The sequence below is a fragment of the Octodon degus genome, unplaced genomic scaffold, assembly GCF_000260255.1.
Source record: "Octodon degus isolate 3935 unplaced genomic scaffold, OctDeg1.0 scaffold00091, whole genome shotgun sequence".
Classification (NCBI taxonomy): domain Eukaryota; kingdom Metazoa; phylum Chordata; class Mammalia; order Rodentia; family Octodontidae; genus Octodon; species Octodon degus.
This window is the reverse complement of record NW_004524667.1, coordinates 2,685,151-2,752,573: the sequence shown is the minus strand read 5'-3', so window position 1 is coordinate 2,752,573 and position 67,423 is coordinate 2,685,151. Positions and strand designations below refer to the sequence as shown.

Here is a 67,423-nt window from a genome sequence, read left to right as displayed (position 1 = left end):
AGCAAAAGCATCAGGGACCACGGTTCAATCCCCAGCACCACATGCCAGCCAGCCCTGCCCCCTGGTGGGCTGAGCTGGCCACACTCTCTCTCTCTCTCTCTCTCTCTCTCTCTCTCTCTCTCTCTCTCTCTCTCTCTCTCCCTCTCTCTCTCTCAAATAAATAAATAAAAATTAAAAAAAAAATTTTTATTCACTGGTTGATGGGTATTTGGGCTGATTCCAAAATTTAGCTATTACAACCTGTGCCTTTATAAACATGGGTGTGTATATGTCACTATGGTATGATGCTTTAAATTCTTTTGGGAAGATACCAAGAAGAAAAATAGCTGGGTAAAATGGGACCTGCAGTTTTAGATTTTGAGAACTCCCCACACTAATTTGCACAGTGATTACACCAGTCTACACTCCCACCAATAGTGGAGAAGGTTCTTTTTTCCCCACAGCCCTTGTAGCATTTATCATTGGTTGATTTCCTGATGGTAGCCATACTTCCTGGAGTGGGATGAAAGTCACAGGATTGTTTTAATTTACATCTTGAATGACCAGTGATGTTGAAGATTTTTTCATACATTTCTTTGCTGTTGCTGCTTCTTCCTCTGAGAAGTGTCTTCATTTCAGATGCCCATTTTTCAATACCCACTTTTCAGTCTTTAATTTGTGGGGTCTGATTTTCAAAAATGTTTTTATATATTCTAGATATTAGTCCTTTCAGGAGCAGCAGGGAAAAATGTATTCCCACTGTGGGTTGTCTCTTCACTCTGTTGATTATTTCTTTTACTGAACAAAAGCTTTTTAATAAGATGAGATCCCAGGGGCCGGGGACATGACTCAGTGGAATAAGCGCTTTCCTAGTAATTGTAAGGGCCTGAGTTCAATCCCCGGTTCCACAAAAAAATAAAAATAAAAAAGGTAAGGTCCCAGTTGTTGCTTTCTCATTTTTCCTGCTGAAAGATTTATGTCTAGTTTTATCATTTGGCATTTGCAAAGCCAATTTGTCCTATATCATTGATTAAAGAAGCTTTTTTCCAGTGAAAGTGTTTGGAGCTGAGTATGTTTGAAGTTATTTCTGCTGCTTCTAATCTGTTCCACTGATCCTAGGGTCTGTGTGGGGTTTGTTTGTTTGCCTGAGGTTTGGTTTGTTTTGTTTTGTTTTGTTTTGTTTTGTTTTGTTTTGTTTTGTTTTGTTTTGCCAGTTTCATAGTTTCTATCACTCTAGCTTTGTAGTAGAGTCTCAAGTTACAGAGTTTCATGATCTGCCTTGCCTTTGTTGCCCAGAATTACCTTTCCTATTCTAGATCTCTTCTGGTTCCAAATGAATTTTCAGATAGTTTTCTTTGTGAGAAATGCTATTGGTATTTTTCTTGGGATTGCATTAAAGCTGTTCAACAATTCTGGATGTATGGCGATTTTTGCTGTATTGGTTCTTCTGATTCAAGAACAAGAGGTATCTTTCTATTTCCTGATACTGTCTTCAATCTCTTTTTTCAGAATACCGCAGTTTTCAATGTAAGGATCTTTTACTTTGTTAGATTGATTCCTAGTTAAATTTCTTTCGGATGCTGTTATGAAAGGTATTGTTTCCCACATTTCTCTCTCAGTGAGATTGTCATGTGTATATAGGAATGCCATTGACTTTTGAGTGTTGACTTTGTACCCAGCTATGCTACTGAATTTGGTTATTAAATCTAGAAGTCTTTTGGTGGAGTTTTTGGGGTCTTCTATGTAGAGTATCATGTCATCTGCAAATAATTATAGTTTAACTTCTTCCTTTCCTCTGTTTATTCCTTTTCTTTCATCTAAGTGCCCTGGTTAGTGCTTCCAAAACTATATTGAATGAAAATGGTGACAGTAGACATCTTGTTCCTGATTTTAGAGTGAAAGCTTTCAGTTTTTGTCCGTTTAATATAATGTTGGCTATTGGTTTGTCATAGATGGTGTTATGATTTGTGTCTAGGTCGTTTCTCAGCCTTTTGGCTAAGATCAAGTCTCATTTGTGTATAGTTGTTTCCCCAAAGCCTCATGTAGTCATGGGGTGGGCTTCCAGAGGTTATGATTAATTCAATCCAAAGCTGAGGTTATGGGTGTGAGTGCTGCTGGGATTATGAGTATGAATGCTACATTCACCCTGGGGCAGATAGCCTGAATATAAGGAAGGGAGAAAGGCTTGCTTTCTGCTGCTGTTCCTCCCTTTTGCTCTTGCTGTTTTGCTGTTTTCCACCCCCATGAACTGCTGCCCTCTGCCATGTGCCAGTCTGCCTTGAAGCGAGCTGATTATGGACTGAAACCTCCACAAATTGTCAGGTAAATAAACCTTTCCTTGGGGCTGCAGAGATAGCTCAGCAGCCTAAGTGCCCACCCAGGCAAGTGCAGAGACTTGAGTTTGATCCCAGTACACATGCCATGCCAGCCCCACCCTAGGTGTGCCACGACGGCCACTAGGACCAGGTGATGTGCTGGCACATGCCTATAATTCCAGCACTGGGGAGGCTGAAACAGAAGGATCACTATGAGTCTGAGCTGCATAGTGAGACCCTGTACCAAATACATTTAAAAGAAAAAAAGTTTTAAATAAACCTTTCCTTTCTTAATTTGAGGTGTTGGGTATTCTGTCCCACAAACTAGAGAAAAGTAACCAAGACAGATGGCTTTTATCAGATTGAGATGACTTCTGTTCCAGTGTTCTGTAAGGTTATCATGAATGTGTGTTGGACTTTCTCAGACTTTTTCTGCATCTACTGAGATGATCACAGATTTTTGTCCTTGGCTCTGTTAATATGTTGTATTATATTTATTGATTTACATATGTTGTGCCATCCTTGAATCCTTGGGATGAATGGTATGTTGTATAATCATCTTGATGATTTGCTGTATTGTGTTTGCCAGTATCTTATTGAAGATTTCTGCATCTGTGTTTATTAGGGAAATTGGCCAGTAGTTCTTTTTTAGTTGGATTCTTCTCTGGTTTTGCTATCAGGATAATGTTTGCTTCCAGAGATGAATTTGGGAGTGTTACTTCCCTTTCAATATTAAAAAGAGTTTGAGATGGAGTGGCCTTAAGTCCTCTCTAAATTTCTTGTAGATTTCAGGGTGAATTTGTCAGGGCCTGGACTATTTTTGCTGGTAGTTTTTAAAGTGTATCTTCAATTTCATAGACAGATATTGGTTTATTTAGAACCTATATACCTTCTTGATTCAACTTTACTATAATTTGTATGTATCTAGGAATCTCTCCAGATTTTCTGTTTTCCACCTTATTAGAATATAGTTTCTCCAAGTAGTTATTAATGATCTGGGTTTCTGCAGGATCTGTTGTAATTTCACCCGTTTCATTCCTATTTGCATGAATTGAGTGTTTTCTTTCCTTTTATGAATAAGGTCACTTTCATTAATAAGGTCACTTGTCAGTTTTGGGGTGGGTTCTATGGTCTCAGCACCTGCCTGGCAAGCACAAGGTCCTGAGTTTGATCCCCAGTACAGCATGGTGTGTCAGCCCCAGAACCCCAGGATTAGTAGCACACAATTATAATCCCAGCACTGGGAAGCCTGAGATAGGAGGATCACTACAAGTCTGAACTGTATAGTAAGATCCTGTATCAAAAAAAAAAAAAAAAATTTAACATGTACATATATATAAATGTAAATTTTATTTATCTTTCAAAGAACTAATTCCTCATTGATTTGTTCTATTGTCTTCTTAATTTATTTTTATTTTTATTTTTTAATTTTTTTTTAATTTACTTATTGGATACAGGGTATCACTAGGTGGTTCAGACTCTTAGTGATCTTCCTGTCTCAGCCTTCCCAGTGCTGGGATTACAGGCATACACCACCACACCAGGTTCCAGGGGGGCGAGGCATGTGGTAGTGGGGATCAAACTTGGATCCTTGAGCTTGCCAGGCAGGCACTTAGACCATTAAGCTATCTCCTCAGCCCTATTTTTATTTTTAATATTTGGTCCAGGGTCTCACTATGTAGCTCAGACTCATAGTTATCCTCCTGTTTCAGCCTCCCCAGCATTGGGAATACAGGCAAATGCCACCATGCCGATCTTGGGGGCCCACTTGGGATGCCCAGGGTGAGGCCAGCAGGGCATGCAGCACCGGGCAATGAACCCGGTTCCTTGCACTTGCCTAGGCAGGTCCTTCAGACACTGAGCTATCTCCACAGCCCTGTCTTTTTAATTTTTATCTTAATTTCTGCTCTTAATTTTTATAATCTCCACCCTTGTATGAGCTTTCTTTGGATTTCACTTGCCCTTCTTTTATTTGCGCTCACTATTTTTTTCTTTTTTTTTTTTTTTCAGAACTGGGGATTGAACTCAGACCCTTGCACTTGCCAGGAAAGCGCTTATTCCATTGAGCCATCTCCCCAGCCCATTCTATTTTTCTGAGATGGGAATTCAGTGATACAAATTTTCCTCATAGGAAGCTTTTTATGTGTCCTTTACATTGTCATATGTTGTATTGGCATTTTTGTTTAATTGTAGAAACTGTCTAACTTCTTTTTTTAATTATAACAAGTCTTTTACTATTTCATAAATGCCACGAGAGAATTTGACAGTTTGTAATGAAAGTTAGAAATCTTTCCCTGTCTCCTTCCTGCCCTTTTTTGTGTTGAAGAGATGTTGAGTTCTTCCAGAGTTTTGCTGAGCTGAGTGGTTTCCGAACTCATTGGACTCTCCAGGTAGCTGGTTCCTGCACAGGGTTTTCCTGATACTGGATCTATTGTTCTGCTTACTTTGAAGATGATCTCAGCCGATTCATGTTTCACGTGCTCCGTTCGTGGAACAGGTAAAGCTTTGAGAAGTACAATATTTCCAGCAGTGCATTGCTGAAGGGCATCATGAGCAAAGTAGGTTTTCTGCTTATTAAAATACTTTACTAAGTAGGAACCCAGAACAAGTCTGGCTACTCACTTTAGCAGCTTTTTGCATTGCTGTATCAGTCACCTTCCCCTCAATCCATTGGTGTGCATGGATGAACGAACTGGCTCTGATCACCTTGAGACCTCACTCACCTCAGGGTTCTTGTGTACAACCCTGTAATTTCTTGTTTAACTTCATTTGTGACTACCTGGTTGTTCAGGGTGTGTGATTTAATTTCCATGTGTTTATGAAGTTTTTGTGGTTTCTTTTGTCATTGATTTCCAATTTCATTGCCCTATGGAATCAGAATATGCAAGTGATACTGTCAGCTTCTTTGTTTTACTTAAACATATTCTATGAGCTAGCACATGGTCTATTTTAGAGGTCTCATGTGTACCTGAGAAGAACATGTATTTTGATGTTATAGGGTAGAACACTATAGACATCCACTAAGTCCATTTGTTCAAAAATTTGATTCAGTTCTGATATTTCTTTGTTGATTTTTTGCCTGGTTAATCTAACTGCTTGTTACAGTGGGGTATTGAAGTCCCCCATTACAACAGTATGAGTGCTTATTTGATTTTTATGTGTCCGTTAATATTTATCTTGTATAGTTGAGTGTGCTGGTATTTGGTGCGTATATATTTATGATTTTTATCTCTTCCTGTTGAATGGTTCCCTTTACAAGAACGTTATGACTTTATCTCTTAATCAGACTTGGCTTGAAATCCATTTGTGTGCAAAAGAGGATGTACCTCTGATTTCTTATAGGTTGCAGTCACATTGATTATTCTTTTCCATCCTTTGATTTCAGTCTGTGAATTTCTTTTTTAATTAAATGTTTATTTGAAGCATATTGTTGGATCTTGCTTCTTGATCCATTCTACCAGTCTGTTTATTCTGACTGGTGAATTGAGCCCATTATTTGATGGTTACATAACTGGTATGCAGTGAGAGACTCATCCATGTTGTTTTCCTGTTGTTGGTTTCCTTTTTTTTCTCCTCTGTTTATTTACTTGCCTTGCCTGGTTGTTTCATTCTATACAGATTCATGGATTTGTAGTCCTTACTATCTCTTTCTAGAATGTACCTCAGAACATTTTAGAGTACTAGTTTGGTGGTCATGAATGTCCTCCGTGTTCTTTGTCATGGAAGTATCTTATTTCTCCATCACTTTTGAAAGATAGTGTTGTAGGGTATATCCATCCAGATGGGAGGTTTTTTTCTTTGAGGGCTTAAAATATTTCACTCCAGGCTCTCCTTGATCTGAGGGTTTGTGTTGAGAAGTCGGCTGTGTGCTGATTGTGATGGGCTTCCTTTTATAAGCGATTTGTTTCTTTGCTCCAACAGCTTTTAATAGTCTGTTCTTGTGTTGGATTTCTGGAATCTTGATTATTATATGCCTTGGTGTATGGTTTTATTTTTAAATCATAGCCTAGAGTTCTTTATACCTCACCAATCTGTATGTCATTTTTTATTCACTGCTTGGGAAGTTCTCTGTTATTTCTCTGTGTGGCTTTTGTTGAGCCTCATGGACCTAGGGGTTTAAATTTTCATTAAACTTGAGAATTTTGTTGGCCACTATTTCCATCTTATTGATACTGTTCTATTTTTAAACTTTTATTGATATTCAGTACATATACCATAAAAATCATTTCTTTAAATGTGATTTCATTGCTTTTTAGTATATTCAGAGTTCTACAATCATCAATGCAATCAGTTTTTGAAAAGAAACCATGTACCTATTAATAGCAGTTTTTTTATTTTCCCTCAATCTTCCAGTCTTAATCCACAGTCTATTGTGGGTTTCTGCAATTTTGCCTGTTCTGTATATTTCATATAAAGCATTTTTTTTGTAATGGACTCTTTCTTAATGTGTTCAGAGCTCATTCTTGTGTATGAACCAGCACTTCATTACTTTTTATTGCCAAAATTAGAGTAATACTTTAATAATTTTTTCTGCTTCTACAATTTCCAACAGAAAGGAGAAGAGGGCAAATAGGAAGAAGAAGGAGGAGGCAGAGGAAAAGGCAAAGAAAAAAGAGATGAAGGGGAGGAGGAGAAGTAGGAGGAGATGAAGAAGAAATGAAGAGCAGGAGGAGGAGAAAAAGGAGCAGAAAAAAAATGTCCACTTCATAATGTTTCCACTTCCATTGTTAAAGTGGATAGACCAAGACCAGATCCATATTGATTAATCCCAGCACGCCAGTCATATGTAGTGGATAATCCCAGCAAGCCTGCATCTTTAATTCTACTGAAGTTCAGTCTTGTTTCAGAGTATGAGGTTGTTACTCAATTTGTTCAGCCTGCAGCTATCCATGTGCCTCTTGCCAGCTTAAATTTGGCTCCTTGACTTCTTGCTGACTTACTTGGTTCTGCTTAGTGCTGACACTGTGAGCTACTAGTTGGACGAGGCCCACAGTTCCCCTGAGTGTCAAGCTCAGTTGGCCCTATCCAAGCTGGCTACCAGCCCATTACCCTTTTTCTGGAGGACATCATAAGTCAAATAGTTCACCAGTCACTGCAGTCTGCTGTGTCTACTGCTCCATTCCACTGAAGCATTTCTCTATGGAGTCTTCTAGGGTCATAAGTAGTTGCCATGGAGCTGCAGGTTTGAACTGCCCCTCTCATAAAGTGAGACAGAGCTCAGGAAGAAAAAGCCACTTGCCTCTTCCTTCTCCTGTGAGGTCTTTCTCTTCACTCTCCCATGGATTCAGTTCTCACTTCAGATCCTTGATGGATCCCTTGGTGGGACCCACTCCCTCCTCTTTCTCATGTTGTTATTTTCCAGCATCAGGACATCAAATCTTGGAGAAGCTGTTTCTCTGCTCTTCATTACTCAGCTACCTTTCTAGAAGTCTCTGAACAGCCAAAAATCTGTATTTACTGCCCAAATTCTAGCTATGGTGGAGTCATTCTGCAGTACATTGATTGAGATTTTTTTTTTTTTTTTTTTTTTTTTTGGCAGAACCAGGGATTGAACTCAGATCCTTGCATTTGCCAGTCAAGCACTTATCCTACTGAGCCATCTCCCCGGCCCCAGATTGAGATTCCTTTAGCAAACATGATAATGGTTAAATTTTGACAGGAAATAGAAGTCACTATAAAACATGCAGTTTTCATTCCAAAACTTGAATATGGTCATCCACACTTAATTTTATATTAGTGGCATAATTAAGATATCTCAGTGGGACTAGGGATATAGCTCAGCTGCACAACACCTGCCTGGCAAGTGTGAGGTTGTGAGTTTAATATCTCAGTGGCCAGTACAGAAAATAATGTGCTGGGCCAGTACAAAAGATAGAATGAAGGAAATGAAGGGAGGAGAGGAGAGGAGGAAAGGGGAGGCGAGGGAAGAGGAGGGGAAGGGAGAAAGAGAGGACAGGAGAGGCCAGGAAAAGAAAGAAGGGGTCTATCAATAAAGAGAGAGAAATACATGGAGACAAGATTTTCAGTCCTAATTTTATTGGGCTCATTTTGAAAAATGTATCAGTAACAAGACTTTAGTTAGAAGTAGTCAAAAACAGAAGGGTAGCAGGGGAAGAAACAAAGATAAAGAAATAATTTATTGCCTAATCTAAGTGCAGAATCGTATTTGGCTTAGGTAAAGCTGGATTAAATTTCCAATCAAGATTTTCTGCTCTGTCCAGTTGACCTAAACCTCAAGTATGTTTTCCCCAAACTAGTGGCATATTACACCATCCTTTTAGGGGGAGAAACTATTCACCAGTGTCAAAATAAATAAGGTGCTGACTTTAACATGGTCAATCTAATTTGGAATTCTGCATCATGTACCCACTCTAGAATTATATACAATTGGTCATTTTAGTATAACTCCTGTAATGGGCTCAATAGCTCAAAAGGCATGGCTGTCACATAATGGGTTCAATGGATGCCACAGGGCAACCAGCAGTGTCCCCTCAATCAGCCATTCTGACCAAGGAAAATGCCTACACCAAGGAACATTTATTTAAAATGTAGTTACTTTATTAAAAAGTAGGATCCTTTATAGATGTTTTTGAGCTATGTCTAAGGTACTTTAGTGATCATTTTTCTTATAAGTGCTACAGTTTATAGCATTGAGGTTTTAGGAAGTCAGGATTCAATTTGCCACTATCATTCATAAACTTAACTTATAAAATGGGTTTTTTTAAAAAAATAAAGTGGGGTTTTTATCTTTTCTTGAAAAGTATTATCTTGGGCTGGAGAGATGGCTCAGTGGTCTAAGGCACCTACTTAGAACAAGCTTGGCAAAGCATCAGGGACCGCGGTTCAATCCCCCAGCACCACATGCCAGCCAGCCCCGCCCCCTGGTGGGCTGAGCTAGCCACACACACACACCACACTCTCTCTCTCTCTCTCTCTCTCTCTCTCTCTCTCAAATAAAAAAAATAAATAAAAAATAAATAAAGAAAGAAAGAAAGAAAAGTATTATCTGGGAGCTACTCAAGAGCAAAAGAAATTTCCCAACATTTCTACAACATGATGATGTACACAGTATGTAATCTTGTTGAGAATTTAGGCATTTACTATCCTTTACACTATCCAGCTATATGATAACTTCATTTTGCATGTCTTATTCATTACTAATAACAAACTACACAAATTATTTTCAAATCAGTAGTACCACCAACAATGAAAGAACCAATAGGAAAAGAGAAATTTATTTGCATTCCATTGTTCCTGAATTTGTAAAATAGACTCTGAGACCAAACATTAATTGCTCCTTTTGAGGGACCAGGTCTGAGGACTTTTGTCACAAACTGACTACCTGGCATTCAGGATTTTGAAAATTTCTCCACTACCCAGCAGAATAATAAACTGCCCAATAGTGCAGCAACTTAAAAATAAACACAGAAAAGTAAGAGACTAAGTAACTTTACAATAAATCAGAGAAACTGTTGGGAGTTGCAGTACTGTATTTTGCAGAGACTGAGTTTCCAAAACTGTTCTGTGAGTGATGAGGTACAGACGCATAAGTTATGTATGCATAGAAGAGTTCATTTATATTCTTAAGTCTGCACTGTATCCACATGTAGCTGAATAAACTTAACACAGACTGTTAAGTTTCCAAGGTTTCCTTCACTATTTCTGGATTGTTTTAAATATACTTAAGACATACATGTTGGTGAGCAATATGATTTTTGTCTTTTGTTTTGGAGACAGGAAAAATTCTCTGATTTTTGCTCATCCTTATGATGTAAAATAATTAAAAGATAGTTAGGTCTAAGTTTTGGCCAAGTAATTATATCACCTAATATTTAATCACTGATGTGTCTACATCACTGTATTTGCCCAATTTAGGGAAGTGAAAACCCAGTTGTGTCTTCTCTTCTTCAGGCCTATTTTCATTACGGGTTCCAAGTGCACATAAAATGGCCCTGAAGCCAAAATGCTAGTTTAAGAGCTTCAAGTAACTTCTGGAGTAATCCTCTAAATTTGTAAAGGTTTCTATACCTTTTATCTAAATATTAGCAGCTTCTATATCATTCATCTATGTGAATATAGAATTATATTCTACTTATTTTAGAAAACTAATAACAAAGGTCAGGTCAACTTTGATTAGGCTGGCATACTTAAAACTTTTGATCTCAAAAATCAGAATATTACAAAAATCAGGAACTCTCATTTTTGTCAAATTTAGGAGGAAACAGCTAAAATCATAGCTTGATAACTAACACTAATGATTAATTGCTTCTTCAACATATGGATTATCTTGGTGCCAAAAATTATGGAACAATTGCCTAACAAATTAGAGAGTCCCTGATGTCAGTACTCCTGTTTTTTTTGGATTATGCTTAGCAATTATGCTAAGCTTTCTAATGACTGAGTAAAATGGTATTGTGCCTTGGGGCACATTTTGATGAACTACAGTTGTACTTTACAAAATGTAAGAGGCATGTACATAAAAAAGTATACTGTCTAGAGTTACATTTGATCTTTTTGTTAAATTTTAGAGAATTATAAATAGCATAAAACTGAACAGGTTTACTATTGATGATCATTACTTTAAACAATTTACCTTCCTGAACAGTTAGTATAAATTCATCTCCAAATAGATTTTTAACTTTTTGAAATCTTTTTATTTATTTGGTTCAGGATCTTGCTATGCAGCTCAGAGTTGTAGTAATCCTCCTGTCTCAGCCTCCCCAGCGGTGGGATTATAGACATGTGCTACTACGCCCAGTTTTGGTGGCTGGCGTGGTGCAACTGGAGTTCTGGGGCCAGCACAGGGATTGAACTGGCAACCTTGCCCTTGCCAGGCAGGCACTTAGTATGCCGAGATATGCTCCTCACTTTGGATATTTAGCTTATATGATGTATTTTTGTTCTTTTGATGTTTCATATCTCCTCAGATTCAATTCAATTTGTTATATGCATTATTATGGTGTTAAATAAGGTCTATAAAACATGGGCCTTGAGTTTTAATTTTTTACTTCAACTTGTCTGTAATCCATCTTTTATTTCTTGATGTCTTTTCTATATAATTGTGGCTATATCTGAAGGTTTTTGGCATAAAAATGAAATAACACAAAATGTACTATATACGAAACTAACTGTCATGCATGGTAGCACATACCTGTAATCCCAGCACTCGGGAGACTGAGGCAGGATGATTGTTGTGAGTTTGAGGCCAGCCTGAGCTACAAAGTGAGCTCAAGGCCAGCCTGAACTGCATAGTGAAACCCTGTCTCAAAAAGATTTTTTTAAAAAATAATAATTTATAATCTTCTATATGAACATACATGATGGTGCATAACTACAACCATCTGAAATGTTGTATAGTTTAGGGATGTTAACAGTGTGCCATGGATATCAGAGTAACATGTGAACACTACTTTTTAATTTGATATTAACTAATCTAAATATTTAAAATAAACTATATCACTTAAAACTATGAAACTAGAAACGAACTACTGAAGTGACAATTCATTTAGATAAATATCAACACTTTGGACTTCTAAATATCCCATGATTTTAGAATAGTTTATTAATGTACTTGATCTAGGCTGGGGAGGTAGCTCAGTAGAATAAGTGCTTGTCCCGCAAAGCACAAGGTTCTGAGTTTGATCCCTGGTACCACCAAAAAAAAAACGTACTTGATCTGTTTCACCAAACATCTAAACTAGAACAAAAGATATAGAATATTAGAGTTGGAAACAAATATTGAAATTATATTTTCTAATTCTCATGATCCCCTTCTGCAAATTTCTAAGGGTATCCTCAATAATATAATTTATTACATTAATACTATAACACAAGAACATTATATTTCCACAAAGACTTTGAATTTCAACTACTCTCTCCAAACTCTAAATAAAATAAAATAAAGTTAGTTTTTTTCCTATTAACAAAAGGAAGATTACATTCTGCCTTAGGACATAAACGCTGTTAGATAGAAAAACTCAAATTTTTTTCTTTTTTCTTTTTTTTTTCTTTTTTTTTTTTTTTTTTGCAAAGGCCAGTGTTCTCATTCACAACATGGGGCTGCATTATGGTGGAATGGGTGAGAAACGGAAGTCTGTGCAAGTTCCAAAGATGGTGCTCCTGTCTGCGCTGTCCCTGGGGGAACCATGCCAGGTGCATGGCACCGTGGGTCCCACAGCATGTGGTCAACACATGAGGCCCACACCACAGAAACACTACGGTGTGCAGCAGGCCTGCACGACAATCACATGAGAGATCCAGCACCACAAAGCTCTCTGGGTCTCATCGGATACAGATCCCTCTGCTGGCCCAAGGCTCACATTGGGTAGTTGAGTACCACATCCTGCTTGGCCAGCTCCAGCAGTATGGAGTGGTCGAAGAACTTGCTCATGCTCAGGTCCTCACTCAGGCCCTTCCTGCGCTGGGTCTTGATCATGAACTCATGGGCCAGGTGTGGGGCTGGCTGCAGCTCCAAGGGCCAGATGATGATGCTTTTGTCCAGGGGGTCGTTGAGCACGATCTGCCATTGGTGGAAGACCAACAGGGAGAAGGCTTGGCTGTGTGTGTGTGTGTGTGTGTGTGTGTGTGTGTGTGTGTTTCGGTCAGTCTCAAAACCAAAGGAGTCGATGGCCGGGATGAAAGTTTTGATGATGTAGAGAGGGGAGCCTCGAATGGGTGCATCCTGAGTCACGTGCCCCCTGCATCGGGCCAGGACGGTATACACAGCGGAAATACAATCCTAAGGTGCCTGTACCTCCACGAAGTAGTAGGGCTCCATCAGATGGGGTGTGGCTATGAGGAAGGCAGAGCACTCCGTGCTGTGGGGATGATCTGGCCCCTGCCCCAGTGCAGGGGCTCCTGGGCCACCACAGCATCCAAGATCTTAAACTTCACATTGCGAATCAGCTCGTTGCAGAGTGGCCCCTCTCTGGTCCCCCATTGGAAGCCCTGCACAATGCCGTCCTTCACAGAGCCAAGGAGGGCCTTGTCCACCTCCAAGGGCAGGGTGTTGTCCACTAGGATGTTGGGCCCAGTGGCATCAGGACCAAAGACCCAGATGGAGTGGGCAGCCAACAGATCCCAATCATATTTGGTCTGGAAGAACTCGCCCAGCTTCTTCCTGTTCCACGTGATCTGCACCACCTCATTCTCCATGTCCTCAGCCAGCCTCTTCTCCAGAGGCTCGGCGATCATGGTGATCTTGTTCTTATTGTGTGTTTCAGTGAAGCATTTGGGGGAAGATGTTTCCACCACTGTCTCACAGAATGTGACCACCGGGTCTGCCACCTTAATGTCAATCTCCGAGTACATCTTCCACAGGTCATGCATCACACAGCCCAGGTAGAGCTTGCCAGTGCCCAGGATCACATGCTCACCCAACGCCTCCACCTTGGTGGTGAGAGATGGGTGGCTCTTGTTCACCTTGCGCAGACTGTCAAGCATCTTGGGCAGCTCTGAGGGTTTGACTGGCTCCACAGCGATCTTGATCACAGATATGGTGTTGAACTTCCAGGGCCAGAAGATCTGAGCCTCTTCATTGCCTCAGGGCTCTGTAATAGGCTCTGTAATAGTCACAGTCTTCACAATTGGCTTGTTGACCCCTTCAATCAGGACTCAGTTGCCAGCAGGAACTCGGTTCACCTTGATGTGGTACCTGGCCACCAAGATCCACAGGTGGCCCACGGTGCAGATCTGAGAATCTTCCTCATCCTCCAGGGTATAGTTCTCCCTGAGAACCTTCACAGGCTGCCCAGCATGGATGGTGCCACTCAGCACAAAACCAAAGGCATGGAACTGGACCCCGTCGTCTGTGTTGTACATCTTGGTGGTATGGCACATCAGTGGGCCATCAGGGTCGCAGTCACGCATGGCTTCGCCACCGTCAGAGTCCAAGCCGCCAGTATGGGTATGCTTGATCTTGGGCTTGGCACCCACCTTTGGGGACGGGATGTGCTGCACACAAGTGTTCACAAAGCCTGTGAACTCCCCAAAGAACTTCTTGCAGACCAGACAGAGCAGAGGCTGGATGTTCAGCTTCAGCTCCTCCTTGGTCAGGTGAATACCAATCTCGTCTAGGGTCCTCAGGAGACTGGTATCCATGTTGCCCACCACCTGTGCCAGGATCTTGTAGAGTGGCTCAAGCACAAACTCCACAAAGCTCCCCTGGGAGCTGCTGGTCAGGGTCTTCTTCATGAACTTCCACATCTTAGGGTTGAAGTAGATGTCACCCCAGAGTCTTTTAGCAAATTCCTGGTAATTAACGTCACCAAAGGTGTCTGTGTAGATCTTGGCAAAGGAGCCCACTGTGAAGCTGATACTGTACTGGGAGCTGGAGAAGCATACCTCGCCCAGTAGCAGACAGAGCGTGAGGTTCTCATCACTGGAGTACATGCTTATTAGTCCGTTGACCTCATCCACAATGTGTCACAGCTTGTAGTAGGCATCTGTGGGTGACAGCTTCAACTCCAGGATGAGCCGGTCAATCTTGTTGATGTACACAGTGACTGACAACCTCTCCTGCACCTCATGCTTGATCAGCTGCTCGGTGTTCAGCATCACTCCCTCTGCAGCATCGATGAATAGGACCATGCTGTCGGAGATATGGAGGCCAGCAGTGACCTCATCAGAGAAATTCACGTGCCTGGAGCGTGCATGATGTTGAAGAGGTACGACTTCCTCTTGGTTTCCCACAAGACCACTATCACAGGTGTAATCTTGATGCCCACGCCTCTCTCCTGCTCAGTGAAGAGGATGTCTATGTAGCACAGATCCTGGTCATATCTCTTTCAAATTTCTGAGTGGGTCTGTTCTATTAAGCAAACTACAAAACAGGTCTTGCCATGAGGTGCCCACAAAGTTTCACGTTTCAGATGAGCTCCAAGTTGTCCATGAGATCCGCCAAGAAATCCATCTCATACACTGTCATGGGCAGCGTCTGCTCCATCAGCGTGATCTTCTTGGTCTTCACAGGCTTAATAATGGACTCTTTGAGTGTCTGGGCATCCTCTTCCTGCACAATGTTCTTCATCTCAAGGCCGTACACCTCCTCAGCCATCAGGTAGTACTTCTTGTCCTCGTGTAGCACTACCTCCATCCCAGCGTGGTCCTTGTACGCAGCAGCGGCATCCTCCTCTTCGTCCTCATCCATCTCATCAAGATCCTTAGTTTCTCTGTCCAATTCATCATCATCTTCATCAGAATCAAGTTCTGGTTCAATATAATTCCCAAACTCATCATACAAGTCAGTATCCATGCTGCTTCCGTCTTAGTGCCCTGAGCGCTCCAGTCTGCTGAAATTTCTTTTTTTGATGTTAACTTTTAATTTTTCTTAGTACATGTTTGCATGATTACATTCACTGTAAGGAATTGGTAGATTATGTAACTTTTTTCCTTCCCTTTCACTTCCACTTTTGTGTGGTTTTTGTAGATGTTTTTTATTTTGTTTTTGGTTCTTCTTTTTCCTTTTGTTTTTGGCCAGCATCTCCAAATTTTTCACTATGACCCAAGGGCTCTTCAAGATCTGGTTCCTGGGCCGGGGAGATGGCTCAGTAGGATAAGCACTTCCCTGGCAAGCGTAAGGGCCTGAGTTCAAAGTTCTGCCAAAAAAAAAAAAAAAAAAAGATCTGGTTCCTATTTTCTTTCATTCCATTCTCCCCTCCCTCACCATACTGCATCCACATTGTCCTCTGGGCCCTTAACTTCACCAGCTCTTTCCCCCTCTAAATCCCCACACTGACACTTCCCAGACCTGAAACACTCCTGGAAGACCCTCAAAGGCCTGGCTCATTCTTCTAGGCTTTGCCAGGATGCCTGTCTTTAGTGGGAGGCCTTACCTATCTCTCCCTCTCCCTCCTTCCTCCCCACTTCTATGCGATAGTAACACCTGTCCTTTTACCCTATTTGTTTTCATCACAAAATTTACATAAACTGAAATTATCTTATTACTCACTTATTTGTTCAGGGTCCCTACTTACTAGCATATAAGCATTATGGAGGTAGGTTTGATAAATACTTGTTCAGTAAAGAAAGTTACTGGACATTTTCAATTTGCTTTTAAGAGCTATCAATAGTGTAATATATTTTTAGAAAGATAAAATATGGCCATGCTTTTTTATGGAAATGTGAAATTATAAAATTTTCCTTTCCTGAAATCTCTTAATAAATATAAAACAGGAGTGAACAATGCTTTATTTTCAACAATCACTGTTACAGAAAGCCACACACTAACAAAGCCACAAACAAAGCTACACACTAACAGAAAAGCACCAGCAATTCTCAAAAACAAGCATAAAGGAGTGGAACTCTTCAAACAAACTGACCAAAAAAATAGTAGAAAAGAGCCAAAAAAAATTACATGTGTAGAGATACATGTTTTTGCTTATTTTTGCAAATTATTTTGAAAGACATGAAGATAGAATATGTTATATAACTGAGTTCATTCTTAGCCTCAATCCATCACCAACTAATTAAACTTTTGCTGAACTTATTATTGGCCTGATAAATTTAAGCAAAGTCTTGGATCTCCACTAAAAGATAGAGGCTTTTTCTAAACTCCTAAAACATAAACTGTTCCTGTGACTCGATGAAAAAAATTTTCTTTGTTAACCTAAATTTTTTCTATAATTGAGTCCATTTCTTACTAATCAGTCCTGGAATGCTAAACTGTTAGACTACACTGACAACAAATATTTCAGAAATAAAGATGAAACATTACTTAAATTAGAACGTCAATGGCAATGTTTACAAAGTATTTTTCAGAACTTACCTTTTTACTATAACTGATACAAATAAGCCTATATGGTAATGAAACCGACTTTTGGCTGAGAGCCTTTAATTTACAGCCATGGCTCATAATAACCCTTTGCTGGAGAATGAAAAGGAACCATTTTAGAAAAGAATATATCTATATCTACATTTATATCTATATCTGTATCTGTATCTATCTATCTATATCTATCTATATATCATGATAGAACTTGTGAAAATAGAACTTTATCCAAATATAGGACTTAAAATAGTAGAACCTGATGAAGTCCTTTCCCAAACTTTTCAGATAATGACAGGGGCAGTAGAAAGACAGATTTAAAAGTCATTTCTGAGGTTAAACAGACTTGATTGAGTAGGGATACTATAGCATGTGAGAAAATACTCAAAATGGATCTCAGGCTCTACTTTAGCAGGATGAGCTATGAGAAACAAAAGAACTAAAGAAAGGATATCCAATTTGTACAAGATAGACGTGAGTCCAGTTTTTGAAAATGAGTTTTCCTGTAGGAAGTGTACATACAGATGGACTGAATATTTACAAGTCAGTTAGATTAGTAGGCTTAATAAATAACCTACATAGTGATCCTTTATATTTATACAATATATTATATAATAACATTAATCAGTTACTGATATTTATTACCAGATCCCACTATATATATATATATATATCATGGCAACAGAAGGCTCCTAATACCTCCTATAGAAGCTCTCAAATAAATGATTATATACATGTTATGGAAAGCAGAAACAGAAAATGTTTCATCTATAACCAAAAGAGCTTTGTGTTGTTCCTATAGCTTCCAGCTGTGTGTATAGTTGTTCATTGTGAAACTTTATGTTCCAGGTAAGCTACTGTGTTTTATAATCAATTTTAACATCACTCCTCTGATTAATCTTTTCTCTAAGACATTTATAATATCTATCAAAATAACAGTTATTCCCCAAATTTCTGAATAAGTTCTTTCTTACTACAGGAATTTTTATTACTACCTGTATTATTGATTTACTGCTGCATGAAAAATTATCAAAATGTAATGGATTAAAACAACACGCTTATTATTGCAGAGATTTCATTGATCGGGCATCTGAGTCCTTTGCTTCAAGGTCTCACCCACTTCTACAATGAAGTATTGGCTAAGTATAAGGTCTCATCTGACAGTTCAACTCAGGATCAATTTTTCAGCCCAAAGAGTTGTTAATATTTTTTATGAGACTGTGTACCTCAGTTTTATTTGCTGTTGGCTAGAGACTACCCTCACATTCTGTTTTTTTAAATTAAAAAATGTTTATTGGTAAGATCTATTTTAAAAATGTTTGACAACCTCAACCAATCACCCAAAATGCAAACTGTAAACACAATAGCCCAAGTGTAAAAACCGAGTGTGAATAGCAAATTGTATTGTGACCAGGTATATTTGAGCAAAAGTGCAGAACACCTTCACATTCTCACAACATAGATGGACATTCCTAAATTAGAATTTGCCTTAGCAAGGCATACACATCACAAATGCAATAAAGCCTAATAGTAAGACATATATCATAATCTTTATAACCTAATCATGGAAATGAAATCCCATCAATTTCACCTTATTTTACTGGCTAGAACAAGTCACCAAGACCAGTTAACACACAAGGGGAAAGAAGCATAGATACCAGGAGGTGAGGTCATTCTGCTTACCTTGAAATCTGCCTACCATACCATTAATATTTACCATTCTTACATGATTGAAATAAGAAGTCATTAAGTTCAATAAATGGTAATTTTTCTGTATGGAGTTATGATGATATACATGTCTGGGCCCTTTACTTCCTTAGTTTCTAAATGAAAGGTAACTAATCATTAAAGTATTTTCTCTGTGCTTATACAGTGCTGTGCAGTACATACTCAGGAAATACAGACTGACAAAGATGGAACAGTAAGTGAAATAGAAAGTATGTTTCTGTCTAAAGTTACTTGGAAACTCAGCTGAATCTTTTCAAAATGTGCTTCTTACCATCGTTCTTCTGAAAGTGCCTTTAAAAATGATTAAGATGTCACAACACTTTTTTTTGCAAATACAAATTTCCCTTACATCTCCCAACATGTAGATCTTCCATCTTCAGAGTATTTTATACTGAACTTAAACATGGTACTGTATTGAAGAAATGTTTTTCTTGCAGTCTGCCAAACTCCTGCCACATTAGAAAATACACAGATGGGCGTTTAACACTGGGTACCACTAGACAGGAATTGGGGTTTTTTTTTGTGTTTCTTGTTTTGTTTTTGTTCTTTTGGGTTTTTTTTTTTTTTTTTTTTTTTTTTTTTTTTTTTGAGACAGGGTCTCTCTCTGTAGTTCAGGCTAGCCTTGCACTTGCTATTTAGCCTAGGCTGGCCTCAAATTCTGGACAATCCGCTTTCCTTAGCCTCATGAATGCTGGAATTACAAATGGGCACCACCACAACTAGCATATATTTCACATTTTAATAGCGAATACCTTTTCTTAAAATTAACTGGTTCCATTAAAAAAATTAATTAGTTACTTAAACCACTTTTAACAGCAGTCACAAAGTAGTTTTAAATTCTATGAATAATAGGATCTAAAATTAACATGAAAAATATAATTTTATCATTTTTTTAAAAATCTGATTAATAAAAAAGAATGTTAAAAAAACCCTACCACCAAGAAATCTTTATCTATCTTTTTAGACATTTAAAAGCTGAGCTTGTTGGGGACAACACCTGTAGTACCAAAAAAATATAATTTTATCACTTTTTAAAAACTCTGATTAATAAAAAAGAAGAAATATTAAAAAACCCTACCACCAAGAAAGCTTTATCTATCTTTTTAGACATTTAAAAGCTGAGCTTGTTGGGGATACCTGTAGTTCCAGCTACGCATCAGGCAAACACAGAAGGATCATTTGAGAATACCCTGAACAACATAGACACACCATCTCAAAAAATAAAGCTCTACATAACTTAAGCATGCGAGGATTGTTTGACCCATGAATATGAGACCAGCCTCAGCAATAACAGTGTCACACCATCTCAAAAAATAAATAATAGTATATAGTTTTATATCATGCTTCTTTTTATAATGATATATGAAGCTGTTATAAAACAGAGATTTCCAGACCAACTGATTTGCAATGAGGCATTGCTTATTCCAGCAAAGTAACCTTAGCACCAAAGGAACTAAGTGTTACACAGAGCAAAAAGGCTGCATATATTGTTAAAACTGATGTACCTGATGACCTACAAAACAGATAAATGGAGCTTCTTATTTATATTCTGTGTTTTACCATATTACTTTTTATTCTTCTGCAGAGTTTTATCCTGTTATGTAGCCCCCTACTCCCAAGTCTTTCCCCAGGGTCTAAATCTGAATTAGGCGTTGAATTGCTGAATTGTTCTTCTTAAAACAATGTCAGCCCTGATCAATCTTTCTCTGTCATCTTTATCTACTGTTCTTCCCTCTTTCACCCAAAAAGTATTTGGCATAACTATTAATCCACTATTTCTCTTCTTTTTCATTAGTACATATTACATGCATTTTACAGTCATCTTGGGGGGGTGGGTACATGCAGAATGGTGGGTGCCAGCAACTCCAAGTCTCTAGGACCAGGTGCCCAAAATCTGGAAAGCTGTAACTTGGAGAGGAATCAAAGTGAGAAGAGGTTTCAATGAAGGAAACTATTAACACTTATGGCATAACCAAAGATTCCTAAAATTACTAACCAAATTCAGTAAGGTAGCAGGATACAAAATAAATACATAAAAAGCAACAGTATTCTTATACACCAATAATGAACTCAATGAAAATGGATTAGAAAACAATACCAATCATAATAGCATCAAAAACTGAAATACGTAATAGGTAACCTAACAAAGGAAATGAAAGATCTCTACAGTAAAAATGCCATCATTCTGAAAAAAGAAACTCAAGAGGACATCGGAAAATGGAAATCTGTCTCCGGTTCCTGGATAGGCAGAACCAACATAATCAAAAGGGTTATGTCCAGAGCCAGCGGGTCAGTCAATGCAGGTCACCTGGGAGAGGAGCAAGGAATTGAGGAGGGGACAAAGGACAGGAGACGTGAGAAATGGAAACAAGACAGGATTCTGATCAAGTCTTGTTTATTCAAAGGAAACTCTGGGTATATATAGTGGAGGCACAGGGAAATGATGTTGGTGGGTAAAAGGCGCGAGTAACAAGGCAACCGGGCTATGACAGGAAGTCCCACCTCCGGGGCATAGCAGGAGACTTATGGGAAATAGGGGGGGTAAGAATAATTAGGAGCTTAGCTCTGCAGAGGTGGGGAAGAGGAAGTCAGCGTCACTAATGACGCTGATGTACCAAGAGAATTTTATAGGTCAGAGGCACTCAGGTGACCATTAAGGGATGCATGGCGCAGAGTCATAATGTGGCAGTTTCACAGGAACCCGGAAACCCACTTGCAGTAGGATTGGAGACCTGGAGTTATTGAGCCACCCATAGGTTATAACTCCAAAATTGATATACAAATGTAATGCAGTTCCAATCAAAACACCAATGACATTTCTCACTGATCTTGACAAAAGAATCTTAAAATTCATATGGAATAAGTGAGACACAAAATAACAAAAGCAATCCTAGTGTTAGAGGCAGCTGAGCTAGATAAAAATATAGGCAGTCAGATATGGCTAGGCCCTCAAGGAGACAGTATGGAAGACAAGGTAACTTTGAAACTTTGGAAGAGACAGGCCTTTGCTGTGGACTGGACCTCAAGACAAAAGAGTAAACAAATGCAGCCACACACACCTCCCTAAAGCTAGGCATCCAGGATTGATGTTATAAATGAGCCTCTCACCTTCAGGATGCCTGGAAGTCACTAATGCAGCCCCCTACTGGAAAAGTCCCTGTTCTGTGTTCATGCCTGCTTGCTATACCTACTTGCTACATAACTCGCTTCCCCATTTGGTTCTAGATTTAATTTTACCTGAGTGATTGTGCTTGTAATGTTATTGGTTAACCATAGTTTTGTCCCACCTCATGCCCACCTAGCAAGTTCCCATGTTTTCCACCTTAGACCCACCTCACCTCATGGTTTTACTCTATAAAATCTCTGAAAAAAACAGCTTCCTGGGGCAACCCATTCAGGTCTCCTCCTGTCCCTCTCTCAGACAGGAGCTGTCTTTCCCTCAATAAATATATTTTGCTCTTAACCTCCATTGTTCCTAAAATTCATTCTTCAGTGTTACAGAACACAAACTTGGCCCAGGGATCTTTCAGGTTAGTTTCATTCCTCTATATTACTAGGTCACAAAAGCAAAGCAGATGACTCACAATCCCAGGTGAAGTTACACTATAAAGGTATGGGGATTAAATGAGCATGCCACTGGCATGAAAACAGGCATGCTCGTGAATGGAACAGAATAAAAGAAGCAGAAACAGGCCAGAGAGACAGCTCAGTGGCATAAGTGCCTGCCTGGTAAGCCCAAGGTCCTGAGTTTGATCCCCGTAAAGGGATCCAGTTGGTCTCTTGGTGTGACCAACTGTATCCAGAGAGAAACTGTGGCAGGAATGAGGAAAAAATAGACAAGAAGAGAAGAACTGGGCTAGGTGGTAGCCCCTCTGCATGGTTGCCCTGACAACTTCCTGAAGAGCCTTCAATTATATTTTTACAAAGTTGCAAGACACAAGGTTACCTAGTAACCAATAGCCCACAATGTCCAGGCAGAATGTTTTTCTCAAGACTAAGGTAGCTTGACTGCTTTAGGCAATGAGGCCCTATCCTGCTCTCCCACATAGGATCAATTTCAGCTTCAGCAAAACACCCAGGACAGGAAAAAAAAAAAAAATAGCAGCCGAAATACCCCTAGATACATTTATCTGATTTCTGACAAAGGGGTCAAAAAATAAATGGAAGAAAGACAGCCTCTCTAATGGATGGTGCTGGAAAGATTGGCTATCCACATGCAGAAGATGGACCAATATGTCACCATGTACTACATTAAAATGAAAATAGTTCAAAGACCTAAATATTAAAATAGGGCCCAGGATGTAGTTCAGTGGTATAGGTGCCTGCCTGGCAAACACAAGGTCCTGAGTTCACTCCCCAGGTACAAAAAAAAAAAAAAAAGTTTAAATATTAAAGCAAAAATAATTAATCTACTGGAAGATAAAATAGCTACAACTCTTGGAAGACAGGTGGAGGCACGATCTTTCTGACTAGAACTCCAATTGCACAAGAAATAGTATCACAGTTAACTTAAATGGAATCATATCAAATTAAAAGCTTCTTCACAGAATGAAGAGACAACCTATAGAATGGGGGGGGGAGTTTGCCAGCTACTCCTCAAACAGAGGACTAATATCTAGAATATATAGGGGACCAGAGATATAGCTCACTAGCATAAGCACCTGCCTGGCAAGCACAAGGTCCCGAGTTCAATCCCAAGTGACAAAAAAAGAAAAAAAAAAAAAAATAGACTACCTAGAATATATAAAGAAGGAAATTAGTTGCAAAAACCATTAGACTCCTCAAAATAAAAGATTCAATCTAAAAATAGGCAAGTGAATAAATAGACACTTAAGAAGTACAAATAGTCTACAAAAACATGAGCAAGTGTTCAACATTGCTGGCTATTAAAACTACATTACACTAAAGCACCTGCTTAGGCAAAGCACAGGTGCCAGGTTCGATCCCTTGCATGCTGAGCTAGCCCTGCCCCTGGGTAACGCTGAGAAAGCCATTGAGACTGGGCATGGTGGCATGCACCTGGAATCCCAGCGCTTGGGAGGCTGGAAACAGGAGAATCACTACAAGTCCCATCTACATAGTGAGACCCTGTAGACCCTGTATTAAATACATAAAAAAATACATTGAAGTACCAACTTACATCACAAAGAATGGCTATCATCAAAATAATGAAGAATGCTGGTGAGGTTGTGGGAAAAAAGAACTCTTTTACACTGTGGGTAGAAATGTAAACTAGCACAACCAGTGTGGAAGTCAGCATGGAAATTCTTCAAAAATTAAAATAAAAATTCCTTTTGATCCAGATTATGCCCCTTCAAAGTATTTCCCTAGAATTAAAATGATCATATACAGAGATACATGCTTACCCATGTTTATAGCAGCACAATTTATAATAGCTTGATCTTGAAAACAGTGTATATGTCCATCAGCAGATAAATAGTATTTACATACAATGTAGTACTACTCTGCCATAAAAAATGATAAACAATTATGTGGCAAATGGATACAACTTGAGAACATAATATTCAGTGAAATAAGTTAGACATGAGCTCAAATACTGAATGGTGTGGTTGATTAACAACTGATGGTCAGTTTGTAACACCAAGCTAAACTGAACCAGTGTGCTAATTGGCCAGCCCCCCAATGTCTCTTAATTATGCTTCAAAGTATCTCCTAAATTTATTTCTATTTCATTTGTCTTCAAGCCAGTTGGGCTAAGATTGCCTCACAAATGAATTTTATCAATAGTATCTTGAATTAATTTAGAGTTTCTTTGCCCTTCTGCCACTCCTGTTAGGCTACTCTTATATTGAACAGGGGCCTGAACTTGAGGTCACCAGACCAAGGTTAAATTCCCTCTCTGGCACCCAGGGTGACCCAGATTCCTTCTCCTGAGTTTCCTTATCTGCAAGATGGCAGTGAACATTTTCTGGCCTCTGAACTGTCTTGCAACTCTAACAATCTACTTGGACTTTTGCACAAATGGGAGCCCCCAATATAGAAACTCTATCCTTTTCTAATTTGTAGCCTAACTTTAAAACTTTAACAAGTCAAGTTTCCTGAGCAGTCCATAGTTAGATAAATGCATAAAGGCATATACAGTCAGCACTTTCGCTGCCTTCACTGTGAATGATTACCAAAAATTGGAGTCCTATATTTTAAGCTCACGCTTTTGGGAATATATTCTTGGGCCTCCTTTAGTGTGGGAACTGCACAATGTACCTGCCATTACATGGTAATGAGAGTTAAGAGTCCTCATGTAAAGATCAGAACATTATTTTTTTCTATCAGTCCTTCAAGGACAGACTTTCAGGTTGCTTGGTTCTAATAACCTCATGCTATCTATTAACAAAACTAATTACACTTTACTATGTGAATTTTTTTTTATCAATAAGTGAGATTTTGGAGTTTTATGGATGAAAATTTTGTCAAGTTGACTTTTATTACCCCATCACGATATGCAGGGTGTGTAGACAGAAGCTGGGCATTCACTAACTATATGAAAAGATAAACACTAATAATTCATGTGATTCAAAATGGGCAAAACCAAAAGACTAGCTTCCTTTCAAGAAGTTTCAGACGTATGAAAAGGACAACAATACTAATTTAAAAATTGTATTTACTTAGAAGTATTCAGAATGTCAACAAAACAGTTGCATTTTTTTTTTTTTTGCAATTACAGAGTGGTATTCAATTAATAGAACTGAATACCAATTATACAATTATTTCATATAAGCTGCATCAGAGACAACTGAAGATGAAAAACTACTGTCCCCATATATAACTAATTTGTGCTGTGCACTAACAGGAACCTGCTTTAAATTTCCACGCCAATTTACAACCCCATACCGTACCAGGCAAGGTTAGTGGCTATTGAAAATACCACCAGGACAGGGCTATCTAAAGATACATTAGGTAGTGTGTTAACTATACCAAAAAAAAAAAAGACACTGTACAGTTTAAAAACAAATCTTACACAGCCTTACATGTCATTTTTTTTTTTCTTCAAAAGGAGTGAGTTGCGTACAGGGGGGTTAAATGCTTTATAGACAAGAAAAAAAAACCTGCACTAGAACCAACTTATTCATCATCATCCTCTTCTTTATCCTCCTCATCCTCTTCTTATTCCTCCTCTTCATGCTCATCTTCCTCAATGTTCTTCTCTTCCCTCTTTTTCTTGCTTTTTTCAGCCTTCACCACTCACTTTTTTGCTCCATCAGGTTTTCCTTTAGCCCAGAAGGCCGTGATGTCTTTTTCATACTTTTCCTTCCGCTTGGCAGCCTACTTCTCACATGGCTGCGTGTCATCTGCTGCAGTACTATTCCACATTTCTCCAGGTTTCTTTACAACATCACCAATGGAAAGGCCAGGATGTTCTCCTTTGATTTTTGGGCGATACTCAGAACAGAACAAGAAGAAAGCCGAAGAAGGCCTCTTGGGCGCATTGGGATCCTTGAACTTCTGTTTTGTTTCTCCTTTAGGAGGAACATAAATTTTCATTTCTCTTTCATAACGACCCTTGTCCACCTCTGCCATATCTTCAAATTTTCCTTTTTCTTTAGCAGACATGGTCTCCCACCTCTCTGAGCACTTCTTAGAAAATTCTGAGAAGTTAACAGAAGCATCTTGGTGCTGCTTCTTGTGCTCCTCTCGGCAAGTTTATACAAAGAACGCATATGATGACATCTTGCCTCTTGGCTTCTTAGGATCTCCTTTGCCCATGTTTACTCGTTTTCCTCAGTGAGGTACAGAGTCACCCAGTGCCCATCTGGCTTTCACTTGTCCTGGCTCTGTCTCTATGGAGCTCAACGTACTGCAGTGGCTGAGAGCAGGAGCCAGATGCAACCTCCACACTCTCTCCGCTCTGTAACATTACTCTTGGCTCCTATTCAACATTTTTTTTTTTTTTTTTTTTTGTACTAGGGATCGAACTCAGGACCTTGAGCTTGCCAGGCAAGCACTTATTCCACTGAGCTATCTCTCCGACCCCCAAGCCCCTCACTTTTCACTCTTTCTTCCTTATATTATCGTTCTTTTCCTTCATTGTTATTCATTTTAGAAACATTATAAAGTGACTTTTAATATACAAGGCATTCTTCTAGTTTCTGGGAATAGAAAAGTAAAAAAAATAATCCTTATCCTCAATGAATTTATCTTATTGAAGATAATACAGTAGTGTTAAGTGCTATTGTTGGTAATTTAAGAGATCCCAGTTGGGGGGAGGGTAGAGGCAAAATAGAGCACAACAAGGTAAGACTATGCAGAAAGACTAAAAAAAAAAAAAAAAGATGTACTTACTTCACCCTCAGTCCTCTCTCTTAAAAATAAAAATAAAAAAGGAAGAAAATTTGTGCTATTGCCGCTATCTGAAACGGCATTTTAAGGAATGGAAGTCTTTTTAGATCAAGGCACACTGGAAAATCATGAAATATAGGGAGCAAGTGGCAAATGGTGACTGGGGTCATGATGAATGGTCTTGAATGTCACCCTGAGCCTGGGTTTTGTCCGAGGGAAATTTGGAATGTTTTGTGCCTTGACGCACATCATTCTTTCTCTAGTCAGTTACTGGGAACAAGATAGTTATTGGACCCAAACGGTCAAGATTGATGCAGGAAGGAGGAAAATGGAGGTCTAAAAAACAAAAACAAAGAAACTGTCTACTGCTGGTCCTCTAAAGCTATGAGATGAAGAAATGTACCAGCCTCGCTCCCTCTCTCAAGGAGCTGAATCATCCTAAGGCCACCGAGAAGGGAGCTGCTCGCAACACCGCGAGATTTTCCGAGAGGTACCTTGAGGGAAACCCGGAGCACTGTCTGGTCGCCTGGCAACCAAGCACCGCTAAGGCTCGGGAGGAGAAACTCACCGAACCGGAGTTACTGACCAGACTTGTCCAGCCCGCGGTGAAGTGCCCTCTGGGAAGAAGTGTGGGGATCGAGAAAACCCTGGAGTCTTGTTTCTCAAACTTTCTGGCCAGTAAGATTTTCCTGGGACACTTGTTAAAATGCAGATCGCTGGGCCCTATCTCTAGGCATCTAGAATTGTCAGAAAACATTAACAACTGGAAGGCTATATTTTTAACAGATGTCTGGCCTCAAGCAAAGTTTGGAAACACCTCTAAAGAGGGAGGCACGCGCTGAGAGGTGGCCACAGAGGGAGCGGAATTGAGGGGTACGCACCTATGCTATGAAGGGTTTTGGAATAAAAGCTTGAGAGCTGAAGACGATTTAGAGCCTCCAAAGCCACTGAGCATGGGGCTCACTACATAGAATTACAGGTGGAAAGTAGTCAGAAACTGTTGTCCATCTCCTCTGGCCGTGGGATCCCTGGGGATTGAAACCCTGCGGGCCTTTAAAATTCATTTCCCAGATGGGAACTGGAGAGATAAAGTAGAAAACAGAGTCCAGGAGAACAGAAATATTGGGGAGAGTGGGAGGTTGGAAAAGCACTTTCTGAAACGTTAGAAAACAACAAAAAAGAAACACCAGGCCACTTCGCAAGTATTGACTTTTTTATTAGAGTGTTCTAAAATGAATCCAAATTCACAGTTCTAAATTCATTTTATTTTATTTTTTTGTTTTGTTTTTGGCGGAACCAGGGATTGAACTCAGGCCCTTGCGCTTGCCAGGGAAGTATTTATTCCACTGAGCTATCTCCCAGGTCCCTTCTAAATTCATTTTAAATTCCTAAAACTTATAATTTCTCTCAAAGGAAAATTCAAGACCAATAAGGTTTAAATTAATATTGTTTTAGCAAGATGGAGGGTGCTGTTTTGATGAAACATTTCTTCTGGCTGTAACACAGGTTTTATCTGGTTAACAGTCTCTGCTGTTTTGCCTTGTGGTTTAATTCAATTCTCTTTCCATATTTCAACCCCTGAAAAGTTTTTCCTATAGCTTTTTACATTAGGTTTGTTGGCCCTCCCTTGCTTTAATAAATACATCATTTATGTTTCTATTCAGAAACACTTAAAAATTTTTCTACACAAACACCAATTTATAGAAACTATTTATAGTAAAGAAGTTATGAATATGCACCCTCATATATACTGTTCTGGCATAGTGGCAGTTTCTCATGAAAAGCGCTTGGAAAATGGCAGGTCCAAGATCATTCTGATCTTCAGTTTGAATCTTAAGAACAAAAGATCACACTCCATGTGAAAGATTCTGTCCCTGTACTAAAAGTTATTCTTATCAAGGACAGAAATTTGAGGCCCAGGGAGATCTGCACAGACATTTCTTTATCAGTCAACTACACTACCCCAATCCCCTTTTCTTTGTTGAATTTTTACAGTTTCCTACTCTTTAATTCTGTAAATGTTCAACTCTATGCCTTTGTAACAGTTTATTGCTTCATTTCTCATGCCACATAAAATTTGTATTAAATAAATCTATATACTTTCCTCCTGTTGCTCTGTAAATTTCTCAGGCCCAGCCAAGAGGAAAAAAAAAAGACCTTCAAGAGGATAGAGGTAAATTTTTTTTTTTTTTTTTTTTTTTTTTTTTTGGCAGAACCGGGAATTGAACTCAGGCCCTTGCACTTGGCAGGCAAGTGCTTATTCTACTGAGCCATCTCCCTGGCCCCCAATAGAGGTAAAATTTTCCATCTTTGCAAGAGCACTGTAATTCATGAAGATTCAGATAAATCAACATTTGTTTTAGCCACATTAACAGACTGAAGCAAAAACCCATGAAAGCACTTTTATTGGGTTGCCATGGGAGTTAAGGAGAAAAGGAACTGGACAAAGATGACACAAAGCAAGTATCAGAGCATTTGTCACCTAGAATGTTTTCTGGGGGAGCTTTTGAAAACAATGTGTCTCCCAAAAGTCCATGGGAGAGTGATAGGTTTGACTGTCTCAGCAGAGAGACAGGCAGAAGGAAAAAGGTAAAGGGACTTTATTATAAAGAGAAAAAGGCTTCATTATCTTGGAGGACACAGAGAGAATCTGGAAAGATAAGGAATTCTCTGGATTGGAACAAAGGGAGGCTGATGCTTTTGTGGCCTTTTGCTGGGGGTGGAGTTTGAGGGGGACGTTTAGATACACCTGAGGACTGGGGCCTTTCCTGAGGTGGCGAGAAGGGTGAAAGAAAACTGCACCCTGGGCTGAATGGGAGAAGAAGGGGGGAGGTGGTCTCTGGGAAGATGAGCTGTTGGTTTTTTTTTTTTTTTTCCTTTTTATTTATTTATTTATTTTTTGACAACTCATTCAGAATTTTACTTAACAAAGTAGTATGAATTTCACAGTATTTGTTGTAATACATGGTATTGTCTTACAACCAGCTATTCATATTACCAGATATTGGAAGAAGAAAAAACTGGAGCAATGTATAAGAAATTAAGAAAAGAAAAAGTGCAAACAATTGAAAAAAAGGAGACGAAGCTATTTAGAGCATTGACTGCTTCTTTCCATTTCCATTTTTTTTCTTTTTAAAAATTTTTTTATTTTTTTTTTTTTTGTCCTGTCAGAGGTGAATATTCTATTGGCATCTGAATACTATAAGTATTTGAATTCAACTAAACATCTAATACTGTCTAGCAGTCTATAATATTAGTGGGTTATCCTCAGAAGTTATTGACTTGAGCCTTTTACAGCTCATCATATTAATATGGATTTACTTTATATACCTCATTTTTATACTTTTCTACTGGATGGTTAAGACCAAGATATAGCAAGACCTATATACCCAGAATTGTAACTTTTGTATCTGATAAGGTCAGCCAAGTACTCTCAGGATTTATCCTGTAGCCCTGTACCACCTTTTGTATATTCTTTTGTCAGTGTCTGAACTGAGGATGAGTCACGGCCATTGCTTGACCAATTTGCTCTCTGTGAAAGCTTGAGAAAATGTTTTTTCTCTCCATGTGATTCTCCCCAGGCTCACTTTAGATCCTCAAACACATTTCTCTGTGGCTCCATAATCATCTTGATCAGAAAGTTTGGAGCACAGCTGAGTTACATGTTGTTACAGTACAGGTTCTCCTATGTCCCGAGTCTTCACTGACCTTGAAAGGCTAGGGCCAAAATGTTGGCTAATCATGTAGCCCTTCTTTTTCTCCAAATTTTGATCTGCTAACTTAGGTTGTTAACCCTCCAGAAGAGAAGCTAATTATTAACCTGCAATATATGCAGTTTGGTTTATCCTATCTATAGAAATATCAAACATTTTGGCATATCCTGGAACAGGTATTTTCCATCAGATATTGATATGTTGAACTTTAAGTCCTTACAGAATATGAAAGAAAAATTATATAAAAGTAGAAATAAGCATTTACATATTTTTACAAAGAAATTTAGAAACCTAGTCATATTTGGAATTGTAAGTCCTTATATTAGGGAGATAATATGATATTTACAGATGTGGGTCTGGTTTATTTCACTAATAAGTATATCTTCAAGGGGCATCCATTTAAATATGAAGGCTTCAAGTTTATCATTCTTTATAGCTGCGTAGTACTCCATTATATAAAAGTACCACATCTTTTTCAACCATTCCACATGTGATGGGCATTTTGGTTGTTTCCAAGTTCTGGCTATTACAAATTGTGCTGCTATAAACATAGGCCCACATATATCACTATGATATGACGCTTTCAGTTCCTCTGGGAAAATTCCCAGTAGGGGGATAGCAGGCTTGAATGGAATTTCCAGTCCTAGTTTTCTAAGGAGTGATGAGCTGTTGTTATAAGGGTTTCAGCCATACTGGATGACCACCATAATAATTTAGTAATTCATACTAGGGTCATAACCTATCAGAGAGGAGGAAATAAATCATTTGTGAATAAATAATTTGTGACTCCTCTGTCCCCTTGGCTGAAGTCCCCCCTCCATAATCTCCTTCAGAGCTCAGGATGCTCCTGCAAACAGACACCTGTGCAGCAGTCTCCCTAAGCTGCAAGGAGGAAGTACTGAGGTGAACTACCTCTTTATGATATGTGAAATTACCCATGTAAAAAGATAATTGAAATGTGCATGTAATCCATGTAAAAAGTTTCGAGTTATCCATGTAAAATGATAATTAAAAATTTTCAAAAAAAACTTGTAAATTTTAAAATATGGGCCCAAAATATCATAAATCAACGTTATCTCTTAAAGACACAGGGGCAGCCAAAGATTTGCTGAATCAAATCCCTCTGTGCAGGGCTGGCAAGATAGCTTAGTGGACTAAGCACTTGCTTAGGCAAGCACAGGGACCAAGGAACTGGCACCACATGCCACACCAACCTTGCCCTCGGGGACCCTGAGCCAGCCAACGAGACCAGGCCTGATGGTGCACACCTGTAATCCCAGTGCTGCGGAGGCTGAAAACAGGAGGATCACCACCAGTCTAAGTTGCATAGTGAGACCCTGTACCAAATACATAAAAAAGAAAAAATACATTAGTAGTACAATTATCTTAGATAATAGATAGATAGATAGATAGATAGATAGATAGATAGATAGATACCTTCTTTCTTTTCTTTTTTCTCTCATCCCAGTTCTTTCTTTTTGAGCAATTTCTATTCCACAATATCTAATGTACTCTTCAGATTTTGTTTACTCTTTCAGTTTCTTACACTAGAGAGACAATATGATGTTTACACATATGGGTCTGATTTATTTCACTTATAAGTATGGTCTCTGACAGGAAAACTGTCAGGGAAAAAGGTGCTCTGGAACCCACACAAGACTACACTCATGTTAGCTGGCACAAAAAGAGCAGTTTATTGGTGGCAACTAGCTTGAGTCAGGCCGATCAGTGGACCTGAACTGCAGCAATGGCTGGGGAGGCAGGGACTTTATAGATCATTGAGCATGTGGGAATGGGGGAAGGTGAGTTACAAAGTGTGTTTTGCTGGGCCAGGGTGTTCTGGGCAGGCAGGAATGGGGAAGGGGAGTCATAAAGTGTCCCTGGCTGGGCCAGCGTGTGCTGGGCACAAAGTATAGAGTTTTTGAAGCAAGCCGAAACAAAGCTATATGCATAATCAGTCAGGCGCAGATAGTCAAGGTCAAATCTTTGCAGCACAGTTGTGGTTGAGGTATCTGGGAACATAGGAGCTGGTGCAGGGGGAGGGGGCCCACGGCTGGGTGCCTTAACAGTCTCTAGTTGCATTCATTTACATCTAAAAGCTCCCAAGTCTATCTTTGTTTATAGCTGAGTAATACTCCATTGTATAAAAATACCACATCTTTTTTATCCATTCAATAGAGGAACTTCATAACAAACAGCCACCCACCCCAAAAAAATAAACGCAAAAAAAACAGAGCCCCAGATGTGACAGGACATGCCTGACATCCTGGCAGGTGGGGAGGCTGAGGCAGGAGGTTCAGTGGAAGTTTGAGGCCACCCTATGCTACATAGTGAGTTCAAGGCCAGCGTGAACTAATAGGTTCAATCACAAGCAAACAAGCAAACCATAAGCAAGCAAATAGACTAAAAAATTTGTTAAAAAGTGAACTGAGTATTATGCATTTAATTAGATTTGGTGTTTAAAATATTTTTACTAAAATGTCTAGACTTAAAGGGCTCGAGTGATGGCTCAGTGGAAAAAGCGCTTCCCTGGCAAGCGCAAAGGCCTTAGTTCAATCCCTGGTTCTGCCAATAAATAAATAAATAAAATGTCTAGACTTAGAAAATACCAAAATGTCCATTAAAATGTGAGTGAACTAGATAATCAAATAGCATAACAGCAATTTAAAAGTCAAAACAGCCTTTCCCAAATTTCTATCTAATATAATATTATCTCTTTCCTTTAATTTTTAGAAAGATAAGAATAAACAATACCTAAACCTTCTGGACATGTTATCGACACAGCTATTACTGTGATGTGATTTATAGAGAAATAATGGTTCGACTAACTGTGGATCTAATTGCTAAAAACAGCAATGTAAAACCCCGAAAAGAAGAAACCATTGCACAATGCTTGAAGAAAATAACTCATATAAATTTTTCAGACAAAAATATAGATGCAATTGTAAGAACTCTGAAATTATTTCCTGTTTTTATATAATTAAAAATATAAAATTTATAAATCAGCATACCTAATACTTTACTTCTATCTTGATTTTACTTATTGACTATACTAGTAAACTTTTTATGTTGTTTTTTGTTTTGTTTTGTTTTGTTTTTTGTATTTTAGAGACGGGTCTATAGGGTGTTCAGGGTCTCACTACTAGATCAGACTCATAGTGTTTCACCTGTTTACAGACTCCCAAGAGCTGGGATTACAGGCGCTCACCACCACACCCAGTCTTCATTTGCAGTCTCAGCATGCCCCTGGGGTGGGGCCAGTACAGCAGGCCTGCGGATCAAACCCACAGCCCCTGTGTCTGTTTCCAGGTGCTTTAATCTGCTGAGCTATTTGGCTGACCCTCAAAATACATTGTACTTGTTTTATTTTATTTTATTTTTTCTTTTCTTTTCTTTTCTTTTCTTTTTTTTCTCCTCCCCTCCCCTCCCCTGCCCTCCCCTCCCTTCTCTTCTATTCTCTTCTCTTTATGGCTGGCTCAGCCCACTCTGGGAGCGGGGCTGGTGTGGCATGTGGTGCCTGGGATCAAACCACAGTCCCTAGGCTTGCCTAAGCAGGTGCTTTAGACTGATGAGCTATCCCACTGGCCAACTTTATATGTTCTATATTTATTTATTTATTTATATTTATTTTTTGGTGGCTGGCTCAGCCCATGCTGGGATGTGGCTGGTGGGGCTCAGGGATTCACCCACGGTGCACAGCTATCTTGCTGGTCCCATATGTTTTATTTTAATCTATTATATATACCATTATGTGTGACATGTTGGTGCACACCTGTGATCCCAGCACCTGGGAGGCTGAAGCAAGAGGATTTCTGTGTATTTGAGGCCAGACTAAACTACATAGTGAGACCCTGTTCTGGGGGAGAAATATATATATATATATATATATATATAAAAAAATATGATTTTTACAAATATATGGGCATGGTAGCTCATGCATTTGTTTCCAACTATTTAGGATGAAGCAGGAGAATCATTTTGCAACAGCAAGCACAAAGCACAAACACTGACCCAATACCTAAGATTTGGAGGCCAATTTCATTATGTCAATGAGCACTGATCAGGGTCATTCCCAGAATCTCAGGCTCTGATTTCTGGTGGTCCATGGTGATCTGCGGGCATCAATCCCAGGTCCTTGTGCTTGCCTAAGCAGGCGCTTAGTCTGCTGAGCTGTCTCGCCAGCCCTTGGGGTCAGTTTGGCAGAAAAACTACCTTACCTCAAAAACAAAAGTCAGTGGGTCCATTATTAGTGTAGAGGAGCTCTTCTGATTTTTGTGCACCAAATTTCATTCTTCTAGTTATAAGTCTTTTTGTGTGTTTGGCTGGGATTACAAGCATGTATCATAAAATCTGGCCAAATTTGTTCCTTGTGTGCACCATACCATTGGATTTTGTTTCTTGATCTATCCTGCCAAATACTTTTTATATTATATAAATATGGTTATGCTTTCTTTTATATCAAGCTTAAGAAAAATTATAAGAGCAGGCCAGATATAGCTCAGCAGATTAAAGTGCCCACTTAGACAGATGCAGGGGCCAAGGGTTTGATCCCTGGCCTGCCATGTGGGCCCGGCTCCTGGGGTGCATTGAGATGGCGAATGAGACTGGGCGTAGTGGTGTGCTCCTGTAATCCCAGAATTTTGGAGGCTGAAAAACAGGGAGGTTCACTACAAGTCCGATCTGTGTAGTGAGACCCTGTAGATCCTGTACTAAATACATAAAAATAAAAAAGAAAAGAAAATTTGTAGAGTGCTCAACTGGAAAACTTTTTTCAAAGAAATTTCTAAGTTTCCCAGAGGAATATAACCTGTTTTTTGTTTGTTTGTTTTTCCTTTTAGGAAGACCTCTCTCTTTGCAAAAATCTCAGTGTATTGTATTTGTATGATAATCGTATTAGTCAAGTCAATAACCTTAATTATGCCACAAATCTGACCCATCTGTACCTACAAAACAATTGTATTCCATGTATAGAGAACCTCAGATCATTAAAGAAACTGGAAAAACTGTAAGTGTTTTTATCTTTGAATAATGTCAACCGCTTGTCATCATGTTTTTATGCAGGCAGGTATTCCCATTTTTAGCAATAGGTTGAATATGTAATTGAGTCTGAACTTCAGATATGTCCTGCAGAACAGGACTCAATTTTCATTTTCTTACATTTATTTCATATGGAATAAATTTCTTCATATATAATACTCAATAATTTATGCTTTATTAAGCGAGGAACTCTTCTTTTGGTGAAATAAATCGTCTTATGGGCTTATCAGGACACCTACGACATCTTCATGTAGGCTTATCTGTTGAAGTTTCCATGGAACCCAGAAAATTTCTGTGCCTTTCAGAATAACACATCTCAAAAGGTTCAGGTCATAGAATGAATAATTTTGATGCAGATTTGATTGTAAAAAAGGCATTTTACCCTAAAATAATTATATATTGTAATGAAGACTGTAAATAAAAGTTTTTCAGTGTGGAGTACATACTATGCTTCTTAAAAAGTGGGCCAAGGGCCTCAGAATGGAGTGAAAAATACTTACTAAAAGGGAAAATTACTGGGTTCCAATGTAGCTATCCAAATCAGAATCTTCAGGAGTTAGGCTCAGAAATATTGGTTTGTAAACCTACAGTTAGGCGATTCTTCTGTACCCCAAACATATGAGAAGCACTTGCAGGTAGTTCAGTAAGGACTAACAGTTCTCTCACTTTAAAAAAATAAATTGCTTTTAAGACTAAATTGTTTAGGCAAATTTGTTATCATTCAGCTAAACCTTTCATAGTTTCAAATATAAATTCAATATTCTACATGTATACTTATCACACGGCTCAGTAATTTCGTTTTTATGTTCTCATTCCGTGCCATTCTAGGAAGTCTATTTAGAATTATGTCTGTGTTTTCAGGTATTTGGGAGGCAATTACATTGCTGTCATAGAAGGTTTGGAAGGATTAGAAGAGCTAAGAGAGCTTCATGTTGAGAGTCAGAAGCTTCCTCTGGGAGAAAAGCTTCTGTTTGATCCAAGAACTCTTCGATCTCTGGCAGTAAGATCACATTTGAATATTTTGAAAAAATACAGTGATGAACAAATTCTAAAGGAACAGAAAGGTGGTGAAAATGTATTTAGACACAATGCATACTCTGCCTGCTTATATGGCCAGTTAAGAGCTTATCTGAGGACTAAAGCTGACTGTCCTCCATAAAGTCTCAGAATATGACAGTAGTATAAATTAGAATAGCGATGTTCACCTCTTGGAATAATCAGAGGATCAAAAGGGATGTGGAATGGTTATGTAAACTGAAGCTCTACTGTAGTTATTAATTCATAATTTGAGACTTGGTTATCATCATGGCTCAAATTTTATTAAGAAAAAGTCTAAGGAAGGAGTGTATAATTATTTGGTATCTTTTAAACAGCCTGCAGGCCACTACAATAAGTTGTTCCCCTCCTCAGCCCTGATTTGCATATACACTGCATTGTATTCAGCTTTGCTTCATTAGAACCACATAGGCTACTAGGTATTGCCAGGATTGAGGCTCTGGTTAAATTGCTTCACCACCAATCACACAGCAGGAGGTGCCACAGTGAGTTAGGCCAAATGGCTCCACGGAGGCTCTGGCTAATCCTCAAACAGGGGAAGGGGACAGGTTTGAGGTAGCATGGAACATGGTTGTTATACAGATTTCATCAATTTTGTTTTAGAGGGCTCAGAAATGGTGAGCAGTAAATGGTTTTTGAACCAAATTTGTAAGAAAAAAGTAATTCTTTTAATATTTAAATCTTTGATTCATTTAGACTGTAGTTTTGTGCATGGTGATAGGCATGGGTCTATTTTTTGCCTTCGGCATGTGGAAAACTAGTTTTTCCAGCACCCTTTATTAAAGAAGCTATCTTTTTCCAGTGAACATCTTTGCCCCTTTGTCAAGGTAAGGTGGTTGAGTGTGTAGTTGTTTCTGCATCTTCTAATCTGTTCTATTGATCCTCAGGTCTGGTTTTGTTTTGTTTTGTTTTTTCCAGTATCATGTTGATTTTATCACAGTAGCTTTGTAGTAGATTTCAGGTCAAGGATTGTGATGCCTACTGCCTTTCCTTTGTTCCCCAGGATTGCTTTTCCTATTCTAGCTCGCTTTTGGTTCCAGATGAATTTTAGGAATGTTTTTTCTAGGTCGGTAAGGTATACTAATGGTATTTTAATTGGTATTATATTGGATCTGCATAACAATTTTGGGAGTATGGCTGTTTTTACAATGTTGTTTCTGGGGCCGGTCAAAAGTTACAGCGGATTAAAGTGCCTACAAGCAGGCACAGGGGCCAGGAATTCCATCAGGGGGCCTGCCATGAGGGCCCTGCCCCCGGGCCATGCTGAGGTGGCAATTGAGACTAAGCATGGTGCCTCTGGCCTGTAATCCCAGCTCTTGGGAGACTGTTAACAGGCAGATCACTATGAGTCCAATCTAGTAGTGAGACCCTGATCTCTTTTTTCAGAGTACTATAATTTTTTTTTAAATATTTATTTATTTGTTTATTTAGTGTGTGTGTGGCCAGCTCAGCCCACCAGGGGGCGGGCCTGGCTGGCATGTGGTGCTGGGGATTGAACCGCGGTCCCGCGGTCCCTGTGTTTTGCTTAGCTTAGCTTGTTCTAAGTAGGTGCTCCAGACCACTGAGCCATCTCACCAGCCCAAGAGTACTATAATTTTTACTGGATAGCTTTTACTTCTTTGGGAAATTGATTCCTAATTATTTCATTTTGAGGGGGTTATTATTGTGAAAGGTATGCTTTACATAATTTCTCTCGGTGCATTCACTGTTTGTATATAGAAATACTATTGAGTTTTGCGTGTTGACTTTGTATCCTGCTATGCTACTGAATTTTTTTTTTTTTTTTTTTTTTTTTTGTGGAACCGGGGATTGAACTTGGGCCATTGTGCTTGCCAGGCAAGCACTTATTCTACTGAGCCATCTCCCAGCCCTGAATTTGGTTATTAAATCTATAAGTTTTTTAGTGGAGTTTTTGGGGTTTTCTATGTACAGTATCATGTCATCTTCAAATGATAATTTCACTTATTTCTTTCCAATCATTATTCTTCTTATTTCTTTCTCTGGTCCAATTGCTCTGGCTATTTCCAAAACTATATTGAGCATGAGTGGTGACATCAGGCATCCTTGTCTTGTTCCTGATTTAAAAGTGAAGGCTTTCAATTTTTGTCTATTTAGTATGATGTTGGCTGTTGATTTGTCATAGATGGCTTTTATCAGGTTGAGGTAAAGACCCATCTATTCTGATTTTTTGTAGGATTTCTATCATGAATGAACGTTAGACCTTGTCAAATAGCTAATTATTATTTCAAGTGGTTTCTGAATACATGGATTTTCATGAAAATATTATATAGACAAATAAAGATAAAGACAAAATGTAAATATTCGTTCATACTTTCATGTTCCCTTTTTAGAAAAAAAAGATTGTTTTTCCAATGTATGTAGAATCATAGCAGCATTTACCATAAAATGGTAATTTGCTTGAATTGCAGTAAGCAGTTTTTTCTATATTGTGCTATATCATTTGTTTACTAGGGAATTTTTTTCTTTAACTTTTGATTGTTAGCTTCTTTATATATTTATCTTATACCTTGGACAAGGAAAATGGAATTTATGGAGGAAATATAAACAAAAAGAGAGAGTTATATCATATTCTAGAGTTTTAAAAGTTCCATCTGAAAGAATATAGCAGCCAGAGAGAGAGTTCAATGGCGTAAGTGCCTGCTTGGTAAGTGCAAGGTCCTGAGTTCGATTCCCTCCAAAAAAAAAAGTTAATGAAAAAATATCATATATGTTCTCCTTTCTAATGGCTCAGGCACAATGCCCAACACCCACAATTTAAGGAAGAAAAAGTTTATTTTGGCTCGCAGTTGTAGAGGTTTCACTCCATAGCTGGCTGGCTATGGAATGGCTTTCATTCCATTGTACAGCACTGCAAAGGGGCATAAGAGAGAGAATTACTCATAGCACAGCAGGAAGAAGTAGGGAGAGATCAGGAGAGGAAGGAGGACGATGTATCCTTCCAGGCCACACCCCCCATGGCCCATCTCCTCCAACCAGAATTTAGCGCCCAAAATCACATTTAACTATTAAACTTATCAGTGGACTAATCACTTACGAATGCATGAGGCTTTGAGGGGACATGTAGATATAAACCATTACAGTATTGAAACAAATTTTCCATTTTTAAATTTTCTTATCTAAAGAGCAACCTAAACTGATAAATCTTACATTTTTCAAAGATTAGGAATATATATATATATATATATATATATATATATATATACTCACTAATGCTAAATGCTAATTTACTTTTCTTACAGAAATCCCTCTCTATATTGAATATCAGCAACAATAATATTGATGACATAAGAGATTTAGAAATGCTAGAGAATCTTAATCACCTTATTGCAGTTGACAATCAACTTCTATATGTGAAGGTAGGTGTAAAGAAAATTTAATTCAAAAACATTTACATGAAATTATTATTGAAATATTTTAAAATATCTATGAAATGTATTACTTTTAAAAACTATCTTGGATTGGTTCTAAAATTATCATAAATCTCTACTTATGAGTACATTTATTCATATAATTGTGTCTTCTTACCATACATACCTCAGTGCTCCCATCTTTTACCAACAGAATGAAAGTTTCTCTGAGAAGGACCTGAATGATTTTCCTTTCATGCATTAATTGTCCATCAAATATTTCCTTCTAGAAATAGATTTCTTCCCCTTTAACTCAGATTTCTCAACTGTGACTATATGTGAACTATGTCTTGGGCACGTCTACTTGAAGTACACTTGGTATTGGATTTATTCTAATTTGTACTAGCTTTATTCATGCCATGTTATATCATATCATGTCACAGTCATCAATCACTCATTTATTAAAATATGTATTTGGCTCCTACATATTGATCAAACACTATACCTCAGAGGAAGGAAGGATCCCATTCCAGGCCTAAAGAAACTTAGTGGGGCTGGGAAGATGGCTCAGTGGAATAAGTGCTTTCCTGGCAAGCGCAAGGGCCTCAGTTCAATCCCCAGTTCCACCAAAAAAAAACAAAAAAAAAAAAAACAAAAAACAAAACAAAACAAAAAACCAGAAAGAAAGAGAGAAAAAAAAGAAACTTAGTGTGTATAAGAAACATGATTCTGAGCAACTACAAAGTGATTCTGTTTTCATAAGTATGATACCCCTAACATGACAGCTTGAGATTATGAAAAGCTTCTTGGAGACAGGTATTCATGAGCTGAGCCCTTGTTAAGACCTTGAAGTTTCTTGTTTGGTAATAGGTATAATTTAATGATATAGAGATCTTTGGAGAAAGAATGGGCTTCTTCTCCCATACACTGAGCCCACATTTTCAAAATTACTTCTAAAAAGCATTCTGCAGACCTTAAAAATGTTACCATAGCGTTAGTTCCCAATTTTTACCTATTACTGTTTCATTCCCTAATTGCTATAAGATAGATATGTATATAGCTGTAGATATGGATATAGATATATAGGTATGTAAAAACGAATATCTCTATTGAACAATTGAGGTACATGTTTAAAATAAAAAGACCACAGGGAAGCACAATTCAATTAGTTGTTTTCTTTCTTTCTTTCTCTTTTTTGTATTTTTAGGGAAGGGTCTACAGGGTGCTCAGGGTCTCACTACTAGATCGGACTCATAGTGATTCTCCTGTTTACAATCTCCCAAGAGCTGGGATTACAGGAACACACCACCATGCCCAGTCTCAACTGCTGTCTCAGCTCGCCCTAGGGGTGGGGCCGCATGGTAGGCCCTGGATAGAACCCCAGCCCCTGCACTTGCTTGCAGGCACTTTTATCCGCTGAGCTATTTGGCAGCCCTAATTGTTTTAACTTATAGCATGAAAGATAGAAGGATTTCATGGGATAAATTCTAAATTCAAAAATATTTTAGCCAGGCATGATGGCCCATACTTGCAATCCCAGTACTTAGGAGGAGGAGGAACGCTATGAGTTTGATATCAGCCTGGGCTACAATGTGAGTTCAAGGCCAGCCTGAACTTCATAGTGACATGCTGTCTCAAAAGGCAAAAATATTTTTTAATTTTAAAGTGATCTATATTTATTAGGCATTTTGAATTCATTATCAGAATCTTTTGTGTCTTTCTATGATGCTGCAGTATTTATGTCAATAATATGATTTTATGATTGAATGAATAGTTTTATACCATATATTAGTTATATGGTTATTCTAATCAAAGTGACAGAGCCTAGAGTATAGGTCTTAGCAGAGTACATGTCTGGAGTATAGATTATAGCAGAGACCGAGGATATGTGGTGTGCAATATTCTACATTCACCTTCATAAGAAAGGGGAACAGACTGGCCAAGCAAGAAGGTTTCCTTTTCTTGGGAGAGAATGATGGAAAATTATAGTCTCCGAAGTTGGCAGCATAAATCTGAAGTGTAGGGTACAGTATCTGCTTAGTTGTTAATTATCAAAATTATCAAGATTCATTTCAGTCATTGTCATTGGGTTTAAGAGTCTTACTCTGTCATGCTTTTAACTCTGAACAAGGAAGGGTAGTGTCATAACTGGACACAACTGCTAGCCTCCAAATGACCCTAAGGGAAGTTTTCCTGCATGTTCTTATAGGCAAACAGCCTATAAGGATTACTCTTAAACCATGTTAATAATTCATAGCCATAATAAATGTGTAACTATGTTCTAAGAATCAACATTTCAATAACCAAAATTTCATTGTAAAGACTGAATTCAATGTCACATCTTGTCACTTTTTTTGGGGGGTGGGGGTGGGGGAGAGGGATTGGTACCAGGAATCAAATTCAGGGCCTCAAGCCTTCCAGGCAGGCACTGTGCCACTGTGCAATATCCCCAGCCCTTCCTGCTTTCCTTGAACCTCTTCATCAAGTTAATCAATTAAAATATTCAATATATTCTGTGTGTTGAACACTCTTCTAGGTCCTTGGGGAAACATCCTAGACACTGGTCTTAACTATATAATGAATAGGTCTCTATCCTCAAGGAATTTACATTACAATGGGATAAGGAAGGAAATGGTAAAATGCATAAGCACAAAAGATTGTGAAAAGTGCTAAGACTTTCACGTAGGATAATGTAACAGAAAAGAAGGCAATGGATATTTTAAATTATGTTATCAAGAAAAGCCTCTGAGGAAATGACATCTACACTGAAATCTGAAGAACAAGAAAAGAAAGGTGTATCCTGAACCAGGGAAAAAGGGAAGATGAAAAAGCTCCAAGGCCGAAGAGTTTAGAGCAATGATGATAAACCTTTTAGAGTGATAGCAAAAAAACCTTCTGTAATAGCAAACAGCCTTCTGTGGCGTGCATGCCATACATGCACCACCACTGGTTTAGAGTATCCGAGGAACCACAAAGATGCTTGTTGATTGTGGGATGGTATTAGTGACTATCTCAATTTCTTCTTCTTCCTCCTCCTCTTTTTCTTCTTTTCTTTTTCTTTTTCTGGGGGACTTGTTTGTTTTCTTTTTGTTTGTCTGTTTGTTTTCTTTTGTTGAATAGGTTCTTGCTGTGTAGTTCACACTGGCCTTGAACTCATGGTGATCCTCATGCCTAAACTTCTCAAGGTCTGGGATTACAGGTTTGCACTACCACACCTAGCACTTCCGTGCTCAATTTCTGATGCATTGCAAGTACTCAATAAATAATTATTGAGTAAGTAAAGAAATAACAGTGCAATATGAAATGAGAGAACTGGAGAAATAGTTCAGTGGTAAAAATGCCTGCCAGGCAAATAAAAGGACCTGGGTTCAATCCCAGGTAGTACCATGATACTGGCCTATGAAACTGGACATGGTAGCATACACCTGTAATCCCAGAACTGGGGAGCCTGAGACAGGAAAATCACTACAAGTCAAAGCTGCATAGCAAGACCCTGTACCAAATGAATGAATAAATGATTTTTTAAAAAATGAAATTAGAAAGAAAGGCACATTAGCCAGATCATAAAGTTACTTTTAGAACATAATCACAGATTTTTACTTTAATTCTAAAAGAATCATTGAAATGATTATATTTTTCAAAAGGATTTCTTTATATGCTAGGTGAAGAGTAAGTTTCAAGAATGACAGCAAAGAATCACTTGAGAAACTTGGAAAAACTAAGTCAGGGATGTTTGCTTGGAGATGGAGAAGAGTGGTGCATTGGAAGTACATTTTTAGCCATATCCTGGAGAATTTGTTGATGAGTAGGATGCAAAAATGAAGGAAAAGGAAGAATTAAGGGTGATTTCTATGCTTTTAAGTGAGGAACTTTAGAGACAATGGGAGCCTTTATGAGTTGGGGAATACTAGAGAAGAAAGAGAAGCCTGTCCTTTGAACATACCTACTGAACATCAAAATGGACCTGTAAAGTGGGCATCTGGAATTCAACACAGAACATTGATAGATTTGAGAATAAACAACATTTGTATATCTAGAGTCATCAAACTAGATGAAAGAACAGATAGAAAATAATGAGGTGAAAGCCAAGCACAGAAGCACACCACATCTACAGACCAGTTAGAATTGAAGGCTCTAAGGACTGGCCAGATAGCTCAGCAGATTAAAGCACCTGCTTAGGTAGACGCAGGAACCAGGTCTGATCCCTGGCATGTCATGCTGGCCCCACCCCCAGGACATGCTGAGATGGTAACTGAAACTGGGCATGGTGGCATGTGCTTAAAATCCCAGTGCCTGGGAAGCTGAAAACAGGAGGATCACTATGAGTCTGATCTGTGTAGTAAGATCCTGTAGACCCTGTTATAAATCATTTTAAAAAAGAAGAAGAGAAGGCTCCAGAAGAGTCAGTAATATATGAGAACAGAAACTTTTCCGCTTCAAAAAAAAAAAAATGCTCATTTATTTTGAATGAAGTTGAATAGTTAAGAGAAGGGCAGATAAGAGGTTAACAAATGTATTTGAGTTGGCTATAGTGAGATTATATCTAGTCAAATAGCATCCTTTTTGCATATTTCAGGAGAGAGTACTTTAGCAGGAGTTCACACTGATTTTCCTTCTAAGCAAACCCACTTCTTTTCATGTGTGATGGTTTGGATATGGTTTGATATTGGTTTATGAGCTAGAAGCTTGGCTCCAGTGTTGTAGTATTGAGGTGGTGAAACTTGGTGGAAGGTAATTAGGTCACTGGGGGCACCACATTCAGAAAGGACTGATGTAGGTGTTGAAGGACCCACATTAATTCCTGTTAGAGCAGATTATTCTTAAAACAGTGAGCTAGACACCTGGATTTCTCTGGCTTCCTGTCTCACCATGTGATCTCTTGCTCTTCAATACACTCCCTTAGGATGCCATCTGACATGTGTGGTAGATACAGGGCCCTCACAAAACCTAAGTAGACCAGCACATTGCTCTTGGAGCTCCTAGAGAATGAAAAATGAATCTCATAGTACATTTCTCAGCATAAGGTGTTTTGTTTTAGCAACAGCAAAGTCTATGACTTCTTTCAGACATTTCATGAAATATTTCCCTTATATCTGATTTTCAATACATAAGCTAAAGGGCAAGAGAAGGAAAAATTAAAGCACTAACTGGATAAAAATATCTCAGCAACTAAATTGTAGGGGACAAGTTAAATTTGTGAAAACTGTAAACAAGACAGGCTGCAGGTCAAAAACTGCAACAAAAGGTAATACTGAAAGAACTGGAGATTTAGCAAAAGACTATATACTTAAATGTGAGAGGGCCCTCTCTTGCACCCAAACCAACCTCTACTCCTCAAACTTTGCTTGTATGACTTAAAAACCTTGAGCGCAACAGTTGGAAGGTTTCTCCCTAGGAAAACTGACCAATGCAAGAGAAAACATCAAGTCTGACATTTAAGGGCTCAACAGAGGAAATGCCAATTCCTCTATAGGAGACCAAACAGTCACATGCCTTGCACTCACACAAAAATATTCTTAATTCACTTTCTTAAGTCAACAGGTAACTTGGGATCCACAGACACATGAAAACAGCCTATAAAATGGGGGCAGGGGAAAAGAGAAAGAGAGAGACAGAGACAGAGAGACAGAGAGAGAGAGACAGAGGGACAGAGAGAGAGAGAGAGAGAGAGAGAGAGAATGTGTGTATGTAAAAGAACTCAGAAAATCGTAGAAACAGAAAAAAACTGTTAAATTGCCTCTCTAATTTTGGCAACAAAAAGGAACGAAGTTCTAGTTCATACACAAGAATGAGCTTTGAAAACATTAAGAAAGAGACCATTACAAAAAAAATGCATGATCCTATTTATATGAAATGTACGAAACAGGCAAAATTGCAGAAACCCACAATAGACTGTGGATTAAGACTGGAAGACTGAGAGAAGGTAAGAAATGATATTAATAGGTAAACAGTTTCTTTTTAAAACCGGATAGCAGTGATGATTGTAAAACTCTGAATATACTGAAAATCAATGAATTGACTATTTTAAAGAAATAGGGGCTGGGGATTTGGCTCAGTAGAATAAGTGCTTCCTTGGCAATCCTTGGTTTTTATGGCATGTGTACTGAGTATCAATAAAAGTTTAAAAATAGAACAGTATCAATAAGATGGAAATAGTGGCCAACAAAATTCTCAAATTTGATAAAAATTTAATCTCCTAGATCCATGAGGCTCAACAAAACCCACACAGAAAAACCACAAACAAAACTATTGTAAGGCGCTCTATTCATAACATTGGTAAGAGCAGTGATAATATATTAAAACTAAAGGAAAAATATTTTATGTACAAAGTAAGATAACAATTATCACAGGCTTCTTTCAAAAGAAATGCAAGCCATGCTGCATTAAGCAGCTTGGATCTGGGCTCTCTGCAAATGTTGTCTTCTAGTGACAGCAGAGACACGGCCAGAGATAGACTTTTTAAAAAGATCTTTTCTACTTTTTTATCTCTATTTTACTTTTTTCTTTTTTCTGTCATTTCTTATTTTGTATTGTTTTTCTGTGATGCTTGCTTTTGTTTGTATATGAATGTGAGCATTGTTTCTAATTTTTGTTCTTCCATTCTATTGTTTTTATTTACTGCTCTCTTTTCCTCCCGTCTTCCTCACCAGTTTCCCAAAGTCTGCATGATCCTATGTCCTCCAACCTTGCTTCTAATCTCTTCCTCTCCTTTTATTTTTCTGTTTTCCCCCTAACTTCTTTAAATTTACTACCATGAGGGTAAAATTGCCATATTGAGGGCTTGTTTACTACATGCAATTTTCTGGCTTATTTTAGATTTTGTTATACAACCACCAATTTAATTCATCTGGTTAAAGCTAGCAAGATAATAGCTACCACAGTCTGTCATTTTCTAGGCCATATTTGATATTATTATTGTTGATTTTATTATTGTTGCTTAGGTAAGCACAGCGGCCAGGGTTCAATCCTTGGCACCACACATCATGCCGGCCCTGCTCCCTGGCACACTGAGCTGGCAACAGAGTCTGGGCGTGGTGGAGCATGACAGTAATCACAGCACTAAGGAGGCAGAAATCAGGAGGATCACTATGAGTCCAAGCTGCATACTGAGTCCCTGCATACACACATACACACACACACACACAAAAAAAAAACACCTTAAAAAGAAGAAAGCCTATCATAATCACAGATAACTTCTCAACACAAACCCTCAAATTAAGGAGAGCCTGGAGTGAAATATTTCAATACCTCATAGAAACAATCTGTAAACCAGAATGATGCAACTCACAACACTATCTTTCAAAAGTGATGGAGAAATAAGATACTTCTATGACAAAGAATAGTTAAAGAAATTTTTGACCACCAAACCAACACTCAGAATGTTCTGAAGGATATTCTAGAAAAAGACAATAATTGCGAAAATCCAAGTAGAATGAATCCACCAGGCGAAGTAAATAAATAAACAGAGGAGAAATAAAGGAAACCAACAACAGGAAAATAACATGACATGGATAAGTCACTACATATCAATTATAACCATTGATATATATATAGGCTCAATTCAGATTGGTGAATCAGAATAAATAGACTGGCAAATGGATCAAGAAACAAGAACTGGGGCTGGGGAGATAGCATAGCAGTCTAAGTGCCTGTCTGACAAGAAGAAGGATACAGGTTCGAAACCTGGTACTGCACGCTGTGTCAGCCCTGAAATCAGGTATGGTGGTACACATCTGTAATCCCAGCACTGGGGAGACAGACAGGAGGATCACTACGAGTCTGAGCTGCATAGTGAGACCCTGTAGCTAAATAATTAATTAATTAATTAATTATTTTTAAAAATTTAAGAATCAAGAAGCGATATGCTTCACATAAGAAACACATTTAATTAAGAAATTCATAGACTGAAAGTCAAAGGACTTAAAAGTATTCCATGTTATAAGAATCCAGAAAAAAGTAAGAGTAGCTATTCTGTCAGTAAACAGAGTGAATTTCACATCAAGAATAATTGAGACAAAGAAGGTTACTATACCCTCACGAAGGAAACAATCCAAGAAGAGATAAAACAATTCTGGGTTAGAAAGGCAAGGCAAGGGGCATTATAATCCCTCACTTGAAACCATACTACAAAAACAAAATGATGCTGGTTTAAAAAAAAAAAAGACCTGAGGATCAATGGAATAGATTAGAAGATTCAGAAGCAACTCCAAACATACTCAGCCAATTTATCTTTGTCAAAGGGACCAAACATGTTTACTAGAAGAAAGCCTTTTTAATACATAGTGCTGGAGGGCCTAGGGAGATAGCTTAGCGGCATAAACATCTGCCTGACAAGCACAAGATCCCAAGTTTGATCCCTATTTCTGCATGCTGGCCTGGTCCCAGAACCAGGCATAGTGGCACACACCTCTAATTCCAGAACTAGAGAGGCTTAGACAGGAGGATCACTGCAAGTCTGAACTGTACAGCAAGACCCTATATAATAAATACATACATACATACATACATACATACATACATACATACTAGTGCTAGAAAAACTAAAACTAGACCTTATCTATCACCATGCACTAAACTAAAATCAAGATCAATCAAAGATCTAAATATTAAACTAGAAATAACAAATCTGCTGGAATAGAGAATAGTTAGAACTCTTGAAGTCAAAGGTGTAGCCAACAACTATGAACAAAATCCCAATCACACAGAGAATATTACAAAAAAATCAGTAACTGGGATCTCATCTTATTAAAAGAGCTTTGCAAAAGAAATCATCAACAGGATGAAGAGAGGGGGGCGGGGCAATAACTCAGTAGAATAAATGCTTGCATGGCAAGTGCAGGGTCCTGAGTTCAATCCCTGGTACTGAAAAAGATAAAAAATAAAAAAAGCTTTGGAGCCAGGGAGACAGCTCAGTAGAATAAGTGCTTGCCTGGCAAGCACAGGGTCCTGAATTCAATAACTGGTACCACAAAAAAAAAAAAAAACCAGGGTGAAGAGACAACCCACAGAGAAGGAAAAATTTTGTGAATTGTTTTCCAGTAAAGGACTAATAGCTAGTATATATAGTGAACTGAAAAACATCAACCTCCCCCCAAAAATTTTAAATCACAATCACAAAACGGGGATCTGAGATACACATAGACTTCTCAGAAGTAGAAATGGCAAAAAAAATACATGAAAAAAATTCAACATCCCTGGTCATTTGAGAGCTGCAAATTAAAACAACACTGTGATTCATCTCCAGAAAAAAATGACTATGATCAAGAAATAAGACAATAACAAATGTTTGTGGGGGAAAAGTTATATGAATTAAAAGTAAAATTATGAAATAGGTATAATGTAAACACAAATGTGAAGAAAATCTGGAGTGACTATATTAACATAAGCCAAATAAGCTTTAGACAAGAAATGTTACCAGATATTTGAGGAAAAACTGTCATGAAATAAGTAATTAATTAATCAAGTACATACAACAGTTTTCAATGTTTTGTCTCTAATAATAATTTCAAACTGAATGCAACAAAAACTGACAGAGGCAATGGAAAAATAGACATATACATAATTATAACAAAGATTTCAATACTGCTTGCTTAGTAGTTAATAAAACTACTATATATGGATATGCAAGATTAGTACACCAAAACCAACCAACTTGACCTAAGTTACCCTTACAGAAATTCCATCCACCAATAGGAGTTGGAATAATTACCAAAGTAGCCCATATGCTGACCTATACAGCAAGCCATAAAAACTTTCAAAAACTGAATCTATACATAATATGTTGTTTGACCACAATGGAATTAAGAGTTTAAAAAAGTTCTCTCTAAAATCTTAAGTTGATACTAAAATTTATAAGCAAGGGACCTAGAATACTAAAACAACATTGGCTAACTATTTGGAAACTTAAAAACACAATTTTAAATAACCTCTGTGTCAAAGAAGAAATCACAAGAGAAGTTAGACAATATCTGAACAAAATGCAAATGAAAAGAAAACATTGGAAAATTGCTGGGATGTAGTAAAAAAAAGTTCTTAGAGAGAAAATTATAGAAAATTATATATATACTTTAAATACTTAAAGTAGAAAAGAAAAAGTAAAATAGTAATCTAAGCTTTCTACCTAGTGAAACAAGAAAAATAAGTTAAATTCAAACTAAATGAAAGGATAGGACTAATACAGTTAACAGAAGAAATGAATGAAACAGAAGTAGGGACAACCAGTAAGAAAAAAAGCCAAAGAAACCAAAAATTAATTCTTTGAAAATATAATGATAACCAATAGCTAGCTGGTCAAGAAAAAAAGAAGACATAAGAGTATCAGAAATGAAAAAAAATTACATCATCATTAAAAAGATAATACATGGATAGTATAAAAAACTTTATGATAATAAAGTTGATAGCTTACATAAAATGGATAAATCTCTTGAAACACACAAATTACAAAACTATCATTAGAAGACAGAATATTATATTTGCTCTGTATTTATTAATTCATATTTCACAAATAAAAACCTTCCAAGATCAGATGGCTTCATTGACACACTATTACACACTTAAAGGAAAACTACAGAATCTGTCATTACCACAGAATTACAAGTCCCTACCACAATATTAGCCAATTAAATCTAGCAATATTTTAAAAGTTAACACACAATGACCAAGTGAGATTTATCTCAGGAATGAAAGATTGGTCTTTGTGACAGTTAAGCTTAATTTCAACTTGATTGGCTTGGGAGCTACACAGCTGATTAGTATAAAGAATAATTCTGGGTGTCTTGTGGTGGGTCATAGAAGCATGACCTTGGGTACGACATGTAGTCCTTGGCCCTTTCCTCTCTGACACCGTGACCCTGCTCTGTTTCCAGCTGCCACAAATTAAGCAGCTTTGTTCTTCCACAGCCTTCCACCAGGATGTTTCTACTTTGAAGCCAACAAGCCATGGACTGAATCTCCTGAAAACCTGAGCCAAATTAAACCTAGTCCCTAAGTGTTTATATTGGGGTTTGTGTGTTAGCTATGGGAAGGCAGACTCACACGGTTTGACATTTAGAAATCAGTATGTCACTGAAGAGAATAAAAGAGAACTATATGATCATCTCAATCGATCCACAAAGGTGTTACAAAATTTCAGTACTAAGTTGCAGTTTTTAAAAGTTCTCAGTACACTATAAATTCAAGAAACAATATATTAGACATCTATGCAAAATCTACAGATAACATCATAATTAATGGTGAAAGAGTAAATGCTTTTGCTCTAAGATTAGGAATAAAGCAAGGATGTGTGCTCTGCCACATTTGTTCAGCTTTACACTAGAAGTTTTAGCCAGTGCAATAAAACAAGAAAATGAAGCAAACAGCATTCATACTAAAAAAAAAAAAAAAAAAAAAAGAGGGAGTAAAACTGAACATATTTGCAGCCTACATGATTTGGCATGCATAAAATTATATATACAAAAGGGTTCTGAAACTTATGGTATGAATTTAGCAATGCCATAGGATCAATGCCTGGTTCAACAGTTAAAAATTCAACTGTATTCTTATAAAATAGCAATGCATAACAAATGAGACTTCTTTAAAAGTACATTCATAATTCCATCATGAAATATTTAGCAATACACTTAAGAATATACGTGTTAAAAAACAAACAAACAAAAAGAATACACGTGTTAAGAGCTCCACAATGAAAACATAAAACACATTTGAGATACTAAGTTTCAAAATAGGACTCTGTGCTTGCCTGCTTGCCAGGCAGGTGCCTGTGCTGCTCGGCTATCGTCCTAGCCCAAGTCATACCATTTTTTTTTTTTTTTTTCAGAACCAGGGATTGAATTCAGGTTCTTACACTTGCCAGGCAAGCACTTATTCCACTGGACCATCTTCCTGGCCCCCATAAAACACATTTGAGAAAACATTTTAAAATACTTAGATAAATGGAGATACCATTTCATTTGGCTGGGGATATAGCTCAGCAGCATAAGCACCTGCCTGGCAAGCGCAAGGTCCTGAGTTCAATCCTGGTACTGAAAAAAAAAAAGCAAACCATTTCATTTTCATGGATTGGAAGCCTATTATTTTTTAACTTTATTTTTTTATTAATACATACTTGTCATACACATTGATCACATTCATCAGAGAATTTTTTACCTGTAAATAATATATCTTAATGCCCCCCTCCTCAACTCTTCTCATCTCCAAAAACTTTGTTTCCATTTTTCCCCTTCCATCATCATTTTAAAAAAAATGTTTCCATTCCCTTTCCCCTTCTCATTTGAACATGTTTGGAAGTCTATTTTGTAAAGAGATCATTCCTTTCATGCTGATCTATACATTGAATATAATCCATTAAAATATCATATTTTTCTTTCATAAATTAAAAAGTTGATTCTAAACTTTATAAGCAAGGGACCCAGAATACTATGAAACATTGGTAAAAAAATAAAAAGTTGGAGAAATTACCCTGCCTTATTGTACAACTTTAAAGTTATAACAATCAAGACAATATGGCATTGGCATGGAATGGATATAGTGATCAAGGAAACAAAAACAGAGTTTATACTAAGCTTACACATATAACCAAATTTCAATGTAATTCCTTTAGAATTTTGTTTCAAGAGAAAGTCTCACAAAGTTACCTATGCTGGCCTGGAGTTTTTGATCCCCCCTGCCTCAGCTTCCTGAGTAGATGTAATTATGGGCCAGTCATATTAGCAAATGACTAATATTAGATGTGATTATGGGCCAGTCATATTAGCAACTGACTAATATTAGATGTGATTATGGGCCAGTCACATTAGCAATTGACTCATTTATTTACTGAATTGCTAATATATATATCTAGTCATATTAGCAATTCAGTAAATAAATAAATATTTAAGACTTAAAACTCAAAGAGCAGTTTCTTAGCTACAAGGAGGTCAATTTGTATAAAAATAGTTAAAAGTAGTTTTGTTATAAACTCTTAGGTACTCTAAACTACTATAAATCCTATAGATTTGTTCAATGTTAAAAAATTGATTGCACCACTCTTTTTTTTTTTTTTAATGTTTCTAGGGATTGAACACAGAGCCTGGCATACGTTAGCTATGCAAATACTTCATCACTCAGCTAAATTTCTGACCCACATTACTTTAATCTTTTAAAAATCTAATCTTTTTTTAAAAAAATCTGGTCAATATGACTTTGTTATTCTGTATTGCTGTATCCCCTTTTACACTTAGTCTGTGAGAGCAAGGGAGTTTGATTTGTTGACATCAGGATTATTCACAGCACAGCTCAGTGCCTGGCATGAATGAATAAGGGGACAAAAAGTCCAACTATCTGGGACAGAAATGCATATCCTTCAGTTATTCCCAAGAATTACTTTTACTTCCCATGGACAGAAGATAACCTAGACACATATTACTGGGAGTCTGAACATAGACACTGCCTAGAATACATGTGACATATGTTTTTAGGGGTTTGTTTTAAGTCATTCTTACAAGATTCAATCAAGGAACATGTTGAAGCCAAGTTTCAGAATATTTATTTCTTTGTATGTATTCTGGGCCCAGTATCTCTATTTGGTTTTTGAGGAGAGGGGCTCTAATTTTTCCCTTCTTTTTGCTCATTTAAGTTGCCCCAAACCTACTGGCATCAAAATGTGTGCTGTGTGGGAGAAATCTCTTATGCCATATTGAAGGTCACGGACATCCATCCTAAGAGTTGTCAGCATCAGACAGCTTTGTGCCACAGGGAAAAAGAAATGGACCTCATTAAAGAACCCTAACAAAACCACTATAATTATATGAGGTGTTCAGCAGTTAAAGCAGCTGCTTTTATATGTATATTAGTCAGTTCTTCAAATGCACCTACAGAAAAATATATGAAATAACAGAGCGTAGTTCTTACTTAGGAAAGTATAATTTTAAAATGACTGTTTTTGCTGATGATTTACATTGTCTGTAAAAATGAAAAGTGTAAATGTAAAGTCGTTATTCAAATATATATTAAAATTGTCTTTAATCATTCTTCTTTTATTAAATATTATAAGAGTACCCAGTGCTATTACAAGTCCTATTAATCAGTCATGTAAATGAATCTTTGTGAACTGTCATAAATATGTTAGTTGTTTTTTATTTACAATGTCACTAGGCATGAAAAGCTCATTTTTAAGTGCTAGCTCTAAGAAAAAATTTTAAAAAGAATAGTCCTTCAGAATGGATAAACAACTTGGAAACTTATTAAGATCCTGAATTGAATAAGGAGATACATAAGAAAAAATTAAAGGAACACATATAGCAAGGCAAAGTACTATCAAGTAACTAAAAGTCTAGGGTTGGCCAAATAGCTCAGCAGATTAAAGCACCTAGAAGTAGGCACAGGGGCCTGGGGTTCGATCCCTGGGCCTGCAGTGCTGGCCCTACACCCCGGGGCAGGCTGATGCAGCAATTGAGACTGGGCGTGGTAGTGCGAGCCTGTAATTCCAGCTCTTGGGAGGCTATAAGCAGCCGGATCACTACAAGTCTGATCTAGTAGTGAGACGCTAAACACCCTGTAGACCCTTACCTAAAATACAAAAAGAAAAAAAAAAAAAAGGCACATGTTTTCACAGAGAGCAAATTGGTCAAGCAATGGCCATGACTCATCCACTGACAAAGGATCTACAATAGGTATAGGGTTTCAGGGTAAATCCTGAGGGGATTTGACTGACCTTGGCAGATACAAAAGTTACATTTCTTGTTATATAGGTCTTGCTTTATCTTGGTCTTAACCATCCAGCAGAAAAGTATAAACACGAAGTATAAAAAGTAAAGCCATATTAATATGCTGAGCTTGGGGGCCTGCCCCTTAGCTCAGTTCTTTAAGTGGCTGCTTCAACAAAGCAGTCAGGCTCAGGTTGCTGTGGTTCAATCCCCACAACTCAAGCCAGCCAAACCTGCCCTGAAGGCTTTGGGAGACAAAAAAAAAAAAAAAAGCTGAGCTGTAAAAGTCTCAAGTCAACTTCTGACATTGCCTGTCCTACGGATATACTATTATGGACTACTGGACTAGATTGGATTATTTTGCTGAATTCATGCACCTACAATATTTAAATGGCAATGGAATAACCATCTCTGACAAAACTAAACAATAAAAGGGAATATAAATGAAGGACCATTTTGTATCTGTATATACAAAACAGGATAGATACACAGCTTTTTCTTAATTCAATGAGAAGAAAGATTTGTACTAATAGTGTTTGGACAGGATATCATATCTGCATCTTGTACTATGAATAACCACTATAAAGACAACAATATGCAATGTGTTAATTTTTGAAACTATGCTAGTAATCGGTTATGAAGCTGTCTCATTGCTATTTGTTTCTCAATAAAATTAATAAAATCTTTTTAAAAATTTTGCAATGATTGTACTGTAAAGTAAAATTATAGTAATACAATCATTGTAAACTATACTGTAATTACTTTGCAAAATAAGAGTGTATCTAGTAATTTTCTTACAAAGAATAAAATCATTTTATATTCTAATAAATAAATAAATAAAAATCCTTGAGCTTCTATGTAAATAAAAGAAAAAAAGAGAGAATTAGGGCCAGGAAATACAAATATTCTCAAACAAGAACAACAATCCTAGCCTGAGGATCCAAGAGCCATGGGAAAGGGAACACATTAGGAGTCAAGGCACCAGATACAAACTTGTAAGAACCTACATGGCCAAGTGGCTTCTTGTCCTTCCTGTTGCTTTGGACTTCATTCCCATTCCTCTTCTCAGTTTCCAGACCTACAAGTGCCAGGAACTCCTTCTTCTATGATGCTTTAACCCTGTTCTCACTCCTCCAAACCTGTTCCTAGTCCAAAGCCGATCCAGAGCAGGGACTTCTAGACAGGCGTATATAGGAAAAGTTTTGGGATAAATTTGAGGAAAAAATAGAAGAAAAAAAATTTTATTTTTCTGTCTCATTCCATTTCTGCAGCCCTTTTAATCAAAATGAGTCTATAAAAAAACTTCTAATTTCTTCCTTATAATTTCTCTCCTGCTTCTACTATCATGCCTTGTCCTATTCATTTCTTCTTATCCATTCATTGAAACATTCCTATTTTATGATAGCACTTGCTGTACAATGGAGGAGAGAACAGTGAGCAGAAAAAAATATATAATCCCTGTCCTTAAGCAACTCTCAGACCTGAGAAGGAAAACACTTAAGTATGTCATCACCAAAAACCATATGTAAAACTACGCAAGCACTACAAGGAGAAATAAGTAGAAGTAGCTCTAAAAGCCTGTAAGAGTTGGCCTAGTTAGGAAAGACACTGAAGGCTTCTTTGAGGGATAGCTAAGCTCAGCTCTAAGAGGAGGACCTACAGACAAAGGAAATAGCATGTCCAAAGGCCCTAAAGCAGGTGAGAGCATGGAAAATATGGGAATAGGAATCTGAGTAAAGATGGAACATGGTACAAACAGGCAGATGAGTAGATGGCCTACAAAGGTAATGATTTGTCCTTATGCTAAAAACAGCAGAAATAAACTGAATGTGAAGAGATTCATATGTGTCTGTGTGAAAACAGATTTGAAGAGGCCAAGATAGAAACTGAGAGACAGTGGAGTTGGAAATGAAATGGACTGGAAAGCTATTTAAGGAGTAAAGTGCCTAAGACTTGGCTGTGAGTTCAATATATAAAAATATATCTGAGAAGGAGAGGTCAAGAATGATTCCTAGGTTTCTGCTTTGCAGAATGGACATAGAGAACTCAAAAATCAGGCTCACAAGCAAAAGAAAGTTATGTTTCAATCATGTAAAGCTTGGGGGCTGGGGAGATAGCTCAGTAGAGTAAGCACATGCCTGGCAAGCACAAGGGCCTGAGTTCAATCCCCAGTCCCACAAAAATAAATAAATAAATAAATAAATAAATAAATAAATAAATAAATACAAACAAACTTGGGATGCCTTTGAAACATTTCACAGAAAATATCAAGTAGACAATTTGAAACAAGCCTACAACTCGGGATAGATGAATTTGGGAGCCTTCGATATATTTGTTAAGTGATCATGGATGAGATTGGGCCAGGGTTTTTTTCTGTAAAGAATCTCAGATTTAAATGGAAAAGGTAGTGAATTATAGGAGGAAAACTTTTCTACCTGTGATTTTATATTCTACTGTGGTTCAGGGAATGAAAACAAATACTGTTTGAAGGGAATAAATGTAGAGTACAGGTAGGAAAGCAATGAATTTGTTCCTGAAGGTCTGTCACAGGTGACTATTCTTGCTTCCTAGTGGGAGCTACTGTGTTCTGGAAAATGCTGCTAAATCATGGGGAGCTTTTATTTTCTGTCACTGCATTGATGCTTCTTCAGGCTTCTTCTTTTTTATTTTATTTATTTATTTTTGCTCGGAATGCCTTCAGGGCAGGTTTGCTGGCTTGAGTTCTGGGGATCGAACCACAGCAACCTGAGCCTGACTGCTTGGTTGAAGCAGCCACTTAAAGAACGGAACTAAGGGGCAGGCCCCCTTTCTTTTTTAAATATGTTGTTTTCATGACTGAGTCAAGCTCTAGTCCACTAGACATGGCACTTTTTATGAGATGTGTTCTCAGTTCTCAAAAGCAACTTTCAGAAAATATTCTTCACAACATTGGGAATGTCTATGGTCAGAAGTTTGTTACTTTTGGAATCAGACATTCACAAAGGATCCATGAAACCTGCGGGAATGTGGAATCACAAACTGTGAAGGGAGTGGTCCTCAGGGTAAGATGCTGCAATGCACCGAGATTGAGAAAGTCTGTCACTAATGGTAAAGTTAGCAGTGCCTTTTCAGTGGCACCAGGCTGCAGTAGTGGCCTAGACCTTTTTAACTCCAAAAGGGGCCAACACTGGCAGCACCCACTTCAGAAAGACAGAAACCCATCATTTCCTTCTGACCTAACAAATAACAATCTGCCTTTGATGCTTTTTTAAAGATGTATTTGGTACAGGGTCTCATTAAGCATCTTGGACTCATAGTGATCCCCCTGTCTCAGCCTCCCCAGCACTGGGATTATAGGCATGTGCCACCACACCAGGTCTTGGTGGCCAGCTCAGCACACCTAGCGGACAGGGACAGGGCAGTATGTGGTGTGTGGGATCAAACCCTGGTCCGTGAGCTTGCTTAAGCAGGCACTTGGTCCACTGATCAATCTTATCAGCCCTGCCTTTGATGATTCTTTTTTTTTTTTTTTCATTTATGTATTTGGTACAGAGTCCCAATATGCAACTTGTACTCATAGTGATCCTCCTGTTTATAGCCTCCCAAGAGCTGGGATTATAGGCATGCATCACTATGCCTGGACTTGGTTGCCTGCTCAGCACCCGGGCAGGGTGGTGCGGCATGCAGGAGAGGGATCGAACCCTGGTCTCTGCTTACTGAAACAGAAGTTTAGTGCACTGCGCTATCTTGCTGGCTCTATGATGATTTTTTAAAAAATGTATTTAGTACAGGGTCTTACTACACAGATGAGACTTGTAGTGATTCTCCTGTTTTCATCCTCCCAGAGTTGGGATTACAGGCCCTATGATGATTCTTAAGCACGTAAAAGGTTGAGAAGCTCTGAACATGAAATGTGGTGACTTTAAGTAAGAGAAAGGTCAGGTTAAAAGCCAGAGGAAAAGAAATATTGAGATGGAAATGCAAAAACATTCCCAGGATCAAGAAAATAGATTAAACTCGAGAAAAGTAATATTATTCCTGATTGAAAAAAAATGGGAAAGAGGGATTGAGGGCACAAAATGGCAGCAGAAGATTTTATAGACGAATGACTCACTTCTCCAGAATAAAATTGGTGGCAAAGATCGAAGAGGAGACCAACAATACACAGTTTAGAACCTCCTTTGTGTGTGTGTGTGTGTGTGTGTGTGTGTGTTACTGGTGACTGAACTTGGGACCTTGCACTTGCCAAGCAGGCACTTATGCCCCTGAGCTATTTCCACGGCCCTAGAAACTCCTTTAACATGTAGGAGTCTTGTTTAAATGACATCTACTTTTCATTACATCCACATTTTTCTTGTAACTTTTTGAACAGATATACATCAATGTATAAAAATATTAAATATTCTGATTTACAGTAAGACTTGTATTTATGCAACTAGCTTGATGAGTACAAAGTGAGACATGAACTTCACTAAGGCCACCATCCTGTAAGGTGCTAATGCTATTAAGTGTCTGATTTCAAAAATAAAAACTTGACAAAATAATTTAATCTTTACCTATAGTTTTTATGTCTACAAAGTTTGCTAAATCAATAAAATGACCTGAAAAGTTCATCCTATCAGACTCATTAGTGATTTGCTCCACTTATTTTCTGATGCCATTTATCATGAAATATAGAATCTTCAAAATAAATGAGAGGAATAAAAAATTTGACAGGCTTCTTATATATAAAATATTTGATTTATAAGACACAAATGAATAAACTACTAAGGTCTGTCATGTTTTTGTAGTTGCTAATTTATTCAACCTCTGCTCAATATTGATTCTGACAAGCAGAATAGCCCAAAGATAAATTTATTCATTCCACAATTTAGTCAGGAGCAAGCCAAAAATTATAGATTTTCCCAGGAAGATGACAGGCAGTCAAAGGGATGACAAATGACTATCTTTAGATTTAGTAAGGACAGCTGGACCAGACGTTTCCGATAAAGATTGGAGCATGCTGGTCAGATACAGGTTCATCAGTGGTCATCATTAATCGTGGAAAGAGCACTGCTGTAGTACAGATGTCCGTACAGGAGCTCAGGCACCAGCCTTGCTGAAGAAACAGAATTGGCTTTTCAGTATTTTGTAGCAGTCCTCTAAGTGATAGCCTGACATGATCATTTATCAAACAGAGACTGTCCAGAAAAGTGTCTGCTCCCCTTAGTAACTTATTGAAGGGCAGGAAAGTGAAAGCATTTTATTAAAGACAGGAAGGCAATGAACAACCAGAGCGTATCCAAAGGGTAATCGTATTTCAGCACAGGATTAGTTTAGTCTTAAACAAACATACACTGGAGTGACTATGTTGTAGGTCATTTATCAAATGAAGAATAGTTAACAAAATTCTAAACATTCTTTTTATCTCTATCAATTTAAAGTTCTAGTATTGTTATTTAACTTTTGGATGATAGGGATTACTCAGTATTTACAAAAATAAAATGCAAAATTCCTTCCTTAGAGAGTTTAAGAGTAATAAAACTACAGTGTACCTCACATAAAATAATTGTGACTAGCTGTATTAAATGCTGTTAAACATTGTGGAGAGGGCAAACTCTAAGGCTGAGGGCTGAAGTTATAATCTGTGACTAGAGCTTTCATATAAAAATTAAACTACTACTTTGTCAGTAGAGCAAAAGTTTCTTCCTTAAACTTTTGCTATGTTGAACAAAATTAAAAGAAGTGTAATTAAGTAATGAGTAGGAGGGAAGGCAAAGTCAGAGAACTAACACATTTATGGTTTACCTGCTTTGTTCCTTGTATTTTATATGCCATGCCAATTAATCATAATGATTATTCTCATATTATAAATTAATATATGACGAAGGTTTGCCTAAGGTCACACATTAAAAAACACTGCAGTGAAATTTAGGATTGCCTTTTAAAAATCCTTACATTTTTATATTGATTACAGTATTTATTTGGATTCTTTAAAGTCAAGAATACACTAAATTCTGGGTATATATCCAAAGGAAATAAAATCACTAACTCAAACACAGATCTGCACTCCTGTGTTCATTGCAGCACTGACAGTAACATGACCAAGAATCTAAGTGTGTAAATTTTTTGGAGTAGTTCATTACAGATTAAATTTATCTAATTTTAAAATAAAAACCAGAATATTGAGGCATATATAAGAAATACTCAGTATATTTTATTTCCATTAAATGATAGTTAAGAAATACTTTAAAGAGGAAGGTGAGAAAACAAGAAAATGAATAAAGAAAGAGAACCTGGAGGAAAGACAGTAACTATCTGGAAAAAGAAAAATAAGTAAGGAAAAAGGGAAAGAAGGAAACAGCTGGTTCTCATGTGCTTCACATTCAGTTAAGCTGTTTACTATGAAGTAACTACATTCCTTAAAGTATCAATTAGGATAACAAAAAATGTACTACAGCATGGTGACAATTAAAAAAGAAATCTCTTAGCTCAAAAAAGACCCAAAGGGTATATGACAATGTATTCAAAAAGATCTTTGGGTAATAAGCATGCAAGTGATTTTTTCCGTTTCCCTTTTAATAGTTTTCTGCATTCTTTTTTTTTTTTAATGTATTAAGTAAGGGTCTACAGGGTCTCACTATACAGATTGGATTTGTAGCAGTCCTTCCTGTTTTTCAGCCCCCCAAGCACTGAGATTATAGGCACTCGCACCACCATACCCAGTCTCATTTGTAGTCTCAGTGCATCCCAGGGACCGGCTCAGCATGACAGGCCAGGGATTTGAAAGCAGGTACTTTAATCCACTGAGCTATCTGGCCAGCCCCTCACCCCTCCCTTTTTTTTTTTTAAGTTGTTTGCATTCTTTACCAATAAAAGGCAACAATATATATTCTGTGTAATGCCAACAGACTGTTTACTTACTACTGTTCACTTCAGTTGCCTTAAACCGTAAGCTTCTATAAATTCCACTAAATAGGGTACCTCCTGCAGCAAAAAATGTTTTCTGAGCTTCAGTTTGGGTCCATTTAAAGGAGGCATGACCAAGAACAGTCAGAACACAGTCAGGATCTCTTTTTTGCTTCTTTCTCAGTCTTTCTACACCAGTAGAAAGTAGGTACATATCATCTAAGAAACTGACACTGAACTAGAACTCTATGAAAAGCAGTAAGAAGTTAACTGACACACTAGAAACACTGATAATTATTAAGTACTTATATTTTGCTTTTTCTTCTCTAATTATAGGATTTAGAATTTTTACTGAACAAGTTGGCAAAGCTATGGAAAATGGATCTAAATGGAAATCCTGTTTGTCTCAAACCAAAATATAGGGACAGACTGATACTGGTGTCCAAATCACTGGGTATGTTTTATATTAATATAATTTTCTTAGAGAAGGCACCTACTTAAATGTTTGTCAGCAAGCTTTCAAATGTAAATATAACATCTTAATTTCTCAAAATGATAGACTTTTAGTTTTGGCGGTTTTTTGTTTGTTTGTTTGTTTTGTTTTGTGGAACCCGGGATTGAACTCAGGCCCTTGCGCTTGCCAGGGAAGCGCTTATTCCACTGAGCCATCTCTCCAGCCCCAAGTTTAGTATTTTAAATAAGAGATAAAGTTAAAATTGAAAAATACTTTTGAAAAAATGAAAAGTATCTTTCAGAAATAAAGCACCAGATACTCTTTAGAAAATAAAATGTGGCAATTACCAACAAAATAGCTAGTCATAAATGTGTATAACTCACTGACCTTCTGATAAACTTTCATTGTCACAAGCCCTCTGATGATCCCAAGGGACTCCTTAGCTCTTTGTCCTGGAGATAAAATTGATCAAGTTTTATTGCTTAATGCTTGTTAAAAGGTACCCTAAGAACACAAAATTACTTCTTATCTGAAAGGGAAACAGCCTGGAGAAGATCCTTTATGAAGTGTTTACAAGTAATAATATTCCTGAATATACATTATAATAGGAAAATGTACAAAAACCAAATTATATGGTGTAAAATAGAATGAGCAGTGCTGTCTCATAAAAGGAGCCTCATAACAGTTTCCTGTATCAGAGCCACTATGACATACTGTATTTGGATATAAAAATTAATGTATGCTGGTCAGAGTAGCGCATGCTTTTAATCCCAACTATATAGAAAGCAAGAGGATCACAAATTTGAGGCCATACTGAGCAATTTAGTGAGACTGTCTCAAAATAAAAAATAAAAAGAATGACTGGGGATGTAGCTCAGTGTGAAGCCTTGTCTCAATCCCCAGTACCATATACACACGCACACACACACACACACAAATAACACCACCGCAAACATAACAGCTGCAGTAAACTCTGATTAATCATAATGCTAATGCAATGGTCCTCTGAAAGGAAGAAGGAAGCCATATCAGAAAAATGCAGTACATTTTTTCAAAATATATATGCAGGGCTGGGGAGATGGCTCAGTAGAATAAGCACTTGCCTGACAAGCGTAAGAGTCTGAGTTCAATCCCTGATTCTGAAAAAAAAAAAAAAAAAAAAAAAAAAATGGAACACACCCAGCCTGGAAGGGTAAAAAACTGAGTATGCTGGCAAAACAGTCATGTTTACTTTTTGAAGTGCGACAAATAATTCTGCTATACATCCTTCACCCGATCGTATCATCACCTCCCTTTCTCTGGCCATACATACAACTTTATTAGTTCACTAATTTACTCAGCAAGCAGTTATTACAATGAATGTTTGATGATTAAGGAACTCTCAGTGATTACAAGACCATTTCTATAAATATTTCTCATTCACAACACTATAGGTAAAACTATAAAAGATGGAAAGCTGGATGTGGTGATGCAGACCTGCAATTCCAGCTGCTTGGGAAACTGAGGAAGATTGCAAGTTGGAGCTCACTTTGGGACATTAGCATGAAAAATACATCATTGTAAAAGATTTGGGTTTGTCATTCCTTAAAGACACTGTCTCAAACGAGGTATTGGCACTCAACTGAATGCCTAGTACTAGAAAAAGAAAAAAAAAAGTGGAGACAGCTTTGCTGATTACTAAATAAAGAGGATTAGGTCTGGCGAGATAGCTCAGTCACCTAAGCGCCTGCTTAGGCAAGGGCAGGTAGCGGGGTTTGATCCCCCACACCACATGCCATACCAGCCTCACCCCCAGGCATGGTGAGCCACCAAGACCCAGCATGGTGGCACACACCCTTAGTAATCCCAGCACTGAGGAGAGCAAAAACAGGAGGATCACTATGAGTGTGAGCAGTGAAGTGAAACCCTGTACCAAATACATAAAATAATAGGATTTATTCAAAGCTTATTTTGACCAAATCTTTTCCATAATATAGTTTATGATTTAAAATTAGTATTTTTTGTAAAAACACAAAAAAAAAATAAAAATCATTCAAAATCCTACCATAAATCTGCTATAGCTTACTATGTATCCCTCCAATTTTTTTCTATGAACACACAAATATAAAAAAATCTGATTGAGTGTAGCTTTTCTTATTCTCATGCCTTTGTTTTTACTAAGTGTAAAAACCCCAAGACATGAAGTTAAATGAGGGCTTTTGATGAACCCCACTAAGGATTTATAGGGAGCCATTTTGTATTTTATAAGTTAACCATTCCTTACCAATTAGAACAAGTCTTATATTTGGCTTAGGTGGCATAAACAGAAGTGAATTTCATGTTCAGAGCAGCTCAGTAAAATGAAATAGATTTCTCTAGACCTTGTGTCTATCATTTGGCTTCCCCTCCTAAACTGCTTCTATACATAATAACCTCCAAATAAGATGATTTGATAAAAATGAATGAGCTTAACTGAGACAGTTTCTTAATCATTCCTAGTTCGTTCTGGGACATTAACATAAAGAAGATATTACAGTATAAGATGTGGAGTGTTCATTCTTTTTTTTTTTTTTAAGTTTTTTGTTCAGCACTAAGGATTGACCCCAGAATCTCATGCAAGTTATGCTAGGCAAGTACTCTACCACTGAGCTACACCCTAGCTTTTATTTTTAAGACAGGATCTTGCCAAGTTGTCTGGGCTGGCCTCAAACTTGCCATCCTCCTGGCTAAGCGCTGAGATTACAGGGATGCATCACTATGCCTAGCTCATACCTTCTCTTTATGACAGATGTTTACAATATATATAATGCATGCCTGTAATCCCAGCACTTGGGAGACTGAGGCAGGAGTATGGCTGTGATTTTGAGGCCAGCTTGGGTGACAAAGTAAGCTCCTGGTCTCATAAAGAAAAAAAAAAGGCCAAGGATTACACTTATCCCAACAAAAAATAGACTAATAAGTTATATAATTATTAATAAAAACAAATCTGAAAAGCCATCAATAAATACAATTGAGAAAACTTAGTTTAAAAGAATGATCTTTAATATAATGTTAAAATTACTATGACGTATAATGATAAAATATTTAGTTTATTTTTTAAATTATAGTTTGGAAATTCCTAACTATTCAGTTAAGTACATGAATGAAGACAATTTTATATTTTGAAAAGTTATGGTTCTAGTTTAAACAGTAGTCCACTCTTTATCTGTGGTTTTGCTTTCCATATTTTTAATTATCCAAGGCAACCACTATCAGAAAACATATTAGAATACAAAATGTTGGCAGAGAGAGAGCTCATATTCACTTTTATTGAAGTATCTTGCTGAAATTATCTTATTAGTAGTGATTATTGTAAAGCTCCAACTATGCTTAACTTACAAGCTAAATTTTATCATGATCATCATATGTACTGTAGAATAAACATAGTATATATGTAGTTCAGTGCTATCTTCAGGAGCCCATTAGGATCTTGGTCTTGAAATCGTATCCAAATAAGGAAGACAACTGTATCCCAGTTCCATCATTATATTTTGTACTTCAGGTATAACAGAACGTTATGGATCATATTTAAGTGGCAATATTAATACTTTCAAGTGTACAGTTATTATTTTATCAGAATAGTCTCATTTTCCCTGAAAGAATATGATCTATCAAATTGTAGGGCATCCTTGCTACAACTGGAAATCCCGTGGAAGATATTACATGAATGAGAGAAAATATTTAATTTGAAAATTATACAGAAACATTGTTAGAAAAAGTCTCCTTTAAAAAAAAGAGAAAGTCTCCCTTATTACATGAAAGTCATGTAAATTACAATATTCAGGTGATTATAAGTGTAACATATGTAATATAGATAGATTTCATATAGGTATCCATATAAAATAATAGAACGTTATCATCCATTTAAATTTGTGTTTTAAAAGACATGGTGAAATATAGTAGTTTTAAAGGACTTTACTGGGGATATAGCTCAGCAGCACAGTGCCTACCTAGCAAACACAAGATCCTAAGTTCGATTTTTGGTACCAAGTAAAAGACCAGACTGGGCTACAAATTGAGGTCAAGGTCATCCTGAACTACATAGTCAGCCCCTGTCTCAAAAAGACAAAAGAAAGGAAGGAAGGAAGGAAGGAAGGAAGGAAGGAAGGAAGGAAGGAAGGAAGGACACTGCATGATTTCACCTTATATAATACACATATAAATCTATAGAAAACAAAACAGTTGCTAAATTCTAAAATGTTATCAGTGGTATTCTATGATTATTTCGCATTAGGGAATAATATAATTTTATTTTTTTAATCCTTTATTTTCAGTTTTTCTTTGTTTAAGCAGAGTCTCACTATGTAATTCAGGCTGGCCTCAAACTCTTAAGTAGCCCAGGGTGGCCTCGAAATCATAGCAGTCCTCCTGCCTCAGTCTTCCAAGTGCAGGGATTAGAGATTTGCACCACCAAGCCCAGCACAAAATTATTATAAGGAGCTCAATTTTTAAAACTTTGTAAAAAGAAAATTGTAAAGTTAGCTGAAATCATACGTCACAGAAGAGGACAACTCTCTAGCTTGTTCCTATTACAGCCTATGTCCTAGGGTATAATAAGAATTATTAATGTTTATGTACTTTACAAATATATTTCAGATATAAAACTTGCCATTTATTTTTAACAGAAATATACTTTTCCTACGAATGATATTATTATTTAAGTCAATACAAAATATTACTTCATTTTAGGTATATTTTTGTTTTAAAAATAATAGTATAGTTTCTGATTATACTATGACTAAACTGGACCTTGGAAAGGGGACCATATGTCAAATTGTTTGCATTGATTATCTTTGGCAGTGATAAGAAAGAGGTGTGTGGCCAGGGATATAGCTCAGTGGTATAAGCATCTGCAAGTGCAAGGTACTGAGTTTGATCCCCAGTACTGAAAGAAAGAAAGAAAGAAAGAAAGAAAGAAAGAAAGAAAGAAAGAGGTGTATAGATAATTACAGAACTTTTACATGTGTTTGTTTTTATAATGGTTCCCTTGTAAATAATCACATATTCTTTTTGCAATCATAAAAAACTAAAAATAAACAACAAAATATGTAAGCTATACAAGTATTTTTAAAAGAAATTTATTTCACAAATTATGAAACTGAAGTTCAATATGCCCTAAACCAAAAGTGCACATTATATAGTAATATA

At 37.5% G+C, this 67,423-nt stretch overlaps 1 protein-coding gene and 2 pseudogenes across 3 annotated transcripts; 1 reads left to right on the top strand and 2 right to left on the bottom strand.

Moving 5' to 3' along the window:
* Positions 1–4,528: 4,528 nt before the first annotated feature.
* On the bottom strand, positions 4,529–11,986 carry LOC101581309 (annotated as a pseudogene).
* A 544-nt stretch (positions 11,987–12,530) lies between these two features.
* On the bottom strand, positions 12,531–15,548 carry LOC101585355 (annotated as a pseudogene). Its single transcript, XR_192664.2, has 2 exons — positions 15,133–15,548; positions 12,531–15,097 (listed from the first exon to the last, which is right to left on the bottom strand). The product of XR_192664.2 is annotated as a 116 kDa U5 small nuclear ribonucleoprotein component-like (transcript).
* A 12,086-nt stretch (positions 15,549–27,634) lies between these two features.
* On the top strand, positions 27,635–45,232 carry Ppp1r42 (protein phosphatase 1 regulatory subunit 42). 2 transcript variants are annotated; one of them, XM_023722423.1, is made up of 6 exons: positions 27,635–27,759; positions 33,528–33,738; positions 35,633–35,799; positions 36,693–36,831; positions 40,148–40,264; positions 45,159–45,232. In XM_023722423.1, exons 2-6 carry the CDS (start codon positions 33,610–33,612, stop codon positions 45,168–45,170), a joined length of 564 nt encoding a protein of 187 aa, XP_023578191.1. In that variant the 5' UTR covers positions 27,635–27,759; positions 33,528–33,609; the 3' UTR covers positions 45,171–45,232. The 2 variants fall into 2 exon arrangements, with proteins under 2 accessions (XP_023578191.1, XP_023578190.1); XM_023722422.1 differs by lacking the exon at positions 45,159–45,232 and having other exon boundaries at positions 40,148–40,350.
* The last annotated feature ends 22,191 nt before the right edge of the window (positions 45,233–67,423 follow it).

Coding starts and splice junctions, on each gene's coding strand:
- Ppp1r42 (XM_023722422.1), top strand. CDS start 33,610: ATGGTTCGACTAACTGTGGATCTAATTGCTAAAAACAGCAATGTAAAA. Junction 35,800..36,692: donor TTAAAGAAACTGGAAAAACT/GTAAGTGTTTTT, acceptor CTGTGTTTTCAG/GTATTTGGGAGGCAATTACA. Junction 36,832..40,147: donor GAACTCTTCGATCTCTGGCA/GTAAGATCACAT, acceptor CTTTTCTTACAG/AAATCCCTCTCTATATTGAA.